This window comes from Ceratotherium simum, chromosome 13 (assembly GCF_057802395.1).
Source record: "Ceratotherium simum simum isolate JZ-2026a chromosome 13, ASM5780239v1, whole genome shotgun sequence".
Classification (NCBI taxonomy): Eukaryota; Metazoa; Chordata; class Mammalia; order Perissodactyla; family Rhinocerotidae; genus Ceratotherium; species Ceratotherium simum.
In genome coordinates, this window is record NC_141912.1 from 34,061,741 (window position 1) to 34,133,829 (window position 72,089).

Below are 72,089 nucleotides of genomic sequence, written 5' to 3' on the forward strand. Positions count from 1 at the left end.
TAATTCATGTGGTGTGGTACACTTTCTATACAATGGCAAGAGAATAGCTCCTCTAAGGAGACTACCTAAAGGGACAATAACAGACTCAATGAAGTTCAGTTTAATTAAAAATTTCATTTAGTGCTCATCCAACCTAGCAGTTACAGTTGTATACTTAAGATGTTCTAAAAACCAGCAACAAACAGTACCTTAAATATAGAGTATGATAAAATAGTATTTAGTTAAAGAATTAATAAGTAAACAAAAAATTATGTCAATTCAATTTATTGGAAATGGAGACTTTTCTACCCTCCTTCCCCAACACACACTCATGCACACATAGGTGTGTGCACGCAAATACATCTGTAGTCTATAAAATCATTCAGGTCTAGATGAGATCCCACAGTTTAGACCTCATGCGATAGAGCATGATATTTTAGGATGCAGTTTCTGGACTCTGTCTTCCATGGACAGTTGAGTAAAATCATCCTCTAATCCTGGGAGAATAGCTGAAAGGAGGATTCACAGGTGAGGGCAGGCACATTCTAAGGAGAAGATGAAAGCAACTTTGCATTGGAATGCCCTACGTACCTAGGATTTGTGCTGGCTTTTGAGTGGCAAAGATGATAGATGGAGTTAGAAGTAGCTCTGAAAATAAGTTGTCAGAATGTCTAAGGAACAGGAGGAGGTGCTGAGTGAGTGAATTAAACTGTTAATTGGCCATATGGGGGCAGCTATGAAGGCAACCACTCTTAGACTTCTTTGGTGATTTTCCAAACTAGTCTTTTCCTTCACAGTCTCTCAATTATCAAGTTCAGCTTGCGCCTTTTAAAAAAGACAAGAAAATTGGGAGTTAAAGAACAACCAGACTATAGATGCTCAAGTTATAGCAATGGAACCTGTGGTTGGCTGGCAGAGAAATAGTCTGAGATATGGATTTGAAGTTTCCACTCCCCCGACACACAAATACATGTACGTGTGTATACATATGTACATATGTGCATATATATTATATATGTAAGGAAATGCAGATATATATATAGGTAGATATGCATTTGTTTGTTTACAAAGACTACCCAAACAAAGAAGGGCAATTTTACACGCCTGGGGGCCTTCACAAAGATAACTCTGGTCTTTAAAACGTCAGGTTTCAGGTGGAAGTGAAGAGAGAACTAATCAAACTCTCAAACTGTTATCCTCCCAGATTAGAGATGAGCCCAAATACCATGGAACTCTTATTCACACAGAACATGTAAGGAAGGCCCATTAACCCACCACCCTAGCTCATTTGTTGATATCAACAATTGGCAGTTTTCACTCTGATAGAGATTTATTTTGGCAGACTAGCTTCTGCCCTTTCTCAGGATGGAGAGGAGAAATGATACAAAACAAGAAAAGTTTCTTACATGGGGATTTGGGAAGAAAATGCCTAGATCAGTATTTCCTTAGCTCCTCTGGTTGGAAGTCCTTAGCAGGAGAAACATCACAAAGACTCTGAGTGCTGAAGGGAAAAAGGGAGAAGGAAAGCTAAAAGAAGGAGCTGGAGATTCTCAGAACTCAAACCACACAAACGTGAAGTGGTGAGGTCTCAGACTTGACCTGGGTCCAATGTGAAAGCTATCTCATTTGTAAATCTTAGCCTATTACCCCCAAATAATATTATCTCTGGATCTAGGTTTGATACTGCGTGGAGAACCACAGCGAGCTATATATATTTGCATTTAGTAATTTTTAAAAAATTTCCCATTCACTTCTATGGTCTGTCCATATTGTACGGAAGAGAAGTAAGAATATTACATTGCCAGGCTCCCCTTGCCCAGGGTTCTGAATGTGGCCTACATTATGTAGTGAAACTTAGTGTTATGAGATTTGGAAGGTGGCAGGTAGGCTGAAGCCACCTCACGTAGTGGACACAAGGGTGTCACAGACAGGAGCCTTGTGTTCCCAAGACATTCCACACTCTCGGGGCTCTAGAGGAGCTATGATGTCAGTAATGGAAAGCTACTAGGAACCTCAGAGGTCAGGAACCTCTTAAAGTTAGGGGTCTGTACTGACATACTAACAGTTTTAAGGTATAATTCCTCATCATAGGGAAAAATTGTGATAAACAATTCTGTTTATAGTGTCTACAGAGATTTCTATTTCCTGACTGAACTCTGACTATACAACGGCTCGTCACCATTTAATCTTACCAAAAAGACCTCATTCAGGTGCCCTCAGAAATTCCCTCAAACACACAGGAAGCTAAAATTAGGAAGAGAACAGAGAACTTAGTGTCCAAATAGGAACTTCTATCCTATCACAGGGAAAGGGAACTGAAAGTCTTTTCTAAAGTCTCCCAAATTTAGTAATCTCATGAGGAGAACCAATCAATGTTTTAGGACTCAACAATATCATAAGTTGCTGAGCAACGCCTTGGGTTGAAGATGCTATAATGACATGTAAAATTTCTTTCTGTTAAATGTCTCTGAGTTTACTACATATTTATTGAGCACCTTGTAAGAATGAGGCATTATGGCAGCCAGCAAAGGGTAGGCATAGAAAAATTATCCTTGGTTTTGTCTCTGAAAGAGATGACAAGCCTAAATCATAGGATCAGACTCTCAGCAGACTGATATTGTAGAACTTTCATCTGATGTAATCCCCTGCCTCCAGCGAATATATTCCTTAACAATTTTAGGGCAGAATCGTGCTATGGGTCTCCTCCAAGTGATCTAGAAGTCAGTGTCAGAGGATGTTCAAAGCCCCTAGGGTGTTTGCACTCATGATTTTTGAAGGCAGCTGCAGGGCGATTAAGACCTCAGCACAATAGTGTAGAAAATCCACGGAGTGTGTGTGTCATGACTGATATTAAACAGTGAACTCACCATCCGAGTTCACTGCCGGGTCTGTCTTCATTGGAAGTGTTTGGATTCCTTTCAATGTGTTGTTTAATTTTCCTTTCTATTGCACCGTATTTTCAGAAGCAAGAGGGTCATATATACTGTTAAGTGTCTTATAAGTTGAGTGTCTTAACTTGCAGTATTCTCAATAGTGAACATCAAAATTAATTCTTTGGATCAGAACTTCAACAATCAAATGACGTGAGGAGAACTTTCATAATCTTATAACATGAAGGAAGTAATGGTAAAGGCCTCCTGCAGGTTATTATCTCTAGCATTCCCAGGAAAATAAGCTCTGCCCAATTTACTCCACCCTGTTCATTGACCTGAGTCTTCAATGAGGTGTGTCCCAACAATTACTTCAACCTCTCATCATATTTGAGATGATAGGGATTAGGAAAAGGTATCCCCTTTACAGTCCACTGTTTCCAGTAACCACTACCCATGTTCCAAGGTGTAGCTTTCCATCCCTCTCCAGCATTGGGAGGGTTGAAACCCAGAGTTTCTACTCTGATTGTCTATAAATGCAGTTCAGCGCCAGGGATCCCAAACTCTTGGGCTGAGTTGGCCATCGGGAGTCCAGGACACTGGAGGAGAAGTTTGAAACAATAAGAAGTTTCTTAAGTGAAGCTCTGTCACACCATACTACCAAGATTCAGGCATTCTCCATAGCCTGACAATGTACCTTCTCTTTAGGTGATTTGTTGTCCCTTAAATAAACTTCCCAAGCTGTCACAGCACAGAGGCATGGTCTGTCATTAACTCTCACTGTAGGATATTTTCATTGATTCTATTGTCACTAACGTGCTTTAAGTATATCCATTTTTCTAACTTGGATTGGGATGGAAGAGTCTGTGAGAGATTGTACAATATTCTCAAAAACTTGATTTTTTTGTTGTTTTTATTTGGTTGTGTGATTATTTGATTGATTAAGAACTTTGCTTTTTTTAAAAAAAATATTTTACTGAGGTCATATTGGCAAAGGAAACCAAAAACTTTACTTTTTTATCTGTTGAATTAAGTATTTCCTTTCCTGGGCCCTTTACAAAAGTCCTTCCCTTATCAACAGATGTGTCATCTTCAAGGATTTTTCTGATTTGCTGCAGCTCAGCTGATTTGAATTTTAATCAGTCAGACTCTATCACACCCTACATTCTCTTTTCTTTTATTCTTGTGTGTGCTGCCCCACTTTTAACCTCTACTGACCCCCATCAAAGCACTCAAGAAGAAAATGGCCCTAAGTGGAGTCCCCATGCTAGGATTTTTCATCACAGCTCTCCTGATGAGACTTCAGGAATCAGAGGCTATCAAAGGTAAGTGCTGAGAGAATCAAAACTAGGGAGAAAAAGTTCTGAGAGGACTGGAGAAATGAACCGTGGACACTTGCAAGACAATCTTTGGAGTGAAAGAAAAGTGTGACAGGTGTTATGTGGGTCTAAATCTAAAAGTATAATAAATTGTAGTTGGAAGAGTTCTCTGCTCACCACAAGTTGAAGTAAGTCAAATTTAGTCTAGAAGGGCAAAACTGAGCTGTATATTGATTAATACCATTGACATTGAGATAAGTCAGACTTCAGGGGGGAATATTTTCTGACAGGCATTAACAAGCTACCTCTCGGGGCTTTAATTTCCCTTTCTAGAAAATTAGTAAAATTAAAACCTCACATCATTTTCTGAGGATTAAATGAGAAAAAAATATGAGAAGTTCTTGGCACCTGTTCTTAGCTGAATACATGGTAGTTATTTTTTGGCATGCCAATCCTGTCAGCATATTTTGAGCGCAGACGTTATATTGAAGATCACTAGAAAGGAAAGTCGCTAAAACGCAACAATCAAGCCAAGGGAGGGGGAAGGGCAGGTATGCTGATATGAATTGCATTTAATTTACTGCCTCTTGGGACAGTGATAGCCCCCTACTACAGTGGATCCTACCATGATCTTTGGTTACTATTACTAAGTGATATTCCCAAGAGAGTAGAAAAATGAGTAGAGAAGTGGAGAGTGTGCTCTTCTCTCTCATCTCAGAGCAAACATTGTGCTGTTGTAAAGATGTGTTGTGAAAAAATATTCTTCACCCAGAGTGATCCCCACAGAGGGTGGCAGGTAGACTGGAAATAAGTAAAGTAATAACCCAGCTTTTTAAGACCAATGATGGCGATTGTAGGTTTCTATTGCCCAGAAAGAGCCATATATGGGGATACATACCTGGAAAGACAGAGACTCTTCCCATGGACTGGACAGGGGCAGCTAGAATGCATGTGTGCATGTGTGTGTGTGTGTGTGTGTGTGTGTGTGTAGCTGCAAATGCTAAATAAATCCCTGGGTTTATCAATATACAGTCAGACTTTAAAATCCTCCTCTCATCTGCATGCCCCACAAAGGCTGCATACCCTCCAATTCTAGTTTTCTTTTTTCAAGTTGATTATTCTCTTGGTATAGATTATTCTCAGTATCAACCATAATAGAATATGTCCCTTAATGAGAGTCTCAATTTAAGGAGCTTTAAGATAACAAGGGCATGTTGCTGAGATAAATCCAAATATGATCCTTCTCACAGAGATATCCACAATGTGGGCGTGGATCTGGGGAAGTGGGTGCTGCTCTATAACACTACAAGACCTCAATCTTAATTTTCTGGGTACCTCAGTCCCCAGTTACATTTTCTGTGGGTCTGGTCCTTAAATGCAAAGCAGTTTCTGACCCTAAAGTGCTTGCTATAAGTCTGATGATATACCAAGAAATTACTTACCTTGTCTCATTTAATCTTAAGAACAAATCCATGGTAGAAGCAAAACCACGGCAGAATAATAGGAAAACTGCATGTAAGTGGGTAAAATAATCTACTCAAGATCACTAGGTAAGTGAATAGCCAAATAAAAATGCAAAATTTAATTTGATTCTAGAGTTCAGAAACCAACTTTTTAAACAGTATTTCCCTCTTCTTAGAGTTACAATGGTCTGAGAGATGCCCTGCAATTCTAGCTTACGTGTATTTAATGCGTGGGTAAAGAGAGTGAGAGAACATTTCTCTTTTAGGAGCTGCTTCTGGATTTCGAAAGAGGGAATCATTTCTCAGCTAGTAACATGGCGTCAAACAACAGCTTCACAAGACTCTGGGTTTTTCAGCTTCATTCCTTTCAATCCACCCTCTCCAACACTGCTCCTTTGCTTCTCCCCTCTCATCTGTTTAACACAGATGTCCTTCACCCAGGCCTCATCTTCCTACTCATCCTTTCTCTCCATTACTTCTCCATTCTGCTTGGCCCTATCCCTTTCCACCATCCCCTGCCCACATGTTTGTGCCTCACATCCTGGGTTCTTCTTAATCTCCCTCTCCTGGTTCTCGCCCTAACTCCCTTTCCTGCCTTTTCAGAGGAGCATGTGATCATCCAGGCTGAGTTCTATCTGAATCCTGACCCATCAGGGGAGTTTATGTTTGACTTTGATGGTGATGAGATTTTTCACGTGGATATGGAAAAGAAAGAGACTGTCTGGCGTCTTGAAGAATTTGGACGTTTTGCCAGCTTTGAGGCTCAGGGTGCATTGGCCAATATAGCTGTGGACAAAGCCAACCTGGAGATCATGATAAAGCGCTCCAACCATACCCCGAACACCAATGGTACCTCTCTTAACTGCGCTCCTAGACATGGGAATCATAGCTTTAAAATAGATACTTCAGCTCTTTGTGTTATATTATTGTGACTAACTTTCCCTCCCAGAGCCTAACTTTGCCATAAGCAAGCCCAAATTCTCATGCCACAGACCCAAGAACTTTATGAGTTTGTTTCTTCCTTGATGTGCTCACATCTTGTCTCTGCCATCCACAGTCACTCCCAAAGTCATTGCCCTAAATCCATGCTGGCAGAGCCAGGAATGAGATCTTTGGATATCTCATATCTCAATATTGGTTCCAGTTCTTGGGGGAGGGTATCAGAGATACATGTCTAAGACTGTGGCATGGATTTTCAAGGCACAATTTCAACTGCTTTTTCAGCTTTTGGTGGGAGGGAGAGGGGCAAGCCTAAACAGGGAAGGCTAATTTCTGTCATTTGTCCCCCAGTACCTCCCGAGGTGACTGTGCTCCCAAACAAGCCTGTGGAACTGGGAGAGCCCAACATCCTCATCTGTTTCATCGACAAGTTCTCCCCACCAGTGGTCAATGTCACGTGGCTTCAAAATGGAAAACCTGTCACCGTCGGAGTGTCAGAGACAGTCTTCCTGCCCAGGGAAGACCACCTTTTCCGCAAGTTCCACTATCTCCCCTTCTTGCCCTCAAATGAGGATGTTTATGACTGCAAGGTGGAGCACTGGGGTTTGGATGAGCCTCTTCTAAAGCACTGGGGTATGGACCATCCTTCAATCTCCTTTTTTTTATGGCTTCCTCCTGTGATGCATGTATCTGATCCTTTGGAACCCCAAGTCCCCTGTTTCATAACAACTGCTACAATTCCTATTCCTTGTCTCTCCTATTACTCAGCTTCCTCCACTTTCTAATGTATAATTTCCTTAATACATCATTCTGTTTCGCTCTTATTTAATTGATTAATAACTATTCTTTTGACTAAGTACCTTACATTTAGTCCTAAGTGCTACTCCCTACACATTCATTACTTCTGTACTGTTTTACTTTTACCCAGAGTTTGAAGCACCAACTCCCCTCCCAGAGACAACAGAGAATGTGGTGTGTGCCCTGGGCCTGGTTGTGGGTCTGGTGGGAATCATTGTTGGGACCATCTTCATCATCAAGGGTGTGCGCAAAGGCAATGCTGTTGAACGCCGAGGGCCTCTGTGAGGCACCTGCAGGTGGGTTTGATGTGGTCAAAGGAAGACATGTATGGAGTTATCCAAGGGGATGAAACAGAGTGGGGAAAAGGATAGGTGATGCCTTTAAGGGAAAAAGATAGGAAAAGTCATGGCTTTTGATTCATCTTTGCTAGGACAGAATCAGACATTAGAATTTTCTAGTGTCCCAAAACTTCAAGGTCTCTCATCCATCCCTTTCTATACATGTGCACCTAGACCACACGTTCTGTCTTGGAAATTATCTCCAGTACCTAATTTCATTGTTTTACATTAGACCACTGAGTCCAGTGATCTAGGAAAGTCAGCTTCAAGATTTGGGCACTTCCTAGCTTATATTTCCTGAGGCAGGCCATCAGTTCAGAAGCATTTCCAGGGCTTGACTCTTTTGGGGTTAGGGTAGATTCATTGCATGAAATGGAAATCTCTTGGAGGCTAATGCCTGTTTTTGCTCCTCCAATCTGAAAAGTGGTGCCAGAGTTCTAAGAGGAGGTAAAGCATGGTCTGCTTATTCACGCTCACTTGGAGAGTAGGGTATAGCAGTTCACGTTGAAAAGGTTATATTTACTAGCGATCAGATGAATTTGGAAAAGAAACTTTTTCAAAGTCAAAGGATTAAGGGAGAAGAGGAAGGAATCTGAAGGAAAGAGCTCAAAATATTCATCTTAAATTCTTTGGTAACTGTGTGTGTCCTGCTACAGGTAATGGACTTTCTTAGAGAGAAGATCAATGAAGAAACTTCTGCTTCAATAGCTTTACGAACCCGGCAATACTCCATTTGTTCACTTCAGCGAAGACAACAATTCTTCAGCACTTTCCAGCCCTTTAGCTACTCTAAGAATGTTGATTTCTTCCCAATCTCTCCATACGCTAATAGCTAGTTATTCCTTGTCAATTGTCCCTTCTTATTTTTGTTTCCCTTCCATTTCCTACTATCTTTTTATTATTACCATGTAATGCCTCTGTAATAGACCCCACAGGATCCTTCCTCTGCTATGGAACCTTTTGAACATTCTATGGGAGAATCTTCTGTATACTTATTGCTTGGGGTTTCTTCAAACTGTGATTGTGATTTTTCTGAATACAATAAACTACTGAATGGGTCTTAGGAGGGATTTTTCATGTCTGAGCCAGTTCTTCATGGGGGCTGGGGAATATATGTAATCCTTCCATCCTGAAATGTCTGGATGTTGAATGTATCTTATAAACTCTGTAATTAATCAGAAATATTCAGGTTCATTAGGGCTTGGCCTCATTCAGAGGATCTGCAAGCAATCCAGTTGCTGTGGTCCAGTCCTCATCTGGAAAACCCTAGAGCAGTGTTTATTTGTTGGGAGGTTTCTACTTAGGGACAGGTTCAGAATCTGGTTTTGGTTCTTGAGCCTCCAAGTCAATAAGATCTCTAGACCTTCAGTAGAGTGAATTACAAACCCTAGGGTTTGGCCTCTGATAATGGGCGAGACAGATGGTGGGGAGCAAATGGGGAGCAGAATAATACAGGAGGATCCATATACATTACTGAATTTATATGTCAACATCACCAATTCCAGACTTAATGAGGAATGATATTGGATATGGAGGATTGGCATTACCCATTTTATTAACATAGTCTCAGAGGCCTGTTTCATTACCAGGAGAACAGTCTGACTTATTCTTGGAACCGTCTTGTATAGATGTGTCCTTGAGTGGAAAAACTGAGTAAAGAGTTGGGGGCAGAAGTGGGGTATGGCATTAAAATGTGAGGAAAGAATGTTTGAGACACAGTGAGCTATTGCTCATTTATCTGTGAAACTATGACTTTATATTTATTTCTAAAATAATTACCAGAACCTACCCCAAACCATAAAGATTGGTTATCCATGACAGTGTGGTAGACTAGCAAAGAAGTGCTGTTGAAATGAGTTAGACTTGGGCTTCATCTTGGCTCTATCATTCACTAGATATGTATTCACTGGTATCTTACTTCACTCAATTTAGTCTGATTCGTCTTATGAAAATACCAATTTTTACCACATCGAGTTATTATGAGAATTAAAAGAAAAACACAAGCAAAGTAATTAGGGTCCATGCTTAGTGATAATAATATTGCAAAAATTATCAATTCCATGATTTTTCTTAAAAATTCCTACAGCCTGATGAGAAAAATCTAAGAAAAGCAAAACAAAACAAGCACAAACCAAGGCAGCACAACCTTGAAGGATAGCAGAATTGCCACCCCATCATATGCCTCTTTGGCATAAGGATATTTTGAGCTGATGGAGTGGTGTTAGATAACAGAATTGCTTAGATTACTTGCTGGCTGAACAAGGAGGAATCTGTGCCATAGGAAATACTTCTCACTGTACCTGGATCAACACCTCTGGTATCGCAGAAACTCAAATACAAGAAATTAACAAACAAGCTATTTGGCTCAAAGAGATTGATGCCTCTTCAGGTACGTTCTTTGATTTATTTGGTACCAGCTGCCAACTGGTTCGGTTCAGGGGGGACTTGGCTAAGAAGGTATTTCAGTCTCTTGGTATTATCTTCCTGATAGTCATCATTGTAGTCTTCCTGATGAGCTGTGTTCTCTCAAGGGTCTTAAATACATGTTCACAGCCATTAGCAGTACATCAGATGGGCTCATTTGGAGAAACAAAAAGATGATGAGCAATGAGATGAACAGCAAAAACCTTCCATGAAACTGACATCATAGCCTGTAAGTTCACAGCCAAACAAGAATAACTTAACCCTGATGGTGACTGAGATTGATGCTAATACCAAATTTTTAGTCATCCTCTCACAGATGTCAGACAACTGCGAGAGGATGACCAAAAGGGGGAAATTGTCAAAGTAATTAAACAAGGAGACCATTAGACTAAGATGGCTCCAATGCCTAGTGGCCTACCTAAGCAAACCCAAACCTAACCCAAAGTCAATTACTGGTACTCCAGAAAATGAAATTTAAGAACAACCAATCACAAACAGCCAACTAAGATTTTCCAAGTAAGGCAACCACTTAAGGTATAGCCAGTCAAATAATTTTCTTTCTTTGCTTCCATGTCTGTTCTATAAAAGTGTTTCCCCTAGCTGTTGATGGTGGAGCACTCTTAACCACTTTCAGTTTTGTGATGCTGGATTTGAATTGTTCACTCAAATAAACTCTTGAAAATTTTAGTGTGCCTCGGTTTATCTTTTAACAAACTTATAAGGCTTACTAATAAATAGCAAGTTTCCGTACCTATGGTTTATAAAATCAAAATAAAGGATTCAGAAAATTGAAGATAGAATAGGCACAGTGTTTCTTTTACATAGCTCCGATTTTTTATTATAAAATAAACAGAAGTACAATAGAGAATACATGAAAACTCAGACATGTATGGAATAGAAAAGAAAAAATCTATATCCTCCCATGTAAAAAAAATACTTTTAAGTACATTTTACTTTTTAGAACAGTTTTAAGTTTTCAGAAAAATTGTGCAGAAAGTATGAGAGTTCCCATATACTCCCTTTCTTCCCCCCTGCTCCACACACAGTTTCTCCCAGTATTAACATTTTGCATTTATGTGGTACATTTGTTACAATTGATGAACCAATACTGATATATTATTATAGACTAGTGTCCATAGTTTACATTAGGGTTCACTCTTTGTATTATACAGTTCTCTGAGTACCCACCATTACAGTATCATACAGAATAATTTCACTGACCTAAAAATTCCCTGAGTGTCACCTATTCATCCCTCTCCTCCTGCCTCTGAATTCCTGGCAACCACTGATCTTCTTACTGTCTGTGTAGTTTTGCCTTTTCCAGAATATCATATAATTGAAATCATGCAGTAAGTAGATTTTTCAGTCCAAGATAATTCTTTCACTTAGCAATGTGCATTTAAGGTTTCTCCATGTCTTTTCATAGCTTACTAGCTTATTTCATCACTGAATAATACTTCATTGTGTGGATGTACCAGTTTGTTAATTGTGCTTTCACCTTGAAAGACATCTTGGTTGCTTCCAGGTTTTGGCAGTTATGAATAAACATTCTTGTTCAGGTTTTTGTGTGGATGTAAGTTTTAAATTCATTTGAGTAAATACCTGGGAGCATGATCGCTGGATCATATGGTAAGAGTATGTTTAGCTTAGTAAGAAACCACCGGTGTCTTCCAAAGTGACTGTACCGTTTTGCATTACCACCAGCAATGAATGAGAGTTCCTGTTGTACTACATCCTTGCACATTTGGTGTTGTGAGGGTTCTGAATTATAGCTAGAAAGCCAATTTTTTAAAACTTTTTCTTTCAAAGTAATTATAGATTCACAGGAAGTTGCAAAGATGGTACAAATAGATCCTGTGTACCCCTTCACCTAGTTTCCCCAAATGGTTATATCTTAAAAAACTATAGTACAATATCAAAACCAGGAAACTGACATTGGTACAATGTGTGTGTAAATTCTATGCCAATGTTTGATTACATTTGTAGATTTGTGTAACCACCACCACAATCAAGCACAGAACCATTGCATTCCTACAGAGATCTCCCTCAGGCTACCCTTTATAGTTAGAACCACGTCCCTTCAGACACCATCTCTTTAACATCTGACAACCACTAATCTGTTCTCCATCTCTATAATTTTGTCATTTCAAGAATGTTAGGTAAATGGAATCATACAGCATGTGACTTTTTGAGATTGGCATTTTTCACTCAGGCTTATGCCCTTGAGATCCACCCAAGTTGTTCAACGTATCAACAGTTTGTTCTTTTTTTTATTGCTGAGTAGTATTCCATGGTATGGATGTATTACAGTTTGTTCAACTCTTCACCTATTGTTTCTAGTGTAGGACTATTACAAATAAATCTGCTATGAATATTTGTGTAAGATTGTTGTGTGAACATAAGTTTTCATTTCTCCAGCATAGATGCCCAGAAATATGATTACTGGATCATGTGGTAAGCATATGTTTAGTTTTTTAAGAAACTGCCCAACTATTTTCCAGAGGGGTTGTACCATTTTGCATTCCTACCATCAGTGTATGAGAGATTCAGTTTCTCTACATTCTGACTAACATTTTGCATTATCAATATTTTATATTTTAGTTGTTTAAATAGATATTAAACTTAATAGGAAGTGATATATCATGCTCTTAATTTGCATTTCCATAATGGCTAGTGATGTTGAATATCATTCCATGTGCTTATTTTTTAATGTGGAGTTTTGAGAGTCCTTTATATATTTTAGATACATACCGTTTATGATATTTGGGGTGTGAAAATATTTTCTCTCTGTCTGTAGCTTATCTTTTCATTCTCTTAACAGAATATTTTGCATAATAAAAAATTTTAATTTCAATAAAGCCCAGTTTACTGATGCTTTTCTTTTATGGATCGTGCTTTTGGTCTCACGTCTAAGAACTCTTCACCAGGCCCTTGGTCCCAAAGATTACCTCCTGTGTTTTTTTCTAAAAGATTTATATTTTACATTTAAATTTGTCATCTATTTTTAGTGAATTTTTGTATAAAATATGAGATTTGGTCTAGTTTCTTTCTTTCTTTCTTCTCCTTTTTTTCTTTTTTTGCCTATGGATATCCACTTGCTCCAGCACCATTGTTTGAAAAAACTAAACATCTTCCATTCAATTGCTTTGCACCTTTGTCAAAAGTGAGTAGATGTGAGTCTATTTCTGAATTCTCTATACTGTTTCATCAATCCATGTGTCCATCCCTTCACAATACTCATCAGTCTTGACTACTGTAGCTATATAAAAGTCTTCAATCAGTTAGAGTGATCCCTCAACTTTATTTTTATTTCTCAAGTTTGTCTTGTCTATTCTAAGTCCTTTGCTTTTTCATATAAATTTTAGAAAAACTTTATCTACAACTATTAAAAATTTTGCTGGGATTTGGATTGAAATTGCATTAAACCTGAATAGCAATTTAGGAGAGACCTGACTTTTTTAGTATGTTCAATTTTTCAGCTGATGACTATGGTAAGTCTCTCCATTTATTTAGATCTTTGACTTCTTTCATCAACATGTCAGCATACAAGTCCTGTACATGTTGTGTTAGAGTTTTACTTAAGTGTTTCTTTTTTTTTATTGCTTGTAAATGGTATTTATTTTTAATTTTTGCTTTATGTCTTCATTGCCATATATAGAAATACAAATGGATTCTTTTGTTTGATCTTGAATTCGGCAATCTTGATGAACTCCCTTATTAGTTCTAGGAGGCTTTTTGGGAGTAAGGGAGCATTTCTTGGGATTTTTTATGTGGATTATCATGTCAACTGAGAATAGGGATAGTTTTATCTCTTCCTTTCTGATCTGTATGTGTTCTGACCACCTCCTCTTCACTCTGTCGATGAAGGAGGTGTCCCCTACCCTAAATAGTATGAGGTGGCTGAACACACAAAACCCAAAATGGACAGATAAGATTGATAGCAGTTTATCAAGTATACTCACAGCCTGAAGGAAGAGGACACTACAGTCCATGTAGGGCCACAGGGGGGTTGCACTCAGGAACAGAGTGAACCAGCAGGGGCTGTGAGAGGCAGGCTTTGTAGTTACGAGAGGATGGGGTCCTTCTGGTACCCAAGGGGGAAGATGTTATTGGTTTGTTTGGATAGTTCCGTGGGCTGGCAGGGAACGGAACTCTTAGGTTGAGGATCAGATGGAGTGCAGCTGTTCAGGCTGAGGGGAAGTTTCTGGGTGGGGGACTATATCTGGTAAAAGCAGGGAAACCCATAGTTAGGCCATTAGAGCCCTTCGAGGCTTGAAGATGTTATGCCAGCACTTGAAATTTCAGATCTCACAATATATCATGCCATTTATTATTTTTTTCTTGTTTCTTTGTGCTGCCTAGGACTTCTGTTAGTATGTTAAATAAGAGTGGTGAGAGCAGAAGAGGGAAAAGCATTCAGTCTTTTATAAAGTGTGATCTAGTCGAAGAATTTTTGTAGAAGTTATTTCTTAAGATGAGGAAGTATTCCTCTATTGCCACATTTTTGGTGGTTTTTATCAAGAATGAGTGTTGAATTTCACCAAATGCTTTTTCTTCATTAATTGACATGATCATGCGATCTTTCTTAGTTTATTAATTTGCTGGATTCCACTGGTTGATTTTCAGCTATTAAACCAGAATTATTGCTGGAATAAATCTCACTCAGTCACATTGTATAATTCTTTTTAAATTTTGCTGAATTTTATTTGCTAATATTTTGTTAAGGAGTTTTGCATCTATAATCATGAAGGTATACTTCTTTTTATTATTTCTTTTGCTGTATTGTCTTTGTCTGCTTTCGGTATCAGGAAATGCTGACCTCATAAACTAAGTTGGGATGTATCCCATAGGTTTGGTAGATTTCTGCAATGAAACTATCTGGGTCTGGAGATTTGTCTTTCAGCAGTCTTTAAATTATGAGTTAAATTTCTTACTAGTTATACAGCTATTCAATTTATCTATGTCATATTGAGTTAGCTGTGGTAGTTTTTGCTTTTCAAGGAATTGGTTCATTTCATCTAGGTTGTCATTTATATGTAGAGTTGTTTGTAGTATTCTCTTAGTGTTCTATTAATGTTTGAAGGGTCTTTAGCGATATCCCCTGTTTTATTTCTGAGATCGGTAATTTGTGTCTTCTCTCTTTTCTCTTCTTTGTCAGTCCTAGAGTTTTGTCAACTCCATTAATCTTTTCATAGAACAAGCTTTTTCTTTCATTGATTTTTTTCTGTTTTTGATTTTGTTAATTTCTGTTCTTATATTTACTATTTCCTTCTTCACCTTGCTTCAGGTTATTTTTCTCCCTCTTTTTCTAGATAATTGAGGTGGGAATTTAGATTATTGATGTGTGAACTTTTCTCTTTTTTAATGTATAAATTTAGTACTATAAATATTGTTCTAAGTACTGCTTTAGCTATGTCTCACAAATTTGATGTATTTTCAAAATGTGTTGTTATATTTTCATTTTTACTGAGTTCGATATAGTTTTTATGCTCCTTAAGACATCCCCTTTGACCCATGGATTATTTAAAAGTGTGTTCTTTAGTTTCCAAGTGTTGGAGTTGTACTGATTATCTTTATGTTATTGATTTCTAGTTCAATTCAATTACATCCAGAGAGCACAATCTGTATGACTTCGGTTCTTTAGCATTTGTTGAAGTTCCATTTATGGCCCAGGATACGATCTATCTCTGTAGATGTTCCATGGCCACTTGACAAGAATGTGTTTTCTGCTGTTGTTTGGTGGGCTGGTCTATAAGTGTCAATTAGATCCTGTGGATTGATGGTGTTGTTGAGTTCTACATTCTTGCTGAATTTCTACCTAGTTATTTTATTTAATTGTTCGCAGAGAGGTGCTGAAGTCCTCAGATATAACTGTGTATTTGTATATTTCTTCTTGCAGTACTATTAGTTTTGCTTCACCTATTTTGCAGCTCTGTTGTTTGGTGCACACACATGTAGAATTGCTATGTCTTCTTGGTGGATTGACACCTTGATCATTATTTAATGTCTCTGGCAATATTCTTTGCTCTTATTTCTACTTTGATATCATAGTGATTCCTACTTTCTTTGATAATTATTTGCATGGTTTGTCTTTTTCCATTCTTCTGTTTCAACCTTCCTATGTTGTTATATTTGAAGTAAGTTTGTTGTAGACAGCATACAGTTGGGACACTTTTTCCACTCTGACACTTTTTCCACTCTGACATTTGTCTTTTAATGGGTGTTTTTAGACCATTTACATGTAATGCAATTATTAATGTATAAGTGCTTATGTCTGCCACATTACCTTTTGTTTTCTGTTTGTTTCTTTTGTTTTGTTTCTTGTTTTCTTTCTCTGCCTCCCTGTGGGTTGCCAAAACACTTTTTAGGGCTCCATTGTGTTTATTCATCATGTTTTTAAGCATATCCCATTGTATAGTTTTTAGTGATTTATCTAGGTATAACATTACAAATGCATACTTTATCATAGTCTGCTGGTGTTGGTAATTTACCAACTCAATCAAGTGCAGAAACTTTACCTCTTTTTAAGTCTCTCCCCTATTTGTAACATATTTGTCTTAAGTATTTTCTCTACATACATTGAAAACCACATCAGTATTGTAATTTTTAATTCAACTGTCAAAAAATTTATAAAACTGAAGAGAAGGAAAGTCTATTGTATTTACCCATATTTTTACTAATTCTGTTATTTATTCTTCCTGATGTTCCAAGATTTCTTCCATTGCTGTTTCCTTTCCAGTTCAAGAACTTCCTTTAGCCCTTCTTTTAAGGTAGGTCTGCTAGCAAAAAACTCTCTTGATTTCCCTTCCTCTAAGAATGTCTTGATTGCTCCTTCATTCCTAAATGATAGTTCTACTGGATATAAATTCTGGGTTAACATTTCCTTCCATTAAGCAATTGAAAAATCTTGTGCTGCTTCTTTCTGTCCTCCATAATTTCCAATGAGAAATTTACTATCATTCCACTCATTTTCCCCTCATACATGAGATGTTATTTCTCTCTTGCTGCTTTCAAGATTTTTTTTATCTTTAGTTTCCAGATGTTTGATTATGATGTGTTGACATGGGTTTCTTTGAATTTATCCATTTTGAATTTGCAAAGTTTCTTAAATCTTTAGGTTAGTGTCTCTTGCCAGATTTGGGAAATATTCATTCAATATTCCCTAAAAACTTCTTCAGGGGGCCGGCCCAATGGTATGGTCGTTGGGTTTGTGTGCTCTGCTTCAGCGGCCCAGGGTTCGCAGTTCAGATCCTGGGTGCAGACCTGTTCACCGCTTATCAAGCCATGCTGTAGCAGGCGTCCCACATATAAAATGGAGGAGGAGGGCACATATGTTGGCTCAGGGCCAATCTTCCTCAGCAAAAAGAGGAGGATTGGCAGTGGATGTTAGCTCTGGGCTAATCTTCCTTACCACAAAAAAAAAAATGCTTCTTCAGTATCATCCATTTCTCATCTCCTCCTGGGACTTGAATGACACAAAATTTTTATTTTTAGTCTACTCCCACAGACTCTCCAGCATAAAATAATAATAAACATTATGAACAACTTTACAAAAACAAATTTGTTTTTAATAAATAAATTACTCAAAATGTACAATGTACCAAAGTTCACAAATGACCTACAAAATATGAAGAGTTCCATATCTACTAAAGAAAGTAAGACCATCATATAAAACTTTCCCACAAACAAAACCTCAAGTTTAACTCTCTTCAGTAAATTCTTTAAAATATTTAGGGAAGAAACCACACTAATTATATGCATAGTTCCAAGAAAGTAGAAAAAGAAAAATCACTTGCAAACACTTTTTATGAGACGAGCACAGCATTTATTTCAAAATCTGACAAGGATACTACAGCAAAAAGAAATATAAAGACTTAGCACTCTTTAAGCATAGATGTCAAATTCTTAAGAAAATATTAGCAAATTGAATCTGGTGATATATAAAAAGTATAATACACCATGATCAAATGGCATTTATTCCAGGAATGCAAAATTGTTTGAACATATGAGAATCAATTAATGTAATTCACCATATTAACTGAAAGAAGGAGAAAAGGCATATGACCATCTTGATGAAATCATAAAGTATCATTTGACAGAATTCTACACCTGTTCTTATTTTTTTTTAATTCTAGTACTAAAACATTAGTTTTAAAAAGGAATTTTCTCAATCTAAGAAAGAATAGCTACTCCACTGCACACATCAGACTCAATAGTGAAGTATTTATAATTTGCCCCTTGATTACTGGAGTACTGGAGCTGTTAGACAATGAAAAATGACAAGAAAAATAAGTAAAATGTATAGGGATGGCAAAGGAGGTAAAAGTGTCATTATTTACTCCTGATATGATCGTGTACTTAGAAAACAAAAATAATAGATAAGCTAACAGATTTAACAAGTAAATTTAACAATACTGCTGAATACAAGGTCAAAATACGTAAAACCAATTATATTCTGCTCTACCAGAAACAAATACAAATCAAAATCAAGAAAATGATACCATTCACAATAGTATCCCAAAATATCAAATATCTAGGAATAAATCTAACAAAAGATGACAAGACTTCTATACTGAAAACTAGAAAATATCTTCTTGTCAAAAATGACAAGGATCTACAGTTTGGAGACTGTAAGAGTAAATTTTTTTTTTTTTTTTTTTTTGGTGAGGAAGATCAGCCCTGAGCTAACATCTGCCAATCCTCTTCTTTTTTTGTTGAGGAAGATTGGCCCTGGGCTAACATCCATGCCCATCTTCCTCTACTTTATATGGGATGCTGCCACAGCATGGCTTGACAAGCAGTGTGTTGATGCGTGCCCAGGATCCGAACTGGCGAACCCTGGGCCACTGCAGTGGAGCGTGCGCACTTAATCACTTGCACCACCAGGCCGGCCCCTGGAGACTGTAAGAGTAAATATTTTAAAGATGTCAGTTCTTTTCAAATTAATCAATATTCGCTAAAAATCTCATTGAAAATCATGGCAAGGATTTTTGTTTGTTTGCTTGCTTGCTTGTTTTGTTTTGTTTCTTCTGTTTCCTTTCTTTTTGCTGTGGGAGGATTGTTAAGCTGATTTTAAAACTCGTATGTAAATATTGAAGTCTTAGATTAGCAAGGAAATTTTGAAAAATAAGAACAAAACTGGAAGAAATTCATTGAAGATAACAAAATGTTAATGTTAATTAACATTGTGTGGTACTGGTGTATTAATTAAGATATCGTGGTGTATTAACTAACATAGGGTTGTCAGAAGTGTAGACAAACGTGGGCCGGCCTCTTGGCTTAGTGGTTAAGTGTGCGCGCTCAGCTACTGGCAGCCCGGGTTCGGATCCCGGGAGCGCACTGACGTACCGCTTCTCTGGCCATGTTGAGGCCGAGTCCCACATACAGCACCTAGAAGCATGTGCAACTATGACTTACAACTATCTACTGGGGCTTTGGGTTAAAAAAAAGGAGGAGGATTGGCAATAGATGTTAGCTCAGGGCCGGTCTTCCTCAGCAAAAAAAAAAAAAAAAGAGGAGGATTAGTGTGGATGTTAGCTGAGTGCTGATCTTCCTCACAAAAAAAAAAAAAGTGTAGACAAACAAAATAGAAATTCTAGAAATAAATCTTCTCTCAAATACAATGCCCTGGTCTATGGTGGCACTGCCAAGGAATGAGGGAAAGATGGTCTTTTCCATAAATGCTGCTAAGTTATTTGAATGTTCATTTGAGAAAACTTGCTGTGACACCTACTCAAATCATCAAAAAATATCAATTCCAGATGGACTGAAAATATTTAGTAGAATTCAACATTGAAACAAACTGGGCCCTGAATTTCCTTTCAGAGAGAGTCTTATTAGTAGTTACAATTTCTTTATTAAATGTAGGACTATACAGATTGTCTATTTTTTGAGTCACTTTTGGTAAACTATGTAGGGTAGGTTAAAGAAAGGTACAAATTATTTGTCATTAATCTCATGGAGTGGTAGATTGTATTTCCCCTCCCCTTAAATCTGGACTGGCCCTGTACTCACTTTGACCATTAGAATGTGATGGAAATGATGCCACACAACTTCTAAGGCTTAGTCTAAAGAAGTCTTGCAGCTTTTACTTTCCTCTCTTGGGAGTCCTGAGTCATCAGGTAAGAGGTCTGTCTTCATTGTTGATGGGACCACATAGGCCACGTTAGAGGCATTGGAACTGCATGCAGAGGGAGAAAGGGTCCCAGTGTCCCAGCTGAACCTCTGGAGGACCCCAGCCCCAGCTGTCTGACTGCAACCACATGAGAGACCTTCAGTGAGAACCACCCACTAAGCTCAATCAACCCCAGAACTGTGAAAAATCATTAAATGGCTGTAGTTTTAAGCTACTACATTTTGGGGTGATTTGTTACACAGAAATAGATAATGAAATATTGTGTTTTGCAAGGAATTTCATCTAAAATGTCAAATCCGCTGGCACAAAATTCTTTATAATATCCTCTTAATATCTTTTTAATGCCTGCAGGATCTACACGAACGGCATCTTCTTCACTCCACGTATTAACAATTTGTTATTTGGATTTTGTCATTTTTTCTTTCTTATCAGTCTTTCAGGTGGTTTATCAAAAAAAAAGAAAAAGAAAACCTGGGTCTATTGATTTTCTTTTTCATACATCTATCTTCAATTGTATTAATTTCTTCTCTTACCTTTATTATTTCCTTTCTTCTATTTAGTTAAATTCACTTTTCTGAGATTCTTAGGTTAAAGTTTAGATCTCTGATTTTTATATATTTCTCCTTTCATAAAATGAGCTTTCAAACTTATAAATTTCCCTCTAGGGACTGTTTTGGCTGCATATCACAAACTTTGAAAATCTGTTTTAATATTCCCTTAAAATATTTTCTATCTTATCTGATTTATTCTTTGATAAGCCATGGATTATTTAGAAGTGGATTGCTTTACTTCCAAAACCTAGGTTATTTTCTCAATCATATTGATTTGTAATTTGATAAAATTGTGGTCAGAGAATATATTCTGTGTGACTTTAATCCTGTGAAATTTATTGAGCCTTATTTTGTAACCATAGCGTATTGTCTATTCTGTGCATATTCTTTGTGAAATTTATGGAGATATAAATCCTGTAGTTATTGGATGTAGTCAATATCCATATCAATTAGGTCAAGATGGTCCATATCTTTGATTTCCTTACTGATGTTTGTTTGCATGAAACTACAGAGATATTTTTCTGCCTTCTATCTCTCTCCCAAGTTCTCACACCACCATCATGAACTCAGCAAAAGTTCTGGGAGGAGAATCAGCTGGCTCGGAAAAGTAACCATGTATCATATTTGGGAACGCTATAGATCCCAACCTATCACACAAGCCCACAGGGTTATTTAAAACTTTGCTGGTTTGTTCTTACCCCATCACAGTCTCCCTTTCTGTGCCAGGTCCAATGTTCTACCCCTGTTGATGTTCAGCAGATGACTGAAGGGAGGAGAGTGGGCACTTGTCCATGCTCATCTGAGCAGAAGTTGTCCATCTCCAGAATTTGGCATTGTTAGACTTCTTTGCATCTGTAGCTCTTTGAGGTCTTTAAAAATAAGATTTTTTCCAGTTTATTCATTTAGTTTAGTTTATAAATTTTTTTTCTTGTTCTTATAGTGGCAGTGATGCCTTTGTAACTCTTATCATCCTAACTGGCACCATGACTTATGATTTTTTTCCTAGCCATATTGGTAGTGCTACTTCATTTATTTAAAGCTCTGTATATTATTCCTTTGTATGGCTATACCATAATTTATCTGTTCTCTATCTGAAAATTCAGAGTGTTTCTTTCTCTTCTGTTCTTTGTATGTCATCTTGGGCATGTATGTGATAACTATTCATAGTATAAATACCTAGGATGGAAGTACTGGATTGTCTAAACTACCCAAAGAGGTTTACCAGTTTATGCTCACATCGCCCTTCACAATACCCAAATATCATCTTGCAGCATGCTGTCATTTCACATATTTTGTTGTCTTTTGAGGTACAGAATTTTTATAGTCAAGACAAATTGACCAGTTTTTCTTTCAGAATTTGAAAATGTTTTTATTATTCCAAACCCTGTGCAACAAACACTCAATTTTATGTCTCCTTGGGCTCATGTAAGATTGTTTCCTTAAGATAGAGATCTACGAGTGAATTTTTGTTGTTGTTAATCCTGCAGTATTTGCATTTTTAATTATAGTAGATACTGCAAAGCTGCCACCCATTTACGATCCTAATAACAGTATATGAAAGAATCCATTCCCATAGAATCTTTTAAATCTGTGATTTAAAAAGCAAACTAGTAGGGGCTGGCCCTGTGGCATAGCAGTTAAGTGCACACACTCTGCTGCTGGCGGCCCGGGTTCGGATACTAGCAGTGTACTGACGCACCGATTCTCAGGCCGTGCTATGGTGGCCTCCCACAAAAAGTGGAGGAAGATGGACATGGATGTTAGCTCAGGGCCAGTCTTCCTCAGCAAAAAGAGGAGGATTGACATGGATGTTAGCTCAGGGCTGATCTTCCTCACAAAAAGAAAAAAAAAAAACCAAACTATTATATTTTCAAATTTGAGGGAAGAAATATTTCATCAATGTTATTTGAATTTGCATTTTTCAGATTATTGGTGAGTTTGAATAAATATTTCATGTTTGTTGACCACTGGCATATGTTCTTCTGTAAATAAATAGTCTACATCATCCCTTGCCTGATTTTCTGTTGCATTTTTGTTCATTTATTTTTTGACTTGTTGGAAATTTTACATAATAAGAAGACCCAATGTCTGCCTATGTGTTGCAATTTTTTTTTCCTGAGAGCTATATATTTCTTTTAATTTTGTTATTTTCTCTATGTAAAGAAATTTTTAATTTTTATTCAAATGTATTTTTCCCTTTATATCTTCTGGATTTTGTCTTGCTTGGAGAGATTTCTTTTTTTAACAGGCTGTTTTTAACAAGGTTATTGAGATATAATTTCATACCACAAAATTCACTCTTTATACCTGTAACAGTCAATGATTTTAGTAAATTTATAGATGTGTGCAACTATCACCACAATCCGTTTTAGGACATTTCCATCAGCCCAAAAAGTTCCGTGTTTACAGTTAATCTTCACTCTCATTGCAAGCCATAGGCACCCACTGATTTGCTTTCTGTGTCTATAAAGTTGCCTTTTCTAGATATTTCAAGTAAATGGAATCATATGACATGTAGTCTTTTGTATCTGGCTTCTTTCACTTAGTATAATATCTTTGAAGTTCATGCACTTTGTAACATATATCATCATTTCCTTTTTATGTTTTTCAGTTGTTCCTCTTTATTGCTGAATGGTATTCCATTGTATGGATATAGTTTGTTTATCCATTCACTAATTGATGAATATTTGGATTGTTTCTAGTTTGGGGCTATTATAGTTAATGCTGCTATGAACATCTGCACACATATATTTGTGAGGACATACGTTTTCATTTCTCTTGGGTAGATTCCAAGGAGAGGAATTGCTGGATCATATGGAAAATGTAGATTTAACTTTTTAGGAAATTGCCCAGGTGTTTTCCAAAGTAGTTGCAACATTATACACTCCCATCAGCAATGCTTCAGTGATTAGAAAGTCTTTTTATCCTCAAACACTTGTAACAGTGATGACGATAGTAATAGAAATAATAACAGCCCCTGTTTTAGTCATTTTAAACTTTCTTTTTATATTTCAATTTTTATTCATCAGGGATCCATTTCATTGAAAGCAATGAGTTTGAGATAAACCTTACCAATGACTTGAAATTCTCTATATGAAACTACCCAACTGTCCAGGGATCTAATTCTGGACTGTTCTACTGGGGTATTTAACCAATAATGAATCAATGCCAAAAAAAAAAGTGCTTATTAAAATAGATGTATAATAGGTTTTAGCATCTTATAAAGCAAGTCACTCCTTATTATATGTCTTTTTTAAAAATTTCCCTCGAAAATATATTTTTCCTCACAAACTTAAGATCAATATATTCAGTTATAAAAACAAACAAATATCCTCTTGCTTGCTTTTCATTTATTTATTTATTTATTTATTTATTTTTTCAGTAATTAGGCTTATGGCTGGAATTTAATACTCAATGTTAAAAAAGACCAAAACCTTGAATTCATGCTGCACATCAAAAATCTGTCATCCTTCATGAGGAAATAATTGAAAATACAATCTAATAGTACCAGATATTATAGTTTCCCTACCCTAAAATCATTCCCCTCTAATTCATCTACCATTTCTTTCTTTCTGAAAAAAGATGATTTTGCTCCTTTTCTTCCCATGTGCATCAGGGGAGGCAGGCCATGTCACAAAGGGTGAATCGTGGTTTGTCTTGAGCATACCATTGTAATCCCATGGTCCCCCTAATGTGTGGGGAAGTGGGTTTACTGCAAACACTGAGAAAAGTTTAGTCACTCCTTATAAAAGCACGTGGAAAGAAACAGTTCTCTTTTCCTGCCTTTAAGATCACTGATGATACCACTGGCCTGATGATTGACCAACTCTGGATATTCCCTACCTTGGGTCTATCTGCTATGTGAGATAATAAGTTAAAGAAAAATAAAGCCAATTAGATGGATTTTCTGTTACTAGTAGCAGAAAGCATCTTCATTGAAATATTCACACCATACACTTTAATTCTCCCTTATAATTTCACACCACTGGTCTCAGATAAAATGAGACAACTTATTTCTTCATCTCAGAGAACAAAGAGAGAATAAAGTTAAGACCCTGGGATCAGAGCTTATCCTAACTGTATGCATATTGCAGATGTTACTATCAGAATATTAAATTCCTATAGGATGGTAACATGTTTCACATGAATAATACCTAATATAATTAAAATATGCATAAAATAAGCTTTGAATTTGCTTGAAAATAAAATAATAGTTGTCTCTGACTGGAGAAATTGTGTTCAAATTACTATTACTTTGAAATAAATTTCCGAATCAATTATCTACTCTTTAGATTTGATTTACAGTTGAAACTGACTTTTCAGATGGAACACAATAGCAGAACACATCATCTTCTTAACCAATTTAGTTACCTGTCTACGAAACCTGTCAAGTCTTTTATATTACTGAAGTCTATGGAATTTAGAACTGTATACTGATGTAAAACTATAGTTCCACAGTGTTTTATGCAAAGGTCAAAAAAGTTTGATTTACTTTTCGAACTTGTTTCCCATCATACACTTTTTGTCAAGTTTGTTTCAATAGTTACAGTTTTATGTATTGCCTTTTTAAACTTTTGATTTAAATTTTTGATTACATAAAATATTTGAATGTTCCTCAAGGTAAAACTATTTATATAATCAGAAAAGCACAGCTTTCATCTTTCTGGCCTTCAACGTATTCTCTCATTTTGCCCTATAGGCAACCATTTTCTAACAATCTTTCCATTGCTCCTATTTACAACTGTAAGTAGATAGATACATATATACATACATACAATGAATGGGTACAGCTATATATTCCTATTCCCCTCTTCTATCTTATTGAATAAAATGTTGTGTACTGTACAAACTCTCCTGTACCTTACTCCAAATGCATTTTGGAGATTATTCCTAACAGAGTATTCTCATTTTTTCTTCCAGCTGCAGAGTATTTCACTGTTGTGATGCACATCGGTGTATTCATAGATCCTCCTTTCTTCCCAGCATTGTCTCTGATTTCTGCTAAGGCAAGATCCATAAAGGATTAGCCTGTGAAAGACAGTAGATTTGTCACATAATCTGGAGGGCCTCAGGAATGCATTTTTCCACTAGAGTTGTGGCTTTGTCCTAATGGCCTTCTGAGACCTATTTATGGGGAAGGATGCAAGCCAAAGAGTCAGAATGCCTTAACCCTAACCCTAACCCTAACCCTAGCCCTAGCCCTAGCCTTAACCCTAACTCTAGCCCTAGCCCTTACCCTAACCCTAGCCCTAACCCTAACCCTAGCCCTAAAAGATTGAAACATTGAAGGGAAAAAGAGGCAAAAGAACATGATTATAAAAATTTTGAAAGCATAACAACTTACAAATTATCTGCATTTCTTATATTTGTAGTCCCCTCTCTGTATCCCATGGTGTGAAGAGACTTCTGTGTTTGTCTTTGAGAATGACAAGATGTAGGAGACCACCATGATATGGCATCATTAAAGGCTTTTTCTTAGCTCAGCTAAATATTCCTAAATACAGAACACAGAAAACTCAAAATAAAACAGAGTATGAAGCAAAGAAAGCTTCCAGATCCACACATGACCAAAATTCAGGAATATAGATAAAAACCATTATTGTATTGTGATGGAATCTTGGCTTTCCTTTTTTTTCGACGTCTTGTCCTTGAAGTTGCATGAAGCAGATAATTTTCAATCCATGTTTATTTAAGAAAATCTTTATGAAGAAATGTGGGCAGAAGGTGAGTTCAGATGCAAGGGAGGCCATAAGGGTTGACTACAAAGGATACTGGGAAAGAATGAAGATAAGGTGCTGCAACACATATTGGGGACTTCCAGGCCTAAGTTGGGGGCTGAGGAAACCATCAGGGAGGGCATTTTCTGCAGGGTCACTGAACCAGGAGCAAACCAGATCCTGAGACAGCACTCTCTTGGTAAAAGAATAAGAGTCAAGCAGGAAACCTTTTCATGCTGCGCGGAAGCTGGGACAGAAAGTTCTTCCTTGAGTGACACCATCTTCGCTTCAGCTCAGGAGTCCTGCAGAAGACAGAGGAGAGTGTTGTTTCCAGGTCTAACTCTACAAGGAGGTTCCTTTCCCTTCTCTCACGGCCTTGTTATAAAGCTCTGTGATAAGAAGAAGAAAAAAATTCCTATGTCACCCCGAGCCAATGCTACTTTAGAGTGCAGGCCATTTATTAAGTGGAGAGAAGAAGCTTTACTGCAAACTGTCTGATCAGAATTCAAAGTCTTTCCCATTATTTCTTCTTCTGTCTTTTCACCTCCACCATCTTTTCTAGGAGACCAAACGTATCTCTAAAAGAGAATTAAAGAGCATTACCTGTTGGCTGAAGTCCAGCATGTCCTGGGAAAGAGAAGGGAAGATATACACTTAAAAGATATGGAAGTAAATTGGTACCCAAACACAATGTTGCCAAACCCTGACTCCTCACCTGAGCTTTTTCTAACAACACAACCCATATCACATGATGCCAGGGCAGAGAGGGGAGCAGAAACTGAGAGCATGGGACCCATGAAGTTTCTGTCACACAAATCCAGTGTATTTTCATCAGCCTTAGCGGCCCTTCCTGCATTTGCCCCAGCATCTTGACCCAAGATCTTCATGTATGTTAACCCTTCTCTCACCTCTACAGGCCATAACCTCTTATGTTTCAACCACAAGTAACCATGGACCATCGATTTTTGGATTTCCAGGAAATCTGAGGTCGACTAGGTGAAGAAAGGCTTTGTACCAGGCCACTGGTATACAGAGAACAAACTTAAGCAAAGCTACGTTTCTTCCTCCAGAAAAGTCTGTTGAGGTCTCAGCTGCCAGCAAGGTCCTTACCTTTCTGATTCCTAAAGTGGATGAACAGCCCCGCCCCAAGGAAGAGCAGACCCAGAACAAAGCCCCCGATCCCACTCAGCATCTTGCTCTGTGCAGATTCAGACTGTGCCCCTGAGAAAAGAAATGAGTTTTAGTGATTTTTATCCCAAATTCAACTTCTCTAATTGAGACTCTGGGATTGAGAGCTTTGAGAATGGAGGAAGAAGGCTGCCTTGGAAGAGCTACAATAATTGGCCATTTCTGGAAAAGAGATTTAAAAATCATGCTGTGTAGCTACATTGATCAGGCACTGAACTCATTTAAATATCACAGCTTTGGGCCAGCCCCGTGGCTTAGCGGTTGGGTGCGCACACTCCGCTACTGGCGACCTGGGTTCGGACCCCAGGCGCGCACCGACGCACCGCTTGTCCGGCCATGCTGAGGCCACGTCCCACATACAGCGACTAGAAGGATGTGCAACTGTGACATACAACTATCTACTGGGGCTTTGGGGGAAAAAAAGGAGGAGGATTGCCAATAGATGTTAACTCAGAGCCAGTCTTCCTCAGCAAAAAGAGGAGCATTAGCACAGATGTTAGCTCAGGGCTGATCTTCCTCACAAAAAAAAAAAAAAAAAAAGAAGTACAAGCCCAGCCCGGGGCAGGGACTGGTGTCCAGGGCCAGGGGGAACCATGAGCTGTGATATCATGGGAGGGCTCAAAACAGGGACAACCTGTCTTCTGTCTGCCAGGCATAATTGCCTCCCCAGGGAGCACAGGTATTTGTAGAAACTACCAGAGGATATCTATATGTTATCAGAAGATTTCTATCACAGGACATCACAGGGCTACCCCCAATATCTTATGCTGAAGGAGAGGAAAACAAGGAGTAAATGAAAATATGGTGTGGGGAGAGAAGAAAACTGACACTCAGGGGTAAGCAAAGTCCCTTCCTTGAGGGGGTGAGGAATTTGAGGTCAAAGAGCTTCTCACTCCATTCCACTGTGAGAGGGCTTGTCAGACTTGGATGCTCCACTTGGCAGGTGTAGACCTCTCCACTCTGAGGGACTGTTTCAAGCATCACCAGGGTCTGGAAAGTCCACTCTCCATTACGGATCAGGCCTGTGGAGACAACCCCAGCCTCCTCTCCCTGGCCATTCCGGAACCATCTGACTTCAACCTGGCCTGGATAGAAACCATTCACAGAGCAGACCAGGAGGTTGTGGTGCTGCAGGGGCTGGGTCTTTGCAGGATACACAGTCACTGTGGGTTCAACTAGGAGAGAAAGGTAGAGGGAGTAAGAGAGTAAGATGGAGTAAATCTCCTGGGTTGGCTGCCTCTAGTTCTGCCTCCAGTATCCAGTCCCAGTCTCCAGTCTTGGCAGGCTTCCCTCAAAGCTGGCCATGTGGCTCAACAGGAATTAGTGTCATAAGCCTTGAATTTAATCCTTGCAGCATGGGACATTAGACTTGAGAGATTTTGAGGAAATTTGTGGGATTTTTTTCCAAATCTTGAAACAGTTGTTCATTGTTGAATTGAAGTGTTTACAAATCTTTGCAAGGCACATAGTATATTAATAAAAGCATGATTTCTGGAGCCAGGCTACTTGGGTTCAAATACAGGCTGTGTCTCTTACTGATTGATTCTGGGAGAGTTTTTAAATTCCTCTATGCCTCAGCTCTCTCACTTATAAAGGGGGATAATAATACTAACTTACCTCTTAAGGTTATGTGAGGATTAATGCACCTAAACTATATAAAGCAATAACTGGAATTTAGCCTTCAATATATGTTAGCTATTCAATATCTTTGTTTACTTGGAAAGAAAATATGATTCAAAGCAATGTGGATAAATTGGGGATCAGCTTTGGGTAGATGGAGATAGAGTATGATCCTTGGAATGCTACACTCGCACCTTAGAATACCACAGAAATGGTTCTACCCTGGGAGGCAGGAGTAGACAAAGGTGATTCTCGAACTCTGTAAGTTCAGTCCCAAGAAAAGCATGAGTTCTGAAGGAGAGGGAAAGGAGCACAGAAAGTCATTCATTTCAAAAGGGTCTTATAATTACACTCAGCAGATCAATCCCTCTCCTTTGCAAAACAAGCATATCTATTATTGGAATTGTTATTATTTCACAATTGTCTCTCTTTTTAAGCTAACATTTGAGTTCAGGGCAGAGTCTAGGACTCATTAATATGTGCGCTTAGCACCTGAGACAATTCCTGACACTACCAGCCTCAATAAATACAATTATTTTTTTCAGAAAAAGGAGGAGAAACTTGGGGAAAACATTTTTACAATACCACAAAATGGTAGATTTAAGATGGAGGGTAAATCATTGCTAACATATTTTGCATATTTCCTTGGAAAAAAAAAAGGTTTAAATTCCTAGCATGGAAAGTAATAAACAGAATCAAAATGTAAACCACAAACTGGAGAAAATGCTGAATCAAATATCAGCAAAGTGTTAATCTTACTGCACAGAGAACCTGTAAAATTACTGAGAAAAACACTAGGATCCCAGAGATAACAGACAACGATAATTCTTAGAGTAGTAATTATAACTGGCAAATAAATATGAGGAAAATGTTCAAGAACTTTAGAAATCAGAGAAATATAAATTAGAAATTAAACTGATAAATTTTCAGTGATTTGGCAATATTGAAAAAAAAGATCTAACAAAGGAGAATGGGAAGTAAACTGTTACAACTATAAAAAGAAATAATATGTAATTACTTAAATACTATTAGCATTATAAAAATAGTAACAGTACGGTAAGTAACAAAATTATAACTCAAAAAAGCTAGTTTCACAATCATTTTAAGTAAAAATATATACATTAAAACACACACACACACACACACACAGAAAATTTAGACCTAAAAAAGCCTCAGACAGGTCAGAGGTGCCTGGGAGGTTCCTCCCCACTCCCTCCCTCCATATTAGTTCCCTCACAGATTTCATTCTCCATGAAATGCTTATGCACACCAACACAGGCACACTTATTTCTCAGGTTTCAGGATTAGGAAGGGTGTGTGCTAAGAACAGACTGTGACTGGTCTCCTCACATTCTCCCCTTTTACATTCCTCCTCTCCCCTCCCCTGAACCCTCACCCCAACCACAGACACCACGTTAAATGTCCCTTCCCATGGATCTAACCACTCACCTCAATCAAGTTTTCCTCCTTCTCCAGGCAACTCCCCCCACCTCCGCGCTGCCACTGCTCCTCTTCTCCCCTCCTCCCCAGGGCACCCACTAAGTCTGCCTGAAGCCCCCTCCTGCACCCCTCATCCCACACCTACTCCCCCTCTCCGTCCTCTCAGAACCCAGGCCCACTCCCCCACCACACACACATTTTCTCTCATTCCACCTCAGCTCACAATACACCCCTCACACACACACTCTCTCCCCACAATCACAGTGTGAGACTGTGAGAAACCACACACTGTCTCTCCACAATCTGCTCTCACAGGGACTCTTGTAACTTGTGCTCGCTCACAATCCTACACACTCACCGGGACTGAGTCTCTGTCTCTGTCTCTCTCTCACACACACACACACACACACACACACACACACACACTGCCCCCGCCCCCTGGCCGCCCAACTGCCGCGCTCACCTCGCCGCTGCACCAGGAAGCTTTCAATAATCTCGTAGTTGTGTCTGCACACCGTGTCCACCTCGGCCCGCCTCCGCTCCATGATGTCCTTCTGCCCGTTCCAGTACTCAGCGTCCGGCCGCCCCAGCTCGGTCACCGCCCGGTACTCCCCCACGTCGCTGTCGAAGCGCGCGTACTCCTCCTGGTTATAGATGTGTCTGACCAGGAGCCGCACACGCTCCGTCCCGTTGGAGAAATGACACTCGTGTTTAACCGTCTCCAGGAAATGTGCTGTGGAGACAGGAAGGATCCGGTCACCCCGGGCGGGCTCCTGAGAAGAAACTGACGGCGACACCCACCAATGCGGGGCGCCCAGGCGCGGGTGGGGGCACTAGGACACCCCTGACTGCCTCCACCGGCACCCAGCTACCAGCACCCCACGGGGTCATTTTTCATCTGCCCGCGGCCGAGGGAGGCCTGGCCCGGCAGAGGAGACCCCTCGGGTTCGGAGACTTTCGGGATCCACTGGGCTTCTGGCCTTGGCTGAAGGCCTCCAAGCAGGAGCTGGAAGCTGGAGGAGGATTAGTCCCCATCACCACCTCCTCCCGGAAGCCTCCACCTGAAGGACACTCGCTGCTCCCTCTCCTTATACCACAGCTCTTCGCCTGTTCCTTAAACTCTTCCCACCTCCTTCATTCTGAAAATACTTCATTAGTGCTGACCTTGGGCCAGGTGCCTGCTGTCTCCTGGGAAACCAACGAAGGGAAAAACAGACATCTTCCCCTCCATTCCCAGAGCTTAAAATTTAGCGAAAGTAATGGACATAAAACAACCATACAAGAATTTATACAGGGGGGAGAAATGTCAAAAGAAAAGTATAAGGTCCTAGAACAGAGAAGAACAAGATGATCCAACCTACCTCAGGATGCCAGAGAAGTGGTCTTTGCGAGTGACACTTAGGATGTGACATGAAAAGTTGAGTTGATGTGAGCTAAAGAAGAGTGAGTGTGTCTTTATATGTTTGGGAAAAAACGGAGGGGCATTTCTGGTAAAGGTAACACCATGTGGAGAAGCTCGAAAGATTTGATGAACTTCCTCAAGAAACCAGTTCACTGAAGCAGAGACAGTGAGAGGGAGGAGATAAAAGACTAGACTGAGAAATCAAGTGCAGTCAGCGACTTAAAAGCCTGTAGGTGATGTTAGGATTTTGAATTTACACCAAAAGTAGTGGGAAACTGCTGAAGAGTTTTAAGGAGATTAAAACTGTGATCCTAATTCAGTTCCACAATTCCTTATCTAAATTTCTAAATCCAGAAAGCTCAGAAAAACAGATCTTTTTAAAAACGTTGACGCCAAACTCATTTGGCAAATCTGACCCAATGGGGTAAAGGGTCAGACATGTCTCAGAACTCTTACTGGTCAGTTGGTCACATGTGCTTCTGTAGCACATGTGTATATGCATATATATATATATATATATATATATATACACACACATATGTATTTTTTTTGAGTTTTTGTCTTTAGTTGAACTGAGAAGTTTTCAAGAGGTAAAAAAACAACCCTGTAGTTAAAAGTGAGACAAATAAATGGCAACATCTGACATTATCAATAGAACAGAATGTAGATTACTGCAAAAGTTTGATACATTTTGCTGAAAAGTTGTTATAATCAACATTTATAACTTATAAAGGCAAGTTATTGAAAGTCAACAGAGATGATGATGACCAAGAAGCCATGAAATTTTGAAAACTATTGCATAAGGCAAAAAAAAATGAAGATCTTGAATTTGCATTGCTTGAATGGATTCAACAAGTGGTGAGTTTATGCAACTGCCTAGTTTATTATATTTTTTGGTAATTAAACAAGCAAAAATAAACCACTAAGAACTGGATTGGAAGGTCAGTATGTGTATAAAGTGTGAGTCCAGAATTTTTAGAAGCGGCACAGGGTTAACCAGTGTCTTCAATCTCAGCACTATTGACATCTTGGACAAGATAACTCTTTGTGGTGGGAAAGCTGTTCTGTACATTTTAGGATGGCTACCAGCATCCCTAGCCTTTGTCCACTAGATGTCAGAAGAAAATCGCAGTTGTGACAACCAAAAATAGCTCCAGACATTGCCAAATGTCCCCTGGAAGGGTCGGGGGCAAAACTGTCCCTGACTGAGAACCACTGGTGTACACCATCTGAAAAATCTGTGGTGAAAAAGACACTATTAATTATGAAGCAGCTGAGAATTACATTGAAAAATTTGCCAATATTATTTCTAATAAAAACCTTGGTCCTAGGGCTGGCCCAGTATGTATACTGATTAAGTTAGTCTGCTCTGCTTCAGTGGCCTGGGGTTCGCGAGTTCAGAACCCTGGGTGCAGATGCACACACCACTCATCAAGCCATGCTATGGTGGCAGCCCACATATAAAATAGAGGAAGATTGGCACAGATGTTAGTTCAGGAACAATCTTCCTCAAGCAAAAAGAAGAAGATTGGTAACAGATGTTAGCTCAGGGACAATCTTCCTCACCAAAAACAAAAACAAAAACAAAAACAAACCTTGGTCCTGAACAAATTCATTTTGCTGGAAGAATAGTTCTGCACTGGGAAGAGATTCCTAAAAAACATTCGTAATGCCTAATAAGACAGTATCAAAAGTTACTACAGATTCTAACCAAAAGGTGACTGTTCTTGGGTGTGCTAGTGCTTCAGGCTCACCCCCCAAAAAGTGGGCAGTGATTGGAAAAAGCAAAAATACAGGATGTCTAAAGGTATAAGTATTTCATTTTCGCATTATTTTTCAAAAAAGAAAATATGGAGGGGCTGGCCCAGTGGTGTGCTGGTCAAAGTTTACATGCTCCGCTTCAGTGGCCCAGGATTTGAGGGTTCAGATCCCAGGCATGGACCTACACACGGCTCATCAAGCCATGCTGTAGTGGCATCCCACATACAAAATAGAGGAAGAATGGCATAGATGTTAGCTCAGGGACAATCTTCCTCACCAAAAAGAAAATATATGGATAACCAGATGTGTATTTTCTAACTGGTTCAATAACCACTTTGTATTAATGGCTCACATTCATTACAGGCAGGCTGGACTGTGAGAAAAATATAAAATGTTATTGTCCCTGTACAATTATTCCACATATTGCACTCCTGAACTTCTTGTGAAAAGTAAAGTTTTTGGCTTTCAATTTCTCCCAGGATGACATCTGTGTTGAAATCTATGACCAAGGAATTTTTTGTCCCAGGAAGAGCAGATATAAACAATTTTTAAACTCTACTCTTGCTGCAGTTCACAGAGGCCTACGAATCCATGGTTTTCTGAAAGAAGTCAATTGCTTATTATGAAGCTAATAATTAATAAATCAACCTTAACAAATGTTTGGCACAGACTTTGGGCTATATTCACATTTACAAATGAACTAGGAGATGAAGATTTTGAAAACTATTACGTCACTAATGAGAAGAAAATTATATCAAATTTCAATATATGTAAAAGCTTATCAGATAAAAATCTAAATAAATCAGAGGATGCTGCCATCAAAAAAATATGAAGCACTGACAATGAGGTCCCTTTTGCACATTCTCTGAGTAATGGAAACGTGGTTGTGGTAACACTGAGAGCACACCCCAACTTGCTCTCTATGCTTCAGCCATTCTTGCCTTCTTTCTGGCCCTTAAACACAGCAAACATCTTCCCACACCTCAGTCTTTTCCCTGTTCCCTCTCCGTGGGACACTTGTCCCTTAGACCTTTCAGATGACTGGCTTCTTCTCATCATTCATGTCTAACTGAATGTCACTTTCCCAGGGAGAGCTCCCCAGCCACTGGAACTGAAGTCAGGTGAATCCATTCTCTCTGTTCTGTAACTCTGATGTATTTTTTTCAGAGCACTTATTGCTCTCTGAAATTTTTTCTTTGTTAAATGTTTATTGGGCTTTTCCCTCTATCATTGTGTAAGTTCCATGATAGTAGAGGACTCTTCTATCTTATTCAAATAGAATTCTCTGAGCCTAGAACAGAGCCCAGTAAATCACAGTTCGTCAGAAAAATATTTGTGGTCAAAGTGAATAAACCCAGAGTTCTGGGAATTGATCATCATGGGAATCCTGGAAAGCAAGAAAGGGCTCAAGCTCCAAAACTCTTTTATTCCAAGGACACATTATATCCCTTCCACTTCCTCTGAGAAATTCAGACAAACTTCCTCTTTCTCCTCCTACTAATTGGAAGAAACATTCATCGGTAAAGAAAAGGTGATTTTAAGAAAGAGGAAAAATTTCATTGCATTTCATCTCATCCAATGGATCTGTTATAATGCTGAAGGTCTGTGCAAACTTTGGAGATTTTCAGTAATGGTGATGGCATAGTTGGAGAAAGAATAGAGAAGAACTGGAAGTAGAGGTAACCAAACATGGTTAATAAAGGAAAACAGAGGCCATGATGCATGAACCCATGACACTTGGGGCAGAGACCTCAGAAGGCTCATGAGTTCCTTTGACTTGCTTACTGGCTTCTAGCCCTATGGGATGTAAACAACCTTCACATTCTTGAGACCATGATCAGGGTGTATACTTTGAACCATATGAAACTGCTGATACTTTTGACTTGCAAAACCAGAATTTGACGTAACTTATCTTCTACTAGTTGAATCCCTTCTTGTGGGCTCTGGTCAGAGAAAGGGAAGATACAGGAGAATCTGATAGTATAAAAAGGTTCAAAATAGAGTCACAAAGAATGCTAACCTGTGCCAGGTTTTCAGAAGATACCTCAAGTTCTTTAAGGGACCAAAGAATACCCCATAGATGCTCATCTATAGAGTCATTCTAAGTTCTAAGGATCCCTGCTCCAGCTCCCAGGTGCTTTCCATGGGAGAAATAGAGAGCACTAATCCCAACTTCTCTCAGAGACCCTGCAGGTCAGCAACACAGGCCTTATAAACATTAGGGTTCAGGGAGAAAGGAAAGGAGATAAGGGGGACACTCTTGATATATCCTCACATATTAGGAAGAAGCACCAACATCATGATACTGCTGAGAACATAACACAGGACCTTCTAGGAGAGATCTTTCTAATTCCTTTTAACTCCTCATAAAATTTTCAGAGAAGCCTTCCTTTTTTTCTGGCATAAATCAACATAACAAAAGCAACTACTGGATGGAGAATTTTCTTGACATCATTATTTCTAAATCTTCTCAAGATCCTGAGTGAATGAGATGCAAGACTGGAGAAGTTTTATTGGAGGAAAGATGAGAAGAAATGACCTATGTATATGGAGGATCCTTGTGCAGCTCTCATAGAGAGGGCAAGCATCCAGGCTTCTTTCACTGTAGAAAGAGTTAGGGATCCATACGATAAAGATAAGTGGTCACTGAAGAAAATGTCACAATTTTTATGGGACACGGCCTGGACACAGTGACAAAGCTAATTCCCTTCCTCCCACCAACCCACAATAGCTCACCACCCAAGATGTGCACTTACGTTGGGTTTTCCTGGTCCAAGCGAGGGGAGGGCTCAGCACCATCAATATCACTGTCAGAGCTGCTATCCAGGAGCCTCCAGGGAACCACAGACAGACCATGCTGGAGAACAGGAGAGACAGGGTGCAAGGGAGCAGGCAAGTCTCACTCAATGAGGACTATGACCCTCCTCCACCCACATCCCAAATAATACCAAGTAGGGAACTCGCTTCTTTGTTCCTAGATTGGGTAATCTCAGTGTTGAGAACCAATCAACATCAGAGATGAATAGCATCATCAGTTGCTGGTCAGACATTCAGTTTGAAGGTCCTCTTCTGAAACTTAGATTTCCTTCATTAGAAGGATTGTTTTAATTTGGTACTTGAATGGTTTGATCCAGTTGTATCTAAAAAATTTTAATTGGGGCCCTATTGTGAGCCAGCTCTGTGCTGGTCAGTGATGTGTACATAAGGTTGAGCCTTTTAGGGGCATTCATCTCTCTCACTTGAAGACAGAGCTGTTTTGACAAAAAGTATGTGTGACTGTGTTTAGGAGTTAAGGGGGTGGAGGGAAGATGATTGCAAGTCAGGAGACCTTTAATCTGGAGAGCTTATTGCACTTTAACTTAGTGTTGTAGATTTGGGAAAATTACTTAACTTGTCTCAGTTGAAATGAAGGCACTGCGATCTTTCAGGTTTTTCAATACTGAAAAATGCTGTGATTCTGTGGACAGCTCAAGGAGCAGCATCACCTAGTAACTGATGATATGGCAGAACTATAGCTGTTGATTGGTGAATATAATGTACCTACTTACAGATAGGAGTGTCCCTGATAAACTAAAGGAAATTGAAAGTTGGTCAATAACTAAACTTGAGTGAAAAGGTTTTTCAAGTTTATCTCCTGATGCTGCCACTGAGTTTAATGGCACCTCCAGAATACACATAGAGAAAGGGAATTAGAGAAAGCCATCTATGTAGAACGGAGGGTCTTGAAAGTACATTTGTATAACACTTAACCTAATAAGGTGATAAGGCCAGCTGTCCAAATCAAAGTATGCAGGGGACTGAGAGATCCACAAAGGACTCAAAGTCTGCCTTTGGCACAGCAACTCTGCTTTAAAATAATTAATATTTTATGTGAAAAAGTGTTCAGTTTCTTCCTCCTGGTCCCCGCCATGCTTTCCTCATTTTCTTGGGGATATGTCCCTTTATTATTCACCTTCTCTTGCTTTATCCTAAGGAAGGATATTAGAAGACTTTTCTAATGAATACATTATTGAGTGTTCAGGAAATAAAACACTGTGGAGAAACTATGAATTACATCATTTGATGTAATCATATAATTTTAAACCTATAATTCTACTTTTAAATGATTATTACGCGTTATATTAACATAAATGTAATATCTCAGATTCTGAATGGACTTTAAAGGACAACTCTATGTCTAAAGTTCTGCATTAATTCACACACCACCATAGTTCTGATAAGCAGTTGTTCTTTATGTCCCTAACATTTCCAGTGACAGAATATTCACCATACTGAATAAAAACAACTAAAATTTATGGGGCAATTTTTGAGCATTTTAGTTTGTAACTAGAATTATATAAGGGCTTTTTATACGTCATATTTTTATGCAATTCTCACATCATCTCAGTGATTTTAGTACTCTTCCATCCCTGCAGATGGAGAGAATAAAATGATGGAGGTTGGACAACTTTTGCAAGGATACAAAGCTAGCAAATAGTACACTCCAGATTGGGCCAAGTTATATGTGATTCCAAACCTTACAAGCTCAACCATTATACCATACCACCTCACAATCAATTTCTGAAGAGAATGGTGTCCCTTATACTAAAACTGCTTTTATCACTTTAATTCTTGGATATGTGTGTCAAGAAGATTACTCCTTTTAATGAATGACAGCATTTTATATAAATTGAGGCAGCTACTATGTAGCAATTCTAGTTCCTCCAAAAGATTCCCCTCATCATCATCGTTACTCTCCTCTGGAAATGACAAAATTTGCATTTATCTTATGTAATGACTCCCACACAAGTCTCCTTCTTATTAAAGATAACTGTGGCCTCCAAATTCCCAAATCCAATCTATTATTTTCAATCATTATTTCATATTTCTCAGCAAAATGTAGTGCAAGTGTGAACATTTTAGAATAGGATAGAAACAGTGAATCATTTACTGTGGAAAAATATATTTCTGTTAATGTGAAAGTTCAAAATTTCTTGGAGAAGTTGAGTAGAAATCACTATTGTTAGTAGATTTGAGAAGAAACTATGATGTCCCTAGATCCCGACGATAATTCAGTCCTATTGGATGTTGTGCATTTGCAACCAGGAGAATATCACGTTTAATCTGACAAACAGAAAATCATAATTTACTCAGAATTAACTAGTTGTGACATGTGATAATCTGGGAAGGCTAAACTAAGTTTCATCCTTATAGATAAACGGGATTCTACTCTGAAAAAGTAAACTTATTAGTAATTACTCTCTCTGAGGGGGAGAATGACCTACTCCCTTTATCTTGACATCTCTTCCTACGTAGTGTGCCTGTCAAACGAAACAACTCTTTCAATATTGTAGAGCAATCTCGAGAACACTGGAGTATACGACCCTCACTAATTATTGTTAGCATCCGTATTTTGGTCATATGTTCATTCCATAGGTTACACACACAAGACAAAGGAGCAAAACTTGGTCCTATTACACATCTATCTAGAGATGCTAAAAATGATCTGAGTGCAAAAGATACACTGTCAGTCTCTATAGTTCAGTATTTGAGACCTGACCTTAGAGAAAAAGTTTTCAGAGAAATCTCATCAGTTGTTAAAATAAGTTAACAGGGGCCAATTAATAAAAAAAAAGAAACCTAAACTATGACTACGGTATTAACCAGAGGAAAAGTGTCTTCTAATAAGTACAACAGAAGATAAATAGGACTATTAGGAACTTTAAGCTTGTCCAGAAGTGAGGAATCCTTTTTGCTTTTACAATTCCTAAGCTATGGAAAACACAAAAGCATAACAAGAATCGGTCCTATAGGCAATTGGTTCTGCTGTCTAGGCAAAATACATTGCAGCTGTTTTATTTTCCTTCCAGAACAGAAGTTAAACACTAAATTCTTTTAACTGTAAACATATCCTTCTGTGCTATTGCTGTTATTAATTGCAATATGGTTAATCTTGACCATAGTCTTTTTATTTATAGTTTTGTAGCCATGTGACTTTAGACCATCAGAAACAAACTCCTTGCTGTGCTCCTATAATGGACTATTCACTGGAGTGCTTGCTTACATAGGCTCTTAAGGGTGCATGTAGTTGCCCTCTCTATTAATTAAAGACAAAGTCACTACCCTGATAAAGATTTAAACTGCTAAGTGAGTTGCAAAATTATTGATAGGTTTAAGTAGGCCATGAAATGTTGGCAGAAATTTGTGGCATGCAGGAATCTTTGGTGCAGATCTGGCAGATCACTGTTATAATTTCACCTATGAAATCTAAATATAAAACTTCTTGAGAAAGTGAAGTGATGTACTCAAACTCTTCACAGGTTTCCTAACCAAGAAATTGCAAGTACAATTTCAATTTTATTCAATTAACAATGAAATCAGGAAACTTGGCACAATTCAGGCTGATCTCACAGGGCACAAACTCATAGTCCTCTCTGTGTTGAACCTCCAGATTTGAAGTTTACACCCAGGAAGAAACTCAGAAGCCTTCCAGAATTCAGTCTGTTATAGTCTCCAAAGAATTCAGTGAAAATGTTCTTAAAATACTAAACTTCAAATATCTTAATGATCCTGTAAGTTCTGCATAGAGATACATTAAGTTCCACTAGAAAGCAGGTTGTTCTCATTGAGTCCATAAGGTGCATTCCAGTGATCTTGGCATAGGTTCAACAGAGAGTAAACATCAGCTTGCCACATACCCTGATCAGAAAGATAAAACATATCCTTGGTAGGTATACCATGACCTCTAACTGTGTCTGAATATTATCTCCCAAGCAGCCAAAAATTGATCTCTAAGATTGACAGTAGTGTAGCAATGAAGAATTCTCTAGGTTAAGAATCCCTATTCAAAAGGAAATCTTTTGTGTAAGTATCTTAAGAAGCATCTCTGGGTCCCAGCTCCCATGGAAAGTCTGAAGTCGAGAGCTGTATTTTAGTATCACCTTCAATTCATTTTCCCAGCTCAAACTTGAAACCCTGGGAACAATATATTTTGATAATGTTTATGTTAGAAAACTGCCCCAACGTTGTTAACAGAGTCACAATGTTCTGATCTTCAAAATAGCACATGTGGCAAACATGAAAAGAAACAGCCATTAACCTGAAAGGCAATTTTGTTACCATTAATCATTATAGCACCATCCCCCGGACACAGGCCATGAACCATCCCAGTTGCATGAAAAACCTACTTTAGATAGGTTTATATATGTATCTAATACGTAGATACCCTACAGCAATATGCAATTACCATTCCATAGAAGGTGCAGAATTCTACTATGGTAACCAGGGTAACCATCAGCTGGTAATAGGTCAATTGTCCTTCTAGTAAAAATCAAACCACAGCCAACCAGCCAGATGCTAGTGCCAGGTACTGAAGATGTTGAAGAATGCTTCATGAACATTGATGATGATGCTTACCTCTTCTGAAAATAGCTTCCAGAACTGAAGAAACACCAATTCACATATTTAAGAAGCTCAAAATATCCCAAGAAGTATAAACAAAAAGGGAAAAAAACTAGACATACTCTAGTAAAACCATAGAATACCTAAGACAAAGAGAATATCTTAAAAGCAGCCAGAGGGAGGGGAAATGCAGATTACCTTCAAAGAGAGAAAATTAGACTAAATGCTGATTTTTCAACAGTAATAATGGAAACCAGAAATGGTACAGTGATGTTTTCATTATCCTCAATGAAAATAACAGCCCACCTGGAATTTTTTTATAATTTTTTTTATTGTGAAATTTTTGATGTACATTATTGTTTATCAGTCACCATATAAGTGCATCCCTCCAACCATTGTGCCCACCCCCCACCCCCCTAGCCCCTGGTAACCACCAAACAGTTCTATCTGTCCGTATGTTGGTTTATCTTCCACATATGAGCGAAATCATGCACTGTCTGTCTTTCTCTTTCTGGCTTATTTCACTTAACATAATACCCTCCAGGTCTATCCATGTTGTTGCAAATGGGACGATTTTGTCTTTTTTTATGGCTAAGTAGTATTCCATGGTATATATATACCACATCTTCTTTATCCAATCATCAGTTGAGGGACATTTGGGTTGCTTCCACATCTTGGCTATAGTGAATAATGCTGCAATGAACATAGGGGTGCATAAGCCTCTCTGGGTTGTTGATTTCAGGTTTGTTGGGTAGATTCCCAGCAGTGGGATAGCTGGATCATAAGGTATTTCTATTTTTAATTTTTTGAGGAATCTCCATACTGTTTTCCATAGAGGCTGCACCAGTTTGCATTCCCACCAACAGTAGATTAGGGTTCCCATTTCTCCACAGCCTCTCCAGCATTTGTTGCTTCTTGTCTTGGTGATGATAGCCATTCTAACGGGTATAAGATGGTATCTTAGTGTGGTTTTGATTTGCATTTCCCTGATGATTAGTGATGTTGAGCATATTTTCATGTGCCTATTGGCCATCTGTATATCTTCTTCGGAGAAGTGTCTGTTCATTTCCTGTGCCCATTTTTTGATTGGGTTGTTTTTTTGTTTTTCAGTTGTGTGGGTTCTTTGTATATTATGGAGATTAATCCTTTGTCAGATACATGGTTTGCAAATACTTTTTCCCAGCTGGTGGGTTCCCTATTCATTTTGATCCTGGTTTCATTTGCCTTGTAGAAGCTCTTTAATCTGATGAAGTCCCACTTGTTTATTTTTTCTTTTTTCTCCCTTGTCTGTGTAGACATGGAATTCAAAAAGATCCCTTTATGGCTGATGGTGAGTAGTGTACTACCTATATTTTCCTCCAGGAGTTTTATAGTTTCAGGTCTCACCTTCACTCACCTGGAATTTTATACCCAGTGATTGTATCTTTCAAGAATGAGGAAAATGTTTTCAGATGAACAAAAATCAAGATCATTTGCCACCAATATATCTTAATGAAGAAAATTATAAACTATATGTACATCAGGCAGAAGGAAAGTAACCCCATATAGAAAGTCTGGAATGAAATGAGAAATGAAGAACAAACAAAATGGTAAATATGTGGGTCATTCTAAAATATATCAACTCATAAAACAATACAATATTATTCTGTGGAATTTAAAAATAATATATAATTAAATACCTAAAAATGATAATGTATAAATTTAGCGAGAGTATAAGGTGTTAAATCATTCCAAGAACATGGTATTAGTTTTCTTCTTATATTTTTAAAAATAGAAATAATTGTCATACCATATCAACTATCATGTCTTCCAGAGCATGAAAAGTACTAACACTAAATCACATTTAACAATGTTGGCTCAGGCTCCATCTCTCTCTTTCTCTCTCTCTCTCTAATGAGTAAATAATATAATATAATATGTGAATTCTTAGAGTCAGTCCCACTAAAATCCTGAAACAGGAATGTATGCAAGCTATTACCAACAGTGTTAAGTGTTGCACTGATAATTCTAGCTGATGAGAGATAGTTGGAACAAAAGAGTAAGAAAATACCAAAAACTCATAAACTTTCCTTTATACTAGAGTAAACTTTGAGCAATAATTTTAATGGAGGATCCTCAAAAAGTTAAAAATAGAGCTATCATATGGTCTCCAGCAATTCCACTCCTGGGTATTTAACCACAGGAAATGAAAACACTAACTCAAAAAGATATATGCACCCCCATGTTCATTGCAGCATTATTTGTAATAGCCAAGATATGGAAACAACCTAAGTGTCCATTGACAGATGAATGAATAAGGAAAATGTGGTATATATACTTACATAATGGAATATTATTCAGCCATAAAAAATATTGAAACCTTGCCATTTGTGACAACATGGATGGATCTTGAGGGCATTATGCTAGTGAAATAAGTCAGACAGAGAAAAAGACATACTGTATGATCTCATTTATACGTGGAATCCAAAAAAAAGTTCATAGATATAGAGAACAGATTAATGGTTGCCACTGGCAGGGGGGTAGGAGGTGGGCAAAATGGGCGAAGAGTGTCAAAAGCTACAAACTTCTAGTTATAAAATAAATAAGTCATGGGAAAGTAATGTACAGCATAGTGAATATAGTTAATAATACTGTTTTGCATATCTGAAAGTTGTTAAAAGAGTAAATCTTAAAAGTTCTCATCACAAGAAAAAAAATTCTGTAACTGAAAAAAATTCAATAATTTTAATATAAATAAACTATATCCAAATAACACTGTAATAGGAAAAATTCCAAATTATAAGAAGAAATTCTACTACTTTATTAAACAAAGATGTGTATAATTCCAAACAAGGAAATCAAACAGGAACTCTCAGGCATTCCTTCTGGGAATCACTCTGTCAATGTATATCTGAAAATGTTTAAAAATATTCTTGTTCAAGATGGTGGCCTGGGATCACACACGGGACTCTTTTTTTCCTCTTAAGATTTAATTTTTATACCAAGAATCCATTTAAAAGGAGATTTAATAAAGTCCTGTAAAGAAAGAATATCATCTGTGGTGTGGTCGGAGGCAGGGTGACTGCAGGGCTCATCACTGATGAAAATTTCAAAAGTTCTTAAAAAGCAAGCAGTGGAAGGCAATGCTCAGATGTATGAGAGGATGAAGATAAACCCTCAAATAACTTCTAGAGGCATAGACGAGGTGAGACGTATACCAAAAGCAGAAATGGAGGCTCAAGTGTCAAAATTGAGTTTTTGCTGACAATGTATCTGTTCACCAGCTGTGTCCATCAACACTCCTCTCACTGCCCCCACCCAAATGCAGGTTGTTATCAAATAGAGAGGTGGGGGTTGATGAGTGGCAGCAACCTGACATTTATACCTAAGTATATATAAAAAAATAAATATATATAAATACATAAATTCATAATAACATAAATACATAGAAAGTAAAACAGCATTTTTTAAAAATGAAAGGCCTAGAGAACTGGGATATTTTTGTGAATATTGGAGCAGATAAAGAAGGTAAGTGTAGAAGAAGGAGGGGAAACATTCTTTGAGTACAAATGTTGTGGAGAAGGAGTGGGACCTGGGGGAAAATGCTGAGCAGGTGTCCTGTGATAAAGAGCATGGTTCATGGAAACTAGCACATGTGAATCGTGAAAGGACAATAAGATATGGAAAATGAATCAAGATGGCACTCTGGACCAGAGTTACTGAAGTCTAGTCAAAAAACAAAGTAATACTTAGTAGCAACATTGAATAGGGATAGTTCTGATTATGAGAAAATATTGGGACAAGGTTATTGATTCCCACAAGATATTCTAGGAATGCTCTTGACCACAGCCCCAAATAAGCACATGGCTAATGCTAGCCTCTGTTCACTGCATAGACTCCAGCAATTGGTACAGAGGAATGAAGAAATGAGAGCTGAATTTCAAGAGGGTCTGAAATAGATAATTCTATGAAATATCAAGATCCAGTTTTGACAAGACTTTTTGTGGATATATTGAGGAGTGGGGGAAAGCAGAAATAAAGGATATCTAGAAGAACCAAACAGCAGCATCCAGAAAATCTTTTGTGATTGATGATTGAATTATGAAATCAGGAGCAGTGGGTATCATCTGGGACATAATCCTGGGAATGGTTAACCCTTGGTTACCAGTCAGTTCATCCTTCCATTTTCTAAGAAGAAATAGTTATCTATTTCTACGTGGAAGAAATTGTTGGAGCCACACAGGAGCCACACAGAGTGGCAGTAGTAAGCAGTAATTTGGTGAAAAGAGAATTTTGTGGAAGGATTGTCCCTCTTTCATATATTTCAAAATCTAATATCCTCACAGTAAGAAAAATATTCTCAATATCTATCTCTTGTTATCTTTTTACTGCAATTATGTTAACCATTCACCATTCTGTAAATTTTAGCTGAGAACCCATCTTATGTATATATACATACATATGTATTCTAGTCGGGGATAATGAATGGCCAAAAAGTTTACTGAATGCTTCCTATGTGTGCAGAATTCTTCTAATGCTGGGGATACAAAGATATATGTGATTTAGATCCTACTTTTAAGAAAACTAGAAGCCACAGCAAAGATAGACATATAAAACTAATATAAAACAGCATGACAAGATCTACAATAGACGCATCTATAAAAAACAATCAAAACACAAATTGATGACATTAATTTTTAAGATGGAACAAAATGGTTAAAATTAAGTAGAAAATTATAATTTACAGCACAAGAGAAGTATTTGTATAGATGCGAGTTCTAGAGGAAGTGAGACTTAGAACATATAGGAAGGGGTTATGTTTCAGGTTGGTTAGAGACTATCTGGGGACCAGGAACAATAGTGAAAAACATGTGTTCATGGGAGGGAATGGTCAGGAGGTGGTGGATAGTGAGGAGTTCTGTTTTACAGGAATTGAAATTCCTCCTTAAGTAATGCTGGGAGATCAGAGTGGATGTGCAGAGTTGAACTATGCTAGGAAAGGCATTGAAAAATTGGTAAGAAAGTTATATTTTTTAGAAAGATGGGAATGGGAGCAGAAAAAATATTAACTAGGAAAACCTTTGGCAATATAAGGTTAGTTATGAGGGACTGGGCATAGAAATTAGTGTGATGACAATTGGAATAGACCTATAGAAATGGATGATAGGAATACCATGCATCTTTTGGATGTCCAGACATACATTAAAAACTGGTATTTGTTGAATAAGGAAAGAACATGGGGTCTTTTAAAGGGAATATATTTTCTTTCCTTTTGGAGATAACACCCAAAGGATCAGTCCTCATATTGGTATAGGTGTTGGCCTCTGCGTGAGACACTTTGGAGGAGAGAGAGAGAGAGAGGTTTGTTGGAAATTCCCATCCTTTCTCAGATGACTTTTTGTTTTTTAATAACCAATGGGGATAAAGAGTGAGGCAGCATCACTTATCTCCAGCAGATACATCTGACAAGCAGTCTTATTTAAGGTCTTAGGTAGAAGACAGGGGAGGACAGGGAGAATAGTTATCTATTTCTACGTAGAAGAAATTGTTGGAGCCACACTGGAGCCTCGCAGGGTGGCAGCAGTAACCAGTAATTTGGTGAAAAGAGAATTTTGTGGAAGAGATTATTCCTCCTTCACATATTTCAAAATCTAATATCCTCATAGTCAGAAAAATATTCTCAATATCTATCCCTCGTATCTTTTTGCTGTGATGATGTTAACCATTCACCATTCCATAAATTTTAGCTGAGGACCCATCTCATGTATATGTGCATATATATGTACATATAGTTGTGGAAGTGGTGATTTGAATTTCACAGTTATACTCCACTCTTCTGGATGGATGACAAAGTTAGATATTGATACGAAAGGCTGAAAATTTCCTTTAGTGGAACGAATTATGACACAATTAGGTGGTTAGCGAGGAAAGAGTACTTGCAGAATAAAGTAAAACACGCAGTGAGGATTGGAGGAGCTGTGCATTTAGAATGATAGAGACATGATGCCTAGTTTTTCATGCCTTTGTTGGAAGTCCCAGGCTATGATTAAAAAGCAGAAATAAAAAACTGTGATGCTAGTATCTCTCTGCTATTCCTGTCATAGAAGAGATGGGGGCTGTGAAAGATATCTATTATCCCAACTCTGGTTGCACAGACAAATGAAGGGGAAATCAAATAACGAATTATCATTTATTTTCTACCAGGCATGAGTTATGTACTTCCAGATAATTTATTTAATTTTCATCATAGCCTCTGCAATGGCTGTGTGTATCACACTATATTTTCAGTTAACTGCTGCATCCCCAGCCCATTGAAAAATGCTGATCACTTAGTAGTACTCAATAAATATTGACTATTAGGATCTGATCAGGAAATTAAATACTTTACATTTTTAACACTTTATAGTGAAGTAGAATACACATATAAAAATCACATAAAGAATAATTGTACAACTTATTAGATAATTATAATGCCAACATCCATGGAACTACCATCCAGATCAAGAAACAGAACGTTCGGCTGACACCCCATAAACCCATAATGTGCCTCTTCCTATCCACACTTGTTTCCCTTCCCACCAAGAAAACTCACTATCCAGACTTCTATAGCAATCATTTCCTTGCTTTTCAGTATACCTTCCCAACCTGATATTTATCTCTAAGCATGTGTAGTAGCATTGTACAAATTGAATCATACAGTATGTTTGCTTTCGTGCCCTATTGTTTTCAGTTGAGCAGCCAGTAAAGGATGGTCTTGTCAATAAATGCCGCTCTATCAGTTGGATATCCTTATTAAAAAAAATAAAAGAAATCTGACACCCATCTCACATCATACACAAAATTAATTCCAGTTGAATTGTATTTCTATATGTAAAAAGCAATGCAATAAAACCTTCACATGATAATATTAGAGAATATCTTTATAACCTTGAGGTAGAAAAAGATTTTTAAAATAGGATACAAAATTTACTAGTCATAAAGTAAAAGATTAACTGGTAGTCACAAGTATAACATTTAAATAGGGACAGGAAGAAATTATTAGGCAAGACTAATGAGTGTCATGGATGTACTAGGAAAACTCCTAATAAGGACCTTCAACGAACATATTGCACAGATGCTAGAAGCCGCTCACGAGCTGGGGTCCAGTGTTTGTGGTTAGGAAAAAGAGAAATAACAATGACAGAGAAGCACATACACCATCAGATACTGTGGAAGTCACTGAAGGAAAAGGGCACAGTTAAATCTGGGAAACAAGGTGACCCTTAGGAAAGCAATGAACTGAATTGCACAGATGCAAAGAGGAAGAGAGGAGAGGGGCATGACAAAGATTACCTCCATAATCATCACTCCCAAAGTCAGAAAAGGAAACCCTTCCTTAATGTCCATCTTAATTTCCTCTTGATGCCATAATATCAATTAAACGGAAAATTTTACCTGATCACCTACGAATGTCAAGCATTATGCTAAGTGGTATGTGGACTATAGGACCATGGAGTATAACTGTGAAATTCAAAGAGCAAACACTTATTGAACACCTCCTAGCTAGGGGCTAGGAATACCAAGATGAAAATCTCAGGAAGATCAATATCTACCGGAAAGAAAACACCCATAAAGCATAAAACCATGAGTAAGAGACTTTATGCTCTTTGTGCACCATTCTCTCCTAAGTTCCTAGAGAAACACCTGGTTCAGAGTAGCTAATCATTAATAGTTGTTGAATTGATGAACAATATATTAAGGATAAATATAGGCATTATAAATTACAGTGAATATACAAATGAGTATCATTTAAAAATAACAAGATTTAAAAATAATAGAAAAAGGGTATATTCAGATAGGTTGGAGTATTTAAAGGAAATTTGAAAATGTAGTTCATTTGCAGAAGTGAGACTTGAAGCAGAGAAGGAAGAGGATATGATTCAGAAGAACAGCAGGGGAAAGGGAACAATCATAAACCACATGAAAAAGAGCAGTACTGGGTAGGGGTTGGACGTACGGGGGGGCAGGGGATGAATTAATTTAAGAAGAAGCTCTGATTGACTGGAATGAATGTCCAGATTAAAGAACAGTATGGGATAAGAGCAGATATGCAGAGAGGGCCTGTTGTATGCAAGGCCTTGGAGCCTGGGCAGAGCAGTTACTTCTTTAGGAAGGCGATGAACTGAAGTGTACACATGCAAAGCAGCAAAATCAACTGTTGGTAACCCAGGTGCCATGTAGGTATAGGGAGAGCATCAAGACTAGGGAGGTGACAGGGAGACTAGAGGGCTGGTATTACTGAATGTCTTGTGTCTTTACAAACTTGAATGAGGTACTGCTATGGGATAAGTAGGGAAAGAAAATGTAGAGCTTTTGAGAGCTGTCTCTTTTCTTCTTTCAGGTGGAGCGTCCAAAGAGTCAGTCCTCTAACCCCAGGTTGCTTCTCTATCCTGGGCCTTAGACTCTTTCTTTCAGGACAAAGCAGGCCAATTTGCTGGACAAAGGCTCGTTATGAAAATTCCCATTACTTATCAATTTCCTTCCTATAAAACCAATGAGTGAAGTAACATTACTTGTCTCCACCAAATAATGCTACTGCAAAGATCCTAGAATTAGTTGGGTTTCAAGATCCTGTGAGAAAGTGGAGTAGGGGCAGGTTATATGTTATGTGGTGAGAAGACGGTCTAACACCTGGGGGTCATGGGAAGAAACAGGATATGGCTATGTGGATTGCCAAGAACTCTTCCCTTTGGGTTTTCAAGCATGATTTAGAGGGTGTAGAGTGCTATAATCAGGATACTTGTTTCTTTACAAACATTGCTGGAAAGCCCCTGGCCAGGATTAAATGGAAAGGAAATTGCTATGATGGACCTCATTGCTGGTAGAAAATCAGTCTCTGCTGGGGAGAAGACTGAGAGAAGAGAGGAGGGAGATTAAGAACTATCTCTCCACCTGCTGGTTATTATAAGAAAGTGCAGCAACAATGATGGAAAATGAAATCAATGGTTCTAGGCCCTGATTAGATTTTCAATTATCTCATTTAATCTTTATGACAACTTTGCAAATAACATGTTATGCCATTTTTGGAACTGATAGCAGGAATATGGGAATTATATCCTGACTTCAAAAATATATTCTCTGTGGGGAATATAAATTTAGTAAAAGTGTATTTGTACTGCAATTATGCACAATCTTCAAGGTATTGGCATTACAAGGATGAATGGGATCTGTATATCTTGTTTCCTAGGAGTTCAGGGCCTACATAATCTTGCTATAATACACGGAAATTATGAATACATAATTCATTCATGCAATGAATTTGCTTATAATGCACGGTGAGAGCATAAATTGGTGGAGCAAACCACAAGTTTTTCAGAAGTGGGCAAAATTGTTAAAATGTTTTACAAATCCATAAGAACCTTAAAAAACAAAGATTGGAGTTCTCTGTGTATGTGAGATAGGAAGACTCATAAAAAGGAGAAAAGGAGTATGTCAGATTGATTAAGAGAGCAGAAGGGCCAGCCCGATGGTGTAAGCGGTTAAGTGCGTGCGCTCCGCTGCGGTGGCCCGGGGTTCGCCGGTTCGGATCCTGGGCGCGCACCGATGCACTGCTTGTCAAGCCATGTTGTGGCGGCATCCCATATAAAGCGGAGGAAGATGGGCATGGATGTTAGCCCAGGGCCAGTCTTCCTCAGCTAAAAAGAGGAGGATAGGCAGATGTTAGCACAGGGCTGATCTCCTGAAAAAAAAAAAAAAAAAAAAAAAAAGAGCAGAAGGGGCAAAGAACATATAATGAAACTATATGCAGGGACAAGAAAGGATGAAAGATGCAGCAGGGAGAAGAGTGCTGGCTGATGTGAGAGAAAAGTCTTCCTTAAAGGAGGAAGGCGGCAGGAGGGGATATATGGAGTAGAACCACTCCAACAAAATGGAAGAACTGTATAGCTGCAGATAGAAAAGGAAACGAACCAAGATGTCACTTTAGTAATCCCAGGGTAGTTACAAGACTAGTGAGTGACAGAATGGAGGCTATGGATTTACTGAGCACTAATATTCTCATAATCGTTTTAGGAAATATCATTTATTGAAGAGGGAAAGATGAGTCTTTTTAGAAGGAATGCATCTTCTCTCTTTTCAGAGGCAGCATCTACAGGCTCAGCCCTCAAACTCCAAATCTGCCTCATCAGTTAATTCGGGTTCAGGTTAATTCCTTTTTGGGAAGGTATTCCAGCTTTTTGCACTGAGGCATTGAAGAAAGAAAAGCATTCCTGGAAATCCCCATCCCTTCCTCGACCTTTCTTTTCAACCAATAGGGATGGAAAGTGAAGCAGCGTCACTTGTCTCCAGCAGATGTATCTGCTAAGAAGGTCTGAACTGATCCCAAGTCTTGGGGGGAAGATGAAGAAAGGCAGGCAGGGAGTGATATATGTGGTGAAGGGAACCACATTTCATGGTTGACTGACAACCAGTTTCATGGAAAGAAATAATATACCATGTGGAGATCCAAGAGAACACACTTTATAGTTGTGAAACAGAGTGAGATTGAGGATCTAAGTATTTCATGCTGGGTGGGAGAGGGAAGGGTACTGGATATTTTTCATGCATCTGTGGGAAGTCCCTGCTCAGTTTTAAGAAGAGAAGGAAATGGCCATGACGCTGAACTCTCCCTGCTAATGATGCATGAGTACCTGTGGTGGACGAGATGGAAATTGTGAAAAAGTCCATAATCCCACCTGCTGATTGTCATAGGACAGTTTGAGGGAACGTCATAATATCACATTACTGATTATTTTGCCCTAGTGAAGCAGCACCTCAAGATGTATTATCTCTCAATCAAGCATCATAACAGACTTGCATTTGTGTTAGCTGCTGAATCTTCAGCACCTAGAATAATTCTTAGTACTCAATAATATCTGGTTAATTAATGAATGAATGAGTAGGATACTCAGAGTATTTGGAATAAAAGTTGAGTGAACCTTAATTCTATGAATTTCACACACCTCAACTTAATATTTCCTTTTCCAATATTCCTTCAATACAAAGCAATATCTCACTTAGAGTTACTCTGGAACTCAGTTAGTGAATATACATTGTAGGGTGAAAAAAGCACTGTGTTCATTGTCACGAGATCAGAATTCTGGCACCCGATCTATACCTTGGTCCAACGATTTACTCTTTTGAGCTTTTATTTCTTCATCACTATAATTAAAGTGTTGAATTATACGATTTCCCATGTAAACACCTAACTGGTTCCTGGAACATGATAAATATTAATAACATTTAATTTTTTATCCCACTGCCATTGATCACTTCAGTAACTGAAAATAATTACAGAAAGGAGAAAGAGAATGGCCTGAAACTTGACTTCCACAAAAAACAAGGATAAAATTTTCGGTTATTCCAGAGGAAAATAATTCCTCAATATGGCCAAACAATATTAGCTAATAAAAATGTTAACCCTTTTCAGATTCTTTTTCAAGCATTCCTTAGAGGTAAGAGAAGGACATTATTTGTTGAAACTGTTCTTAGGAAAATTGTGCTCATTGTAATTCAGGAGTTAGCCAGTACACTGCTAGTGCTTTTTGCCACCTGAGGTAGAATTTACGGAATGGAGGGCGCCAGTCCGGTGGCATAGTGGTTAAGTTTGCACGCTCGCTTCAGAGGCCCGGGTTAGCAGGTTCGGATCCTAGGCACATGGACAGACACACCACTTGTCAGGCCCTGCTGTGGCAGTGTCCCATGTAAAGTAGAGGAAGATGGGCACTGATGTTAGCCCAGGGCCAATCTTCCTCAGCAAAAAGAGGAGGATTGGTGACAGATGTTAGCTCACGACTAATCTTCCTCACAAAAAAAAGAAAGAAAGAAAAAAAGAAAGACTTTATGGAATGGAATCTTCACTCTCTGGGTGAAAAACACGTCTCCCAAATTAAACAAAAATCTTTGTAGTTTAATTTTCATTACTATGTATTTACTAACTTTCCAGTCCACTCCGTGATTAACTGACTATGTAGGTAGAATTATTAGGTACCCCCTTGGCAACACCAAGTAAATGCTCTGAAAACCTGGCATAGGTTGTGTTTCTAATGCAAATGGACAACTTCATACTATTCTAGGCTTGCCAATTCCTAGGCAATGGTGAATAGTGGAAATCCTTGTTTTATATATGAACCAGGAGATTGTACTTCATGCAGACAGGAATATCCTTAAGTAGGACTTATTGAGGTTTCCTATAGATATCCCTGGAATAGAGAAATACCTGTCAAGGAAGGAGAGAAATAATCAAGTGATCTGCCATCTTCAGCACTGGAAAGAAAACATCAATAGTCATAACAGAATTCTACTTTATGGCCTAAAAGTTGGCCCAGAATGAACCCTCCACATACATGCAAAGAATGTAGGAAATTGGTCAACGCTTTCTCTAATGATCTACCATGTACAAGAGAGTATTTTGACTGCAACACTGACTCACTCTTGCCAATTCTGAGCTACCTCTCAGTGAGGTTACTGAATGCTGGTAGAGTTCCAGGACTTCCAAAATCCAAGTCCATAAAAAGTACAGTATGTCATTTTTTGTTTGTCTTAAAAATTAAATATTAACACATTACCTTTCTTATTATATAATACTTGTTCAAGGAAGAACATTGGAAGTCTGTATAATTAATTGAGACAAGTTAATCTGTTTCTGTTCTATCATGAGATAGTCACTATAATCATTTTTAATGTGTATGTCAGTCTTTTTTCCAAAACATACACATCTCTAATTTTTATAAAAGTGAGTTTATGATATAGAATTTTTTATCTTGCATGTTTGCTTAACAGTGTATTTTAAATAATTCCCCATGTCTTTATTATACTTCTATAAATATTCATTTCAAGGCTTAAATAATTATTCATGAAAACATGTGCCATGATTTTATCTGCCATTACGTATTGCTATGGTGGGGAATATGTTCTATTAATTAAGCTTGCTATTTTGAATAATTGTAGATCCACATTAAGTTGTAACAAATAATACAGAGAGATCCCATGTACCCTTTACACCGTTGGCCCAGAGGGTAATGACTTAAAAAACTGTAGTATAATGTCACAACCAGAATATTAACAATGATACTGTCAAGGTAAAGAACATTGCCATAATCACAAAGATCCCTCATGTTGCCCTGTTTTAGCCACATCTACTTCTCTCCTACCTCCCAAACCCACCCCCAACCCTCACCTTTACCCCTGGCAACCACTAACTTGTTCTTCCCTTCTACGATTTTTTCATTTTTAATATGTTATATAAGGAGATCGACTTCCAGCACGACTGTCTGAGGAACTCTGCTGACCTACCCTCAAGAGAAACTGATAAAAAATTATATATATACCAAGACAACCATTTAAAGCCTCTGGCTCAGGGGTCAGAAGCAAACAGCAAATGACGAAACATCTAGTCAAGAAAATCTATAAAAGTTTAGTAAGAAAGGTGAGAATCTGTGGTATTTAAAAAGGATTCTATCCCTCCCCCCTTCCAGTTCAGCAAGGCAGAGACTCTCCACTCCAGACTGCTGCAGCCAAGAACACAGGACTGTCTCTCCCCAGATCCAAGCCAGAGGGCTTTTTCCTGGGAGAAGCATGACTTTGGCATTACTCACCATGTCTCCTGCTATCTGTTGCTGAAGCTAAGTCCCAAATGAGTACAGTCTAGAAGTGGGAGTTCCCATCTTCTTCCCAAGCACCACTTGTGGAGTGGAGGATCTACCTTGAGTGTGGCATGCTGGGAATACTGACCTCCAAAAGCCTTTTCCTCAGCTAATGAGGTGGTAATTCCCTGCCAGGAGAGGCAAGCTAAGAAAACTTCAGCTGTTGACCACTCTCTCCACCAAGTGCTTAGCCCCACCTTGGAGTGCAGATTTCACTTGAAGAGAAGCTTGCCGTTGTCTCTATATCCAGCTTCAGAGCCCTGGATCAGATATTTTGCCTTTGAGGAGAAACAAGCTGTAAAACAGCTACCTTCTCATGTATTCCCAAAGGAAGTGACATCATTTGCAACAGAACATGGAGAAGTTTAAACCTAAAGGCACTCCCAAGAACAGTAGAGGTTGTGGTGAAAGGCAATTGGGGATTCCTTGATGTAATGAAGATATAGTTTAGACTGTAGGTTGGATAGTTTGCAGGTAAGAAGCAGGGAATAAGACAGCTAAGAGAAGCCCTCCTGTGTTCTGAGAAAATATCAAACACTGCCCTCAGAAACTATTCCACAGAGGAGTCAAAATTTTATTAGATTAGTTTGTAGAGAAATTTATGCCTCAGGCACTGTTGAAATCAATGGCAATTAGTGTAGTTTAACAACTGGGTGTGGTGAAGGAAAGAGTGGAAGAGAGTCCTATCTGTACTGCTGTCATTCCAGGGTAACCATGGGCACACTCAAGCTGGGTGTCCCTGACGAAAAACATCAGAGGCTTCACACTGTGGGGTGAGGGGAGGAAAATATATTTCATTGAAACAATCCAACCTATCATTATACAAACAAACACACAATTAGTAAGCCCCAGGGAGTAGGAGTAGTACCCAGAGATCCTAAAATATATTTCCTAATACATGAAATTCCCAAAAAACATTTTGAGACATTCAAAGAAATGATAAAGTATGACCAATACACCAGAAAAAAAGAAGGTAATAAAAACTACCTGTGAGAATAACCAGATGTTGGATTTAATAGAAAAAAGATTTCAAAGTAGCCATTACAAAAAGGTTCATAGACCTAAAGGAAGCATAACTAAAGAGGTAAAGGAAGGTATGATTACAATGTTGCATCAAAGGGAGAATATCAATAAAGAGAAAAAACTTATAAAGAAGAACCAAATGGAAATTCTGGAGTTGAAAAGTACAATAACTGAAATAAAAAATTCTTCAGAGGGGCTCAACAGTACATTTGAACTGCCAAAAGAAAGAATTACAGAACTTGAGGAGACATCAATAAAGATAATGAAAGCCCCAAAAGAGAGAGCAAAAAAGAATGACAAGAAATGAACAGAGCCTCAGAGAAATGTGGGACACCATTAAATGCACCAACATATGTGTAATGGGAATACCTGAAGGTGAGGAGAGAGAGAAAGGAAAAGAAAAATTATTCAAAGAAATAATGGCTGAAAACTTCCCATATTATTGAAAAAAATATCCTACACACCCGGGAAGGTTGACAAACTCCTAGTAGAATAATTGTAAAGAGATCAACAGACGCATCATAGTAAAAGAGTTGAAGGTCAATGACAAGGAGAAAAATCTTGAAAGCAGCAAGAAAACAATGACTCACTGCCTACAAGAGAACCCCAATAAGATTAACAGCTGATTTCTCAGCAGAAGAAATGAAGACTATAAGGCAGTGAGATGACATATTCAAAGTGCTCAGAGAAAAAAACTGTCAGCAAAGAATCCTAAATCAGGAACGTTATCATTCAAAAATAAAGGAAAAATAAAGATTTTCCCAGATAAACAAGAACTGAGATAATTTGTTGCTAGAAGACTTGCTTTGCAAGAAAAACTAGAGGAAGTTCCCCTGGTGAAAGCAAGCACAAGAGACAGTAATTTGAATCCACACAAACAAAGAGCACTGCTAAAGGTAATTAAATAATTATAAATGACACTATAAAAGTGTATGTTTTCTCAATTCTTTCCTTGACTGATTTAAAAAATAATTGTTTTAAAAACATGGATTTTTTGCTATGCATGCCTAATATTATGCACTTTCTACTATTACAGTAGCTATGCATATATGTAGAAGACAATTTTAATAACTATTCAAAAAATTTCCCTACAGGGAAAATATGGCAACTGTCTTTCTAGATCAGCACTGTGTAGGGGAAATATAATACAAGTTATGTATGTAATTTCAATTTTTTTAGTAGTCACATTTAAAAGTAAAAAGAAGTCTGTTAATTTTAATAATATATGTTATTTAACTCAGTATGTCTAGAATATTATCCTTTCAACGTGCAACTACAAAATTATTGACAAAATATTTGTATTCAATTCTTAATTTTAAGTCTTTGAAATCTGACATGTAGTTTACACTTACAGCACAACTCAATTTGGATACTGAATTTTCACAGGAAATCTGTATTTAGATTTCATAAAATTTATAGTTAGAAAAGTGGATTTGTGTGTGCAAGTTGTTCAAAACATACTTAAAAGTTTTCCACTAACTGAAATGAATATCAATTTTTAAAATTAAATAAAATTTAAAACTCAATTGCACAGTCACACTAGCCATGTGTTTTAAGGTTTCCATAGCCACATGTGGTTAGTGGCTACTCTACTAGACAGTTCTGGACTCTCAAAGAACACTCCTCACACACTAGGCCAGTTATTTCTTTCACTTCATCATCATAACATGGCATCTTTATCTCTTGCCTCCATGAGGTAACTGGAAGACTTACCCTGGTAACAGAGAGAAAAACAGAATATTAGTATTCACAAACATGTTTCCCTTTGCCCTTAACCATTGTACATAGCAAACTCAACATGTAGCTAAATCTTGGTTTCTCTACTACACTGTTTTGCATGGAAGAATGAAAAGGTGCACCATTTCCTATTGCAGAAAGTCAACACTCAGCATTTGTGGCATTTTTCAGACCCCAGATATCTTGGCCCTGCCACTCACCTTGCTTTGGGACCACCTCCTTCACTTCAGTGTGTTCAGGGTACATGGGTTTAATTTTAATAATAAGCTAAGCAAACCAATATTGAGAAGGTAACTGTGCTGCAAACAGATAATTCTTTATGAAGACAAGTATAAATTGAGGCCAAAGGATGATTTAACTGCTGTAATCTTCTTTAATTCTGCAAATTTTGTTTAGCCAGAAATATTGGGCCAGCCCTGGTGGCTCAGTGGTTAAGTTTAGCATGCTCTGATTCAGCAGCTCTGCTTCAGTTCCTGGGCACGGACCCACACCACTCTGTTAGTGGCCATGCTGTGCTGGCAGCCCATATACTAAAAAATAGAGGAAGATTGGCATGGATGCTAGCTCAGGGCAAATCTATCTCAGGAAAAAAAAAAAAAAAGAAAATATTGACTAAGTAGTTCTTCCAGTTAATTTGGTCTTAAAATCTTTAACTTCAACATCAGATATTATCTCATTTATCTACTTCCCCCAGTGTTGTTTTTAAAATGTAAAACCTATCACAAAAACATAATCAACATCTTCAGTAACTAGATCAAAATCATGCTGCAAAGCCTTCTTAGAGGCATCCAGTCCCAGCCTCCTATAGATGTCCTAATATTGATGGTTTCAGCCAAATCTCCAAGTGGAAGGATAAATCTCACTCTAAGCTTGGTCTTCTTACACCTTTTGTTAATAAAGAACTCTTTTAGAAATTCCATAAAACATTGAGAAAGGAAAAAAAATCCACATAGTTCAATACCATCCCTAATATCAAGGGTGCTTTCTAGTCCAACTCTCTCCATTTCTAGCATGTTGGACAGAATTCCCAAGGAGAATGCCTTGTGCACTTAAGCACTCAACAAATGTTTGTTGGATTAAATTGTGTGGATCTTTTACAACTTCTTTCTTTTCATGGCATGACTTAATCTTCCTTTTTGAGGCAACACTAGCAGACCAAATAGATTAAAACATAGTCAGGGTTAAATAAAAAAAATTGTATAAAATAATGTACATATAATGTACTATGGGGTCTATAATATATAGAAATATATGTGCAATATATTTGCCAATAAAGGAGATGGGAGGGGGAGCAAACCTGTAATGGGCTAAGGAAATGACAGATGATAAAGTAATAATTATAACAATGTGTTGTTGGGTTTGCAACATTAGTAGACTTACCCTGTTAATACATATAACAATAATACCACAAAAGGAAGGAAAAAGGAATAGAGCTTTGTAGGAGGAACATTTATATATATTACTAAAATTAAGCTAGTATAATACTAAAACTGATTCTTTTAAGTTAACATGTATGTGGAAACCCAAGATCAACTACCTATATCTATATCTATATCTGTATCTATATCTACATCTATATAGATAATGAAATTAAAATGCTACATTAGAAAATATTCACTGAATGTAAAAGTGTAGTAAAGGTGCAATAGAGGAACAAAATGATATGAAACTTAGAAAACAAAAGGTAAAATGGCAGATATAAATCCGTGCTATATAAAATCCACTTCAAGAGGATCCATACTATCCAAAACTATATAAAAAATAACGTTAAATGTGAATGGATTAAACAATCAATCAAAAGGCAGAGATGAGGGGCCAGCCTGGTGGCGTGGTGGTTAGGTTTGCATGCTCTGTTTTGGTGGCCTGGAGTAGGTGGGTTTGGATCTCAGGTGTGGACCTACATACCACTCATCAAGCCACGCTGTGGCAGTGTCCCACATACAAAATAGAGGAAGATTGGCACAGATGTTAGCTCAGGGTCAATCTTCCTCACCAAAAAAAAAAAAAAAGCAGAGATGATTATCAGACTGGACAAAAAAATGATCTAACAGTATGTTTTCTATAGAAGACGCACTTTATACCCAAAGATGCAAATAGATTGAAAGTAAAAGGGTGAAAAAAGGTATATCATGCAAGCAACAACCACAGAAAAACTGGAATGACTATACTAATAGATCAAATAGACTTTAAAACAAAAAGTCTTACTAGGGACAGAGAGGAAAATTTTATAATGATGAACACATCACTCTATCAGAAATATATAACAATTACAAGCATATATGCACCTAATAACAGAACGTCAAAATACATGAAGTAAAAATTGACAGAAATGAAGGAATAAATAGATAATTCAAAAATAATAGTTGGAGACTTCAATACTCAACTTTTAATAATGGATGGAACTAGATGAAAGATCAACAAAGGAGTAGGAGACTTGGCTAACACTATAAACCAACCAGAGCTAACCAACATCTATAGAACATGCCACCCAACAAGAAAATATACATTCTTCTCAAGTACACATAGAACATTCTCCAGGATAGACCATGTGGTAGGCCACAACACTAATTTCAATACATTTAAAAGGATAGAAATATTACAAAATATGTTCTTTGACCTCAATATAGTGAAATTAGAAATCAAACAGGAAAAACTAGGAAACGAATATGTAGAAATTAAACAATGCATTCCTAAATAACCAATGAGTCAAAGAAGGAATCCAAAGGGAAATCAGAAAATACTTTGAGGTGAATGAAAATAAAGACTTAATATACCAAAACTTATGGAATGCAGCTAAAACAGTGCTTAGAGGGAAATTTATAGCTCTAAATACCTATATTAAGAAAGAAGTAAGATTTTAAAAAATTATTAATTTAGCCTTGCATCTTAAGACACTGAAAAAGAGGGATTACATCAGCAAGATGAAGGCCTAGGAAGTGGTAACACTTGCCCCCTTCCAAAAACAATAAATAAATAACTACAAACCCAACAAAATAGCTCAGGGAATGCACTGGACTACAACAAAGTAGCAGCAAAAACCCTGTGGAGCTCAAAAACTGAGGATGGCCACATAGAAAAATACAGGAAGTATTTTACTCATATCATCCCATCCACCAGGCCAGAACAGCTTGGTACCAGAAGACACCCCCTCAGAGGAATAATACCCCACAGGGAAAAGGAAGGCAGGAAACTCCAGCAAGTCTCATGACTGTGGACATTTGCATCCTTTGTTACAGAGGTCTCCCACAGTCTTCACCAATGCTGATCCCAGCTGATGGAGCTCCCTGGAGGTCTCCCATCCCTCGCATCTACTCCCCAGGGCTGGAGCTGTCACTGCAGCAAGCTCTGCCTTCAAGGGCCCCAGTCGATGCTGTGCCTCACTCTCCAGGATTGGGATGCCACAGCACCTCATCATATACAGGACCAGAGCTGCCACTGCTCTGCACCCCAAACCAGGCTTTAGGTTGCAGCTTTATCCCACTATTAACGGAAGCTGGGGCAGCTTCCATTGCCCTGAGCATCACCTCCTGTCCTAGGTCACCACTCTGAACCATCATTGCCAGCAGTGCTGCCAACTGTCCTGAACCCCATCCCCTGGGTCCCAGGTCACAGTACTGAACCGTCATTGCCAGCAGCATTGCTGATGCTCTAAGTCCCTACTTCCCCCTGGGTCCTCACACATGGCTTTAATGGAACACCACTGAAGACATACTTCTTCTGTCCTGTGATTTCTTCTGTCTCTGGGGCCTGAGTTGGGATTTTAGCCCATCATCCCCAGGCTGCACTGCTACTGTATCCTGTCCCCTGGGCCCAAGCCACTGCTGCTCCTTGTCATTCTAGGACCTGTGCTGCTATATTACCCTCCACCAGAGTCACTGCAGGGAGATCCCACTTCCATGGGAGATCTGCACACACTCACATCTTAGACACCAGTGCCACTGCCTCAGAAAGTACACTTGTGTACCAGGACCCAGGTGAGATGGTAGTTCTCTGTGCACCTGATCTCAGGACCCTGCCAGCATGCCAGAGCAGGTGCCAAGAGGGATCCCCCAGGCTAGAACTTCCACCCATGGGCAAAAAAACCCAGGAAGACCCCAGCAGTCTTTGCCACCAAGGATGCCAATAGCCCTACCCAGCACTGCCACCCACAAAACCTCTGCAGTCTAGACCACAGAAGAAAACTGCAGTCTGGCTGATGTTAAACTCGGCTGATAGAGCTACACAAAGACTGTGCCACTGGGATTTCCAAGGAACCAAGATGCTGCATCCCACTCAGCCAGTACCATCACAGCCTCCTTCAGGTGAAAGTCTTTCCCCACTGAAGCCAGTCCAAAAAGGCTGGAAGAGATTACTGTGTCCTCAAATGTGCAGGCATAAATACAAAACCATCAGAAACATGAAAAAGCAAGAAAAGTGACACCACCAAAGGAACACAATAATTTTCTAGTAACTGACCCCAAGGAAATGGAGATCTTCAAGTTACTTGAAAAAGATTTCAAAATAATTATTTTAAGGAAGCTCAGTGAGAATCAAGAGAACGCAGATATACAATTCAATGAACTCAGGTAAACAATGCATGAAAAAACAAGAAGTTCAACAAAGAAACAGAAAAAATAAAAGAAGAATCAAACAAATGCTGGAGCTGAAGGATGCAGTGAATAAAATGAAAAACACAATAGAGAGCTTTAATAGCAGGCTCAATGAGGCAGAAGAAAGCATCTGTGAACACGAAGACAAATCTCTTGATATTATTTAGCCAGAAGAGAATAAAGAAATTAGAATGAAAAAGAGCAAAGAAAGCCTACATGAATTATAGGATGCCATCAAAAGAAACCATATCTGCGTTATGGGAACCCCAGAAGGAGAAGAGAGAAAGAAAGTGACACAAAACTTAATTAAAGAAATGATGGCTGAAAATTTCCCTAATCTGGGGAGATATATAGCCATCGAGATACAAGAAGCTCAAAGGTCCCCAAACAGATTCAATCCAAAGAGATCTTCACCAAGACACATTATAATCAAGCTCCCAAAAATCAAAGACAAAGAAAACTTTGAAAGCAGCAAGAGAAAAAAGACTCATCAGACACTAGGGAATCATGATAGGGCTATCAACAGATTCTCAGCAAGAACCTTGCTGGCCAGGAGAGAGTGGGATGATATATTCACAGTGCTCAAAGAAAAAAATTGCCAAGCAAGAATACTTTACTCAGCAAAGTTTTACTTCAGAAATGAAGGAGAGATAAAGACTTTCCCAGACAAAGAAAAGCTGAGAGAATTTGTCACCGCTAGACCTGCCCTACAAGAAATGCTTAAGGCAGTTCTTCAAGCTAAAATGAAAGGATGCTTATTAGTAACGTGAAAACGTATGAAAGTATAAAATTCACTGGTAAAAGAAAATATATAATCAAATTCAAAATACTTTAATGCTGCAATGGTGGTATGTAAATCACTTTGAACTTGCATATAGGTTAAGAGACAAAAGTGTTAAAATAACTACAGCTACTGTATGTTTTAATGGACACACAGTATAAAAATATGTAAACCTGAGGGGGGCAAGTAAATGGGTAGAACTTTTATGCAAATGAAATTGCTATCAGCTTAAAATAGATGGTTATAACCATGAGACGTATTATGAAAGTCTTACAGTAACCACTGAGCAAAATCCTACGACAGTTACACAAATGATAAAGACAAAAGAATCGAAGCATATCAATACAAAAAATCATTAATTCACAGAGAAATACAGCAAGAGTGGAAGAAAACAACAAAGTTATTACAAAAGAATCAAAAAGCAATTAACAGGGCCGGCTCCGTGGCTTGGCGGTTAAGTGCACGCGCTCTGATGCTGGCGGCCTGGGTTCGGATCCCGGGCACACCCCAGGGCACCACTTCTCCGTCCAACGCGAGGCCGGGTCCCACGTACAGCAACTAGAAGGATGTGAACCTATGACATACAACTATCTACTGGGGCTTTGGGGGGAAAAAATGAATAAATAAAATCTTTAAAAAAAAAAAAAAGCAATTAACAAAATGGTGATAGTAAGTCCTTACCTATCACTAACCACTCTAAAGGTAAATCGTTTAAATTCTCCAATTAAAAGACATAGAGGGGCTGGCCTGGTGGCGCAAGCAGTTAAGTGCGCGCTCTCCACTGCGTCGGCCCATGGTTCGCCAGTTCGGATCCCGGGCGCGCACTGACACACTGCTTGGCAAGCCATGCTGTGGCGGCATCCCATATAAAGTGGAGGAAGATGGGCATGGATGTTATCCCAGGGCCAGTCTTCCTCAGCAAAAAAAGAGAAGGATTGGCTGATGTTAGCACAGGGCTGATCTCCTCACACACACACACAAAAAAGACATAGAATGGCTAAATGGATTTTAAAAAAAGCAAAATTCAACTATATGCTGTCTACAAGAGACTGACTTAAGCTTTAAGGACGCTCATAAATGGAAAGGAAATGAATAGAAAAAGATATTCCATGCAAATGCAAATCAAAAGAGAGAAGACACAGGCAGTCATGCACGGCATAATGACATTTTGGTCAACTATGGGCTGCATATACAATGGCGGTCCCATAAGATTATAATAGAGCTGAAAAATTCCTATTGCCTAGTGATGTTGTAGCCATCATAATGTTGTAGCACAATGCATTACTCACGTTTGTGGTGATACTGATGTAAACAAACCTACCACACTAGCAGTCATACAAAAGTACAGCACATACAATTATGTACAGTACATAATACTTGAAAATGATAATAAACAACTATGTTACCAGTTTATGTATTTACTATACTATACTTTTCATCATTATTTTAGAGTATACACTTTCTACTTATTAAAAAAAAAGTTTACTGCAAAACAGTATGCTGGGTTATGCTGGCAGCAGCCTCATATGTCTCATGTTTGCCACGTCTCTTGATATTGCATTATTGCCTCTTGTGCTTGATTTAATCTCATGTTGCTTTGTTTATCATGGCCCCTAAATGTACAAAATCCACTGCTAATGATGCCAGTGTTGAGTGGTTGAGCTGGAAACAAAATTAAATGTGATTAGACTACAAAGGTAGAAAATTCATGATAGTTATTGTTCACCAATCAAGCATGTCCCATTCCACCATAGTTATGATCTTGAAGAACAAAAATAAAGTGATGGAAGCTGTTAAAGAATCTGCTTCATTGAAGGCAATAAGACTAACAAAAATTCAAGACAGGCCTATATCAGACATGGAGAAACTTCTAATGACCTGGATTGAAGACCAGACAAGGAGTGTATCCCTCTCAACACCACCACCATCACAGCAAAAGCAAAAAGTTTCTTTGCAATGTTGAAAGAAAAGGCTGGACCTAACTACAATGTTGAATTTACTGTTAGCTCTGGGTAGTTTAAACAATTCAAGAATCTTTATTCATTACATAATGTGAAAGTGAGTGGTGAGTCTGAAAATGCAGATGTAAAGGCAGCTGAAGAATTTTTGGAAACTCTAAATAATCTGATTGTTGAGGAAAATTATTTGCCAGAGCAAATATTCAATATGGATGAAACCTCCCTATTCTGAAAATGGGTTCCTGAAAGGAACTTCCTCCATAAGGAAGCCAAGTAAAGGCCAAATTTCAAGGCTTTTAAAGACAGGATAACAGTCTCACTTGAGGTCAACGTTGCAGGCTACAAATTGAATCCCTTTATGATCTGGCACAGTGGAAACCCCAGGACCTTCAAACATATCAGTAAACACACACTATTAGTGTACTACAAGAGCAATAAGAAGTCATGGATGACCCAGCTTCTCCTCCAAGATTCCCTTCTGAATTGCTATGCCAGTGAAATGGAGAAATACTGTTTAGAGAATAACATACTTTTCAAGATTTTGCTTATTGTTGATAATGCTGCCGGACATCTTCCATTTATTGCTGATCTTCATCCCAACATCAAAGCAGTGTTTCTCCCTCTAAACACCACCTCTTTGATCCAACCAATGAATCAAGGAGTTATAGCAGCTTTTAAGGCCTTACTACCTGAGGAGGACGTTTGCCCAGGCTATTGCTGCAACCAAAGAAGACACTGAGAAGACACTGCTGCAATTCTGGAAGGATTATGACATTTATGCATGCATCAAGAACCTTGCTTGGGCTTGAGATGATGTCATGAAGGAGTGTGTGAATGCACCAGGAGTGCGTCAGGAGGAGGACACTCAAGAGGTTCTTTCATTACTTCAAAAGATTTGTCAAGGATGAGGATGTTGCAAACATCGACAAGGCTGTGATTGAGATGGCAAACAACTTTAACTTAGGTGTGGAAGAGAATGACATTGAGAAGTTCCTAGAGGTAGTTTCTGAGGAATTGACTACTGAGGAGTTGTTGGAAATGGAATAATAATGCATAGCTGAAGAAGAAGCAAGAGAAAAGGAAACTGCAAGAGCAGAAAAAGAAGAACCCCCAAGAAAATTCACAGTGAAATGTTTAGCAGAATCTTTTGCAGACCCCAACAAGCTCCTTAAAAAGCTTGAAAACATGGACCCCAACACTGACAGGTTTTCATTAATAGAGAAGAATGTTCACAGTGCATTATCTGCTTACAAGCAAATCTATGACTAAGAAAAGAAATCAACCAGGCAAAATACCATTGACACATTTCTGAAAAAAGTGACACTTCCTCATAAGAGCCTCAGGTAGGTCCTTCAGGAGGTATTCCAGAAACAGGCATTGTTATCATAGGAGATGGCAGCTCCATGCATGTTATTGCCCCTGAAGACCTTCCAGTGGGACAAGATGTGGAGGTGGAAGACAGTGATATTGATGGTTCTGACACTGTGTAGGCCTAGGCTAATGTATGTGTTTGTATTTTAGTTTTTAACAAAAAAGTTTAAAAAGTAAATTTTTAAAAATAGAAAAAAGCTTATAGAATAAAGATATAAATAAAGAAAATAATTTTGTACAGCTGTAAATGTGCTTTAATCTGTGTTGTTATAAAAGAGTCAAAAAGTTTAAAAAAATTTTTAAGTTTATAAAGTAAAAAGTTACAATAAGCTAAGGTTAACTTATTATTGAAGAAAGAAAAATATTTTCTGTAAATTTAGTGTTGCCTAAGTAGACAGTGTTTTTAAAGTCTACAATAGTGTACAGTAATGTCCTAGGCCTTCACATTCCATCACCACTCATTCACTGACTCACCCAGAGAAAATTCCAGTTCTGCAAGCTCCATTCATGGTAAGTGCTCTATACAGGGGTACCATTTTTTATCTTTTATACTGTATTTTTACTGTGCCTTTTCTATGTTTAAATATGTTTAGATATACAAGTACCATTATGTTACAACTGCCTACAGTATTCAGTACAGTAATGTGCTATACAGGTTAAGCTAGGAGCAATAGACTATACCATATAGCCTAGGTGTGTAGTAGGAGATACCATCTAAGTTTGTGTAAATACACTCTATGATGTTCACCTAATAATGTATTTATCAGAACATATCGCCATTGTTAAGTGACTCATGACTATACTCATATCAGACAAAGCAGATTAAGTCAAAAATAATAACAAAAGACAAAGAAGGTCATTACATAATGATAAAAGGGTCAATTCATCAGGAGGCTATAACAATTGTAAACATGTATGCACCCACTTTTAGAGCACCTAAATATATTAAACAATTATCAACAGATCTGGAGGGAGAAATGGACTGCAATGCAATAATAGTAGGGGACTTTGATACCCCACTTTCAACAGTATACAGATCATCCAGACAGAAAATAATAAGAAATAATAGACTTGAATGACACTGTAGACCAAATGGACCTCACAGTCACATACAGAACATTCCATCCAACAGCAACAGAATACACATTCTTCTCAATCGCACATGGAACACTCTCCAGGATAGATGCTATGTTAGGTCACAAAACAACTCTTAACAAATTTAAGAAGATTGAAATCATACCTAGTATCTTCTCTGACCACGACGGTGTGAAACTAGAAATCAGTAACAGGAGGAAAGCTGGAAAATCAACAAATATGCAGAAATTAAATAACACACTCTGAACAACCAGTGGCTCAAAGAAGAAATCAAAAGAGAAGTCAAAATATATCTTGAAACAAACAAAAAGTGAAACACAAGATATCAAAACTTATGGGATGCAGTGAAAGCAGTTCTAAGAGGGATGTTAGTAGCAATAAATGCCTACATTACAAAAAAGGAAAGACCTCAAATAAACAACCCAAACTTACACCTTAAGGAATTAGAAAAGGAAAAACAAACTAAGCCCAAAGTTAGCAGAAGAAATGAAATAATAAAGATTAGAGCAGAAATAAATGAAATAGAGACTAAAACGACAATAGAAAAGATCAACAAAACTAAGAGCTGGTTTTATGAAAAGATAAACAAAACTAACAAATTTAGCTAGACTATAAGCAAGAAGAGAGATAACTAGAATTAATAAAATTATAAATTAAAGAGGAGACATTACAACTGATACAACAGATATGTAAAGGGTCATAAGAGACTACAGTGAACAATTATACGCCAACAGACTAGATAAATTAGAAGAAATGGATAAATTCCTAGAAACACACAACTCACCAAGACTGAATCATGAAGTAATAGAAAATTTGAACAGACCAATAAGAAGCAAGAAGATTGAATCAGTAACCAAAAATCTCCCAACAAAGAAAAGTCCAGGACTAGATGGTTTCACAGGTGAATGCTGCCAAACATTTAAAGAACAATTAATACCAATCCTTCTCAAAATCTTCCAACAATTTGAGTAGGAAGAAATACTTCAAAATTCATTTTATGAAGCAGCATTATCCCGATACCACAGTCAGAGAAGGATACTACAAGAAAACAAAATTATAGGGCAATATGCCCAATGAACATAGATGCAAAAATCCTCAACAAGTACTAGCAAAACAAATTGAAGAACACATTAAAAGAATCATACACCATGATCAAGTGGGATTCATCCCTGGGATGCAAGGATGGTTTAACATATGCAAATCAATAAAAGTGATACACCACACTAATAGAATGAATGATAAAATCATATGATCATCTCAATAGATGCAGAAAAAGCACGTGACAAAATTCAACATCCTTTCATGACAAAAACTCTCAACAAGTTGGGTATAGAAGAAACGTTCCTCAGCATAAAAAGACCATATATGACAAGCCCAAAGCTAACATAATACTTAATGATGAAAAGTTGACAGCCTTTCCTCTAACATCAGGATTGAGACAATATCCATTCTTGCCCTTTCTATTCAATATAGTAACGGAAGTCCTAACCATGACAACTAGGCAAGAAAAAGCAATAAAAGGCAAATAAATCAGAAAGGAAGAAGTAAAACTGTCACTATTTGCAGATAGCATGATCTTATACATAGAAAATCCTGAAAATTCCACCCCAAAAACCTGTTAGAATTAATAAATGAATTCAGGAAAGTTGCAGGATACAAAATCAACATACAGAAATCAGTTGCATTTCTATACGCTAACAAGGAACTATCTGAAAGAGAAATTAAGAAAACAACCCCATTTACAATAGCATCAAAAACAATAAGATACTTAGGAATAGATTTAACCAAGGAGTTGAAAGACCTGTACATTTAAAACTATAAGACATTGATGAAAGAGATTACAGAAGATGTAAATAAATAGAAAGATATTCCATGTTCTTGGACTGGAAGAATTAATATTGTGAAAGTGTCCATACTACCCAAAGCAGTCTACAGATTCAATGCAATACCAATAAAAATTCCAATGGTATTTTTCACAGAAATAGAACAAACAATCCTAAAATTTATATGGAACCACAAAAGATCCCGAATAGCCAAAGCAATCCTGAGAAAGAACAAACTTGGAGACATCACATTTCCTGATTTCATGTTATATTACCAAGCTATCATAATCAAAACAATATGCTACTAGCATAAAAACACACACATAGACCAGTGGGACAGAGTGGAGAGCCCAGACATAAACCCATGCATATATGGTCAACTAATTTTTGACAAGAGTGCTTAGAACACACAACAGGGAAAGGACAGTCTCCTCAATAAACGGTGTTGGGAAAACTAGATATCCACATGCAAAAGAATAAAATTGTTCCCTATCTTATACCATTCACAAAAATTAACCTGAAATGGATCAAAGACTTAAATGTAAGATCTGAAACCATAAAACTCCTAAAAGAAAACGTAGGTAAAAAGGTCCTGACATTGGTCTTGGCAATGATTTCTTGAATAAAATATTAAAAGCACAGGCAACAAAAACTAAAATAAGCATATGGGACTACATTAAACTAAAGAGCCTCTTCTCAGCAAAGGAAACAATCAATAAATTGAAAATGTAACCAAAAGAATGGGAGCAAATATTCACAAACCATATATCTGATAAGGGGTTAATATCCAAAATATAAAGAACTTATACAACTCAATAGCAAAAAGCAACAATCAAATTAAAAAGTGGGCAAAGGACCTAAGTAGAAATTTCTCCAAAGAAGACATGCAAATGGCCAAGAGGCATATGAAAAGGTGTCCAATATCACTAATCATCAGGGAAATACAAATCTAAATCACAATGAGATATCACTTCACACCTGTTAGGATGGCTATTATCAAAAAGATAAGAGAGAAACATTGGTGAGGATGTGATGAAATGGGAACCCTTATACACTGTTTGTGGGAATGCAAAATGGTACAGCTGTTATGGAAAACAGTGTGGTGGTTCCTCAAAAAAATTAAAAATTGAGCTATCATATGATCCAGGAATCCCATCCCTGGGTATATATTTTAAGTAATTGAAATCAGTATCTCAAAGAGATATCTACACAGTCATGTTCATTGAAGCATTATTCACAGTAGCCAAGATATAGAAACAACCTAAATGTTCAACAGATGAACGGATAAAGAAAACGTGGCATGTAATGTGGCATATATATAATGGAATATTATTCAGCCATAAAAAGGAAGAAATTCTGTCATTTGCAACAACATGGATGGAACTAGAGGGCATTATATTAAGTGAAAAAAGCCAAACAGGGAAAGAATAATACTGTATGGTATCACTTATATGTGGAATCTTAAAAAAAGGGGCTGATTTCATAAACAGTGAATAGAATGGTGGTTGTCAGGGGCTGCGGTGAGGGGGAAATGAGGTTATATAGGCCAAATTTTCAGTTATAACAAGAATAAGTTCTGAAGAACTAATGTATAGTAAGTTGACTGCAGTTCTAATATGGTATTGTGTACTTGAAAGTTGGCTAAGAGTAGATCTTAAATATTCTTACTGCACACACACATAAAGAGAGTTAACTATGTTAACTATGTGAGGTGATGGCTGTGTTAATTATCTTGATCTTGGTAACCATTCTATAATGTATATATATGTATATCAAGTCATCACTTTGTACACTTTAAGTATATACAATTATATTCGTCAATTATTTCTTAATAAGTTTAAAAAAAATACACTGAAAAAGAAGAGCAAACTAAACCTAAAGAAAGCAGAAGGAAAGAAACAAAAAAGATTAGAGTGGAAATCACTGAAATAGAAAAGAAAAAAACAATAGAGAAAATCAGTAAAACAAAAAACTGTTTCTTTGAAAAGCTCAACAAAACTGATACACCTTTAATAAGTTTCACCAAGGAAAAAAAAAAGAGAAAAATCGAAAATGAAAGGTGGGACATTAATACTTATCTCACAAAAATAAAAAGTATTATAAAGAGATAAAATAAACAATTGTACACAAATAAATTAGATAACTTAGATGAAATGGACAAATTCCCAGAAAGACACAAGCTACCAAAACTGAATCAAGAAGGAATAGCAATATGAAATAACCAGAATTCTATCATGGAAAAAGTTTTCAGAAACATCCTCAGAAACACCAGGGATGCACAGAGCCTTGATATGAAGGAGACATTCAGATCAAAATGCTCTGAGTAGGGAAAGACATCAGTTCCTTTCACTGAATTGCTTGACACATTGCAGCTGATCTCCCCAAGCACAACCCCACAAAGCCAGTCACGTCCTTCATTTCCTCCAAGCGACATAGTAAGGACTCCCATAGTAAGGAGTCCTCAATAACTGAGATAACTAGCATAGAAATTTGTCATTGCCAGGGTGGTCTTGTGACCTCTAGACTCTCCAGTTGATAGAAAGATCAGTGAGTAAAGAAGGGAATAGAGAGATGCTTCCTTTTAGTGTTCAAGTGTCAGAAAGGATTCCTAGTCTTAAATTAAAATTTAGATGTAGGAAATCTACTGGAAGAAAGAGATTACAGAACTTATAAGCTTACTCGATGATGTCTTATCAAGAGTGAGAAAAATACAGCCAACAAGAGAGAAAATCCAAGAGAACTAAAAAT

General features: G+C 37.8%; 2 protein-coding genes across 3 annotated transcripts; one reads left to right on the forward strand and one right to left on the reverse strand.

Annotated features, from left to right (window-relative positions):
- Positions 1 to 4,008: 4,008 nt before the first annotated feature.
- LOC101406780 (HLA class II histocompatibility antigen, DR alpha chain) lies at positions 4,009 to 8,776 on the forward strand. Its single transcript, XM_004424309.3, has 5 exons — positions 4,009 to 4,174; positions 6,235 to 6,480; positions 6,922 to 7,203; positions 7,499 to 7,664; positions 8,363 to 8,776. The coding sequence occupies exons 1-4, from the start codon at positions 4,093 to 4,095 to the stop codon at positions 7,651 to 7,653; spliced, it is 765 nt and encodes a 254-aa protein (XP_004424366.2). The 5' UTR covers positions 4,009 to 4,092; the 3' UTR covers positions 7,654 to 7,664; positions 8,363 to 8,776.
- Positions 8,777 to 26,269: 17,493 nt separating this feature from the next.
- Positions 26,270 to 36,886, reverse strand: LOC101406527 (DLA class II histocompatibility antigen, DR-1 beta chain). 2 transcript variants are annotated; one of them, XM_087438412.1, is made up of 6 exons: positions 36,701 to 36,886; positions 31,245 to 31,514; positions 28,615 to 28,896; positions 27,644 to 27,754; positions 27,137 to 27,160; positions 26,270 to 26,835 (listed from the first exon to the last, which is right to left on the reverse strand). In XM_087438412.1, the coding sequence occupies exons 1-6, from the start codon at positions 36,798 to 36,800 to the stop codon at positions 26,822 to 26,824; spliced, it is 801 nt and encodes a 266-aa protein (XP_087294538.1). In that variant the 5' UTR covers positions 36,801 to 36,886; the 3' UTR covers positions 26,270 to 26,821. The 2 variants fall into 2 exon arrangements, with proteins under 2 accessions (XP_087294538.1, XP_014638348.2); XM_014782862.2 differs by lacking the exons at positions 26,270 to 26,835; positions 27,137 to 27,160 and having other exon boundaries at positions 27,470 to 27,754.
- Positions 36,887 to 72,089: the final 35,203 nt, after the last annotated feature.

Bases quoted from the DNA above. Each gene is read 5' to 3' on its own strand.
- LOC101406780 (XM_004424309.3), top strand. From the start codon at position 4,093: ATGGCCCTAAGTGGAGTCCCCATGCTAGGATTTTTCATCACAGCTCTC. The intron at 6,481-6,921 runs GTACCTCTCTTA...TTTGTCCCCCAG, and splicing joins CCATACCCCGAACACCAATG to TACCTCCCGAGGTGACTGTG. The intron at 7,204-7,498 runs GTATGGACCATC...ACTTTTACCCAG, and splicing joins GCCTCTTCTAAAGCACTGGG to AGTTTGAAGCACCAACTCCC.
- LOC101406527 (XM_087438412.1), bottom strand. From the start codon at position 36,800: ATGGTCTGTCTGTGGTTCCCTGGAGGCTCCTGGATAGCAGCTCTGACA. The intron at 31,515-36,700 runs GTAAGTGCACAT...CTGTCTCCACAG, and splicing joins TTGGACCAGGAAAACCCAAC to CACATTTCCTGGAGACGGTT. The intron at 28,897-31,244 runs GTGAGCGCGGCA...TTTCTCTCCTAG, and splicing joins CTTCCTGGTGCAGCGGCGAG to TTGAACCCACAGTGACTGTG.